Source organism: Carassius auratus, unplaced genomic scaffold (assembly GCF_003368295.1).
Source record: "Carassius auratus strain Wakin unplaced genomic scaffold, ASM336829v1 scaf_tig00014592, whole genome shotgun sequence".
In the NCBI taxonomy this organism is placed as follows: domain Eukaryota; kingdom Metazoa; phylum Chordata; class Actinopteri; order Cypriniformes; family Cyprinidae; genus Carassius; species Carassius auratus.
The window spans coordinates 1,089-73,177 of record NW_020524512.1 but is presented as its reverse complement, the minus strand read 5'-3'; the positions used below and the strand labels follow the sequence as shown (position 1 = coordinate 73,177).

The following is a 72,089-nucleotide window of genomic DNA, read 5'->3' as shown; positions in this document are numbered from 1 at the left end:
TCTAATACCCCACATCTGGTCTAATAAATGAGGTCAGGTGTAGTTGTGATGCATGGTAAGAATGCAGGCTGTTGGTCAACTTAAGCAGGTGCATATACTTAAGATCTCTGGTACTGGCTGACATTTCTAGTAATAAACACATTATTTTGTACAAAATACTTCCCATAATCATTCTTACTTCCCATATACATTCATCTACTTACTTAATCCCACAATATCGCCACTTGCACTAGTCTTTCTTCACATAATGTCTTTTCCAGTGAATTATTCTGTGTGTCCCTCTACCTGGAAAAGTGTCCCCATCCATATATACTTTCATCAACATATCTTTGTAAATGCCTCTCTTCCTACTGCAGCTACTTCACACTTACCCTCTAAAACAAAACATTTATCTAACAGCCCTAAATTTGCATATTCATTAACCAGATTTAAACAAATCATTAAAGAAAACCGCATACACTATAACCAATTCATTTTTTTTTTTTTTTAAACCCTTAAGAAGGATATTTGCCTTATTTGTTTTCTTTTAGCATGTTTTATACAACTATGATGAATTTTAGTTAATTTGGTCATATCTTAAAATAAACTCATTACAATAAACGTATATATATTATTCTCTGGAAGCCGGGCTAAATGAATAACCACTGTTATTGCATTCCTGACATATGTCAGACCCTCAGTCACCTCACAGATACCAAATACAGACATTGCTTATAACCTAAATCCTAGTAAAGATACCCTTATTTTATGAAAATCTATAATTTTCCCCATCAATGGTACAATTATAGAGATTGATTATCTATTTTACCCTTTCATTCCAAACTTGGTGTTAAAAACACAAAAATAAACAAACCAAAAATAAGTAAGATCAATATTGAGCCATCTATAAAAATAAAAATAAAATAATCATAATCATTATTTCCTCGAAAACCTAGAGCAGTTCCTAGTTTATTACTTAATAGCCCTTTTATTAAGTTTTACTTTCGCCACGAATCCAGTTGCAGTCATCATAGTTCACATGCTGTTTACACATACATGAACCATAAACTTGTCATTGTTAACAACATTTGGTTAAAAAATACATTTTAAGTATCGAAGTGTCTAACTTTTAAAATACAACTAACCTATCCACTTATTGTCATGCATGTATTTTTATTTTATACCATGACATTACTGTTAACCATACTCATTGCCTTATTATTACCCTTTTTTTTTTTTTTAAATGTAAGTCTTGTCAATTATCATACCATATTACTGTACTCAGACTATATTAATGACACATTCAGAAGCAAATCCTCAATACCTCGTATTAAGTCAATTTAGTTCTCACTGTTTTGTCAGTTAGAAATGCTTACACATCAGCTACGTGATCAATGTCTTTAAAACCCTTGTTAATGTTTGTCATTTGGCAGTGATATTTATTTACTCAAAATTATTATAAACTGAAAAAGAGCACACAGATTTCCCAATACTATTACTAAATGAACAATACTATTACTTAGTTCTAAACGCCCAAATATTTATTAAAGAGACATCCTCAGTTTCTGTTAAATCTGTATTGAAACAGTATACATTATCAAAAAGCCCTGTCAGTGTTCACAATATTAATTTGATTTGACTTGACCAGGTGTTCATAAGCAGCTCCATAGAGCCTATTACAATTGTTTTGTTCAAACAAAATTTATTTATTTATTTATTTATTTTGCTGTGCTATTTCAATTAATTCAAACCTTTTGTTATGGTATTCCTCCATTAAGGGGCTATCCACACGTTTTTGTTCAACTTATCTCTGTTCTACATAAACCACTACATAAAGCTTTTGCACTATATTACACAAGCAGGATTCACTCCTTTGTTTTCCCACCAGGCTTCTTTATGTGAGGGTGCTCTCTGGATAATTTGGTTAGTGACGTAGCCAATCTGTCACTGTTTTTCTGCCATCAAGTCTAAAATATTTACCTTCACCATTCAAACAACAAAGTGTTAACTTGTTAAAATTTAGACCCTCATTTAAATTTAGGCATGGATTTTAAACCCATTTTGGACGGCAAACTTAAATTTCACAAATCCAATCATATAAACACTCTTTAACATATTAATCCAGAGAGTGATTTAAATCAGTATTATAAAAGACAAAACAAGTCATTATTACCAGTAGCAGACAGAGCTGGATAACCAATCCACTTAAAGCTCGTCCCATGTTTGGCATTGTCTTTTCATTAGTTTCACTCAGAATTATCGACTTCTGTAAAGTAATTTCACGTAACACATCTGTAATGATAAAACACTCATTCCAGAGGTTAGTGACTCAATTGAAACAAAACAGGAACAGAATTGTCCCCCAATAATATATATATAGGCATCCTCATGCATGCACATACTTAACACATTTATATTTTAACAGCTCATATTTAAGGTTTTCCTTTTGGTATTAAATCGGAAGGATTTAAACTCAAACATTGTCTGTGCATTTTACCAAGTTTGTACCTAATCTCTTATCTAATCTCAAAGTTTGCCTGATCATTAATGATTTTTATTTTGAGAAAAATCAGCTGGGTTGTTTTGGTCTTAAAATTATTGCTCTGTTTTGGTTACTCTTTCTTAGCAGGCCAATAATAGAAGAAGAGCACTATCCCTGCCTCCCACTCAAGCACTCTCTCTCTCTCTCTCTTACTGTGCAAAATATTATTTATTTATTTATTTTGACAATTTTTGCCAAACTTTAACTTAGACTATAATATAAAATTCATTACAACATATAACCCTAAATTATTCAAATAAGTTAAAAATGTCAAAGTTTCTAGATCTAAAATCTCAGTTTAAACTGTTTAAAATACATAATGCTAGGAACATTTCTTTAAAATTATTTTTACCTTACATGCTTAATTCCCTTAACCTTTGTTATCTAAACCATCTCTTGATTAAGCAGAAGCAGTCTTCATTTTTAGCCACCACCATATCTTGTAATCAACTTATGCCATGCCTAATGACCTGCACGAGTAAAGACTATGATATAGACATATTAGTTCAATATCATTTTAGCCTCATAAGAAATTTTGTCTCAAAATAATGTCTGTCATCACATGGTCTCAGATGGTTCTTGAAAGCCCATTGCCATTAACTCTTTATAAATAAGCCTCTTTTCCTCAGGGTGTGATCCCCTGGCATAGTTGCATCAAGTTGTGGACGCTTGTCACAACAATCAGTCAAGGAATGCGGTTGCTGGTGATCAGGTCTGGAGGAGCTCACATTTTGAGGCAGATTGCTGTACTTCATACAGTTCCCCTCTTAATGATGCTCTAGGCCTATCAAGCATCCGCTCAACTCCACTACCATCTCACATATAACACCTCCCTTCAGGGCAGGTGCCCAGTGGCGGTGACCCCCTGCCTTAGGTTGTCCCCTATTGGCCAGAAGAGGATCTTACCCGTCATTGAGAAATCACCTCATGCACACTGGTAACCACTCTTTCCCGTTGCAACATCCTCGACAGTCTTCTTCCAGAATCCAGTATTTCCTGCAGCTTAGGAAAGGTGCACTCAAGAACCATGAGAGCCATTGACAGCACCTACTAGTGTTAAAACATTGAAAAAGGTTAATCAAACTAATATTTAATCGCTAAACTCAATTGGATACCTCCAAACTATCATGCTGAGATTACTCAGTGAATTTATTTTTCACACCCGTCCATTCATTGTAATTTTCTGTTGCTTCTGTAGCTGCAGCCATCAGGCCCTGTATGATGGTGGAGACTAAAAATAAGACAGATAAGTTACTGGTCATAGAACAAATAGCAATACAACTGTTTAACTATTCAAAATTATTACATCTATAGCTCAGGGTCTGTATTATGATTTTAAAGACCTCATGTCTCTTCAACAATTGCTTCTAAATTGTTATTCATTATTTTTATAATCTCTTATTTCTTACATGCATTGGGCAGTTGAACATTTAACTACCAATTGCCCTCTTAATGCATTAAATCTGAACTCTTTTTAGCATGTCCTTTAGCATCTCTGCCTATGATTTGACTGAAACACTGTGCTGTACTATAAATAGCTTATCACTTAAACACAGGCTCAGATAACGGCATTTTAGCTTACTTTGAATGAGAGAGAGAGAACTCTGAGGGATTCAGGACTCGTAAAAATGCATTTTCATTCATTTTTAACATAATTTCATCGTACTATCATTTTACTCTAGCCCAGTTTAAAACTTGTCAGAAATTATATGCATTTTAAAAATAAACATCTTTATATTTGTATTTTTACTTTATTTTCGCAACTCAAATGTTTCTCAAAGTTCTTTGCAGTCATTGTCATTACTTTTACATCAACTTGTATTTATCCATTCACTTAATTCTGGCCATGGCTTCTGAATTTCAACATTGGTTTTAAATCTGTCAGAGGTTATCTGACCCAGGTATATTACTTTGGGTCTTGCTAGCATGCTGTCTTCAAAGTTACTTTGAAACCCCCGTTTATGTTACTTGTTTACAACTTTATCATCTCATAAACAAAAAATAATTTTCTTTTCTCTTCTTTTTTCTTTTTTTATGATGCTGCGTGACTACAATTTTGCAATCCAACAATAAAATTACTCTTTTGGCCAAACATTAGTAAATATAGGAATTAATTTTTTTTTTTTTTTTTACTCAGAACATGTCTCTGGTACTTTCAAAGCTTAAGCCAGAGTCATGTGGCCAGCATGAGATAAAACAACGGCTTCATTGTAGTCAAAGTAATTTTATCTTTTTTAACAAAACATAAGCTTATAAGTTTTTCCAAAATGCCACTGCCAATTTGTGTGCCTACAGTTTTTTTTTTTTCACTAACCCAGAATTCTGTTCAGTATTCCTTGTCAGGACTTTCAACAATTATATAGGAACTGGAACAGGTCTTATGATATCATTCTTTGTCATTTAAACCTTCTATGCACAGAGAATCAGATTAAATCATCACTTCAGATTATTTTTAATAAATCGGCACATACATTTATAAATGTTTATTTCTCAGGTTCTTTCTAAGTTTAAAGCCAATCAAGTTTTTGTTTTAACATTACAATCAGAATTAAAGCTCAGACTGATCATTCTTTAAATGAATTCAGAGAATATATATATTTTTTTAAAGTCAGAGCTTCAGAGCCAAACTGTTTACAGCATTTGCTCTCTTGTTTCATTATTTCTATCAGGGCTGACCAGGTTACCTAATTTGTCAGTCATATTTCTATCATAAACCAAAAACATATTGAGGCGGCGATCTTACCAACAGCACTTGACTTCTGCTGGATGAAGTTGCAAAGTATATTCCAGAATTTCCATATACTGGTCCAATCCAATCAGGGTCATGAAAACTACATTTTAGCTCTTTTGGGGTTGTTCCTGAGGCATCCCAGATCAATCAATACTTTCCCTTTGCATATATCCCTATATTTTTATAGGTGCACATATGAATTATCACTATTTATTTTTAAACACTAATTTTGGATACTCTTTTCCCTAACCACTGACCTGGCCTATTTCTAAGCTCGGGGCGCCCCTGTCTGTAATGGTGGGTGATCGAGAGTTGGAAGAGCGAGATACGACTAGAACCCCCGTCTAGCGTCTTACATTCTTCTCGGGATTTCCCATACCCCTACTTTGGCTTACCCGGCCGTAAATGCACTGCCCTTTATGGCCTCTCGTGCTTTTTGGCTCTCTGTGCTTGACCCAGCACTGCCTATTTACGGCCCTATGTGTCCCTTGTCCCTCGGTGCTTGACCCAGCACTGCCCTTTACGGGTTCACATGCCTGTTAAGAATGCGTTTTTGTCCCCCCCTGGACTGTGCACACCTAGAAACAAATTTTTACGTCTCTCTCTAAGACCTATAGGTGTGCACCTGTTCCCTCTGTAACTGTACACATGTCTAAATATCTTATATCAAGACCTACCGATGTGTACTTGTACCCCTTATACTCACAAGGTTACTTATTTACAGGTATATTGTGACACCAATTTACCTACTCCACCCTGGAGCTGGTGTCTACCCCCTCACTTCTGAGTGAGTCTATCGTTCCTCCTTCTCTCGACCCCCTCCACTTACAGACAGTTCCTAACCAATAATATTAAATCTAAAATCTTTCCTACCTTGGTTTGATGATTGATCAGGGATGTCAACAAAGAACTATTGCCCGCCGATCCTCCACCATTAACTGTAGGGGAATTTACAGTTAAAACCCAAGGACCAGATATGTCGCAATGAAGACCAGGACTCAGAGATGAGTTCAATTAATAATAATAATTTTACTTGAAGAAAATAGTTTGCAATTTCATCAGCAGAAGTCAGCTTCAACACTCTCGAAGGAGTTCGCAGGCCGCCCCCAGTACAATACAAAATCAACCACAGTTATACCCTGACAGAGGATACTAATTGCGTCAATACATGAGTCAACAAAATTCTGATTGGTTCCAAAACCTAGATAAAACTCTCCAAAGACGTATATCTGATATGCTGGACACTGGCAGTTGATTGTTTGTCCTGGAACTGTCTGAGCTTCTCCCTGTACAGACAGATACTAACACACGTACACAGAGAACTTATCTAAAATTCAAGGCTTTCTAGCACTGGCGAGTGTCTTATCATTACGGTTGGATACACACACATAATATGTGGACATTAATCTTGAGGAAAAGAAATACAGCACACATAAGGTTACACATTTCACTCTTGCTATAACTTGATTAATAGTCAAACAAGAAATCATGTAATAAAATAATTAATATCAGTATGAAGGATATGGCAAATCGGCATCCACTCCTTCAGAGGAAATATGTCAGTCTTAAAGATTGATAATAAGCCACTGATCAATGTTTGGGCTTTTGCAAATGTTTAAATTGTATGGTTATTTTTTTTCCAAAGCTAAAGAAAAAGGTTTCAAGGGGATATAGGTGTTTAATATGGAGCAGGTAAAAGATAAGATTAGATTTGATTATTTAACACACACGCAAGAGTAAGAATTTTACTTTAGAACTTTTAGACACCAAATTAAATAATCCACTATCAGCCTCACTGCTCCAGAGAAGTTTAGAGCTGATTCTGCAAAATCCATGGCTTCAGTGCTGCGGTTGATTTGCTCAACCACAAGGTCCTGTTAATCAGTGAGATATCAGTGGGCTATGGTGGCTGAGAGAGCTCAATGCGCTGCAACTTTAGAAAACACATGCAAATAGAAAAAGCACCAGCAAATCAGGTATACATCTTCATCAATTTGACAACACACATGCTGCAAATATGCAGCACGTTGAGCTCTCGCGGCCACCTTAGTGGGCCTTTTTTGGCACAATTACTAAACCTATTTTAATTGCTATGCACTGGCTTCTTGTTAAGTACAGAATTTAAAAATGGTATGTGTAGGAGCCATTTATATATTCACCTTCTCTGGATAGGTTAATATTGCTACTATTATTATAGCCACTGGGTGGGAGTGTTGCACTATGTGTGACACGTCACTGGGAGGTAAATATATTTACAGGTGTTGCAATTAGTTAGGAAAGGGTGTGGATGCCGAGAAACAAACGGTTCTTACTGTAGCCATGAGCACTCAGGTTACCAACAGCACTTTAATATTCAGCACTGGGTGAAGTATCATTTTATAATAAACGGGAACACCACCCAAAGAGAGCTAATGTTTGGACTCAGAATTTTCTGCTACGTGTTGAGAACACCATGCCATCTATGCCGAGGCTTATAGGATAGCCTCAACAGTATGTTTACAAAGCCAACAATAAATCCCTCAATATCTGACTGATTTGCTCCATCCATATACTCTCTCCTACAGTAGAACCTAAAAATGTTGCGATCTTGATTTACTCTCTACAGTATGTGCACCTTTGCAATCACCAGTCTAAAGCTTTGGAACAGTCTCTCTATCAAAGATTAGCCCCTTCTATTTCAGCCTTCAATTCAGCTCTAAAGACACTTATTTTTAGGCTGAAATAGTCCTGTAACTGTTATGCACACTTTGTGTTTCTTAGGGACTTGTTCTTTAAACTTGCATAGATATAGGAGTAAATTCAGGGTAATTTGCACATAAAAACAGACCTTCCCGAAAAACCTTCTCTTGATTCACATTAGATTTGAGTACCTGCTAGGGATCACTCAATAAGGGATATCTCCCTTATTGATGATTACAATCAGCAGGTAGGTCCGTCTGGGAACTCCAGGAGGCGTTCCTAGAGGGGAGGGTACTGTCACGGTTGGTAAACCGTGATCTCAGGTTTTGCACTATGTGGGTGGAGTATGTGTGTTTTGCATCAGCACTGATTGTTTCATGTGGGTGTCTCTGCTAATTGTTCATCAGCACCAGCTGCCACTCATTACCTTTCCATATATATTGCCCTGTCTAGCGTCTTGTGTTTGTCAGAGCGTTGTTAGTCATTCCGTGTCTCATGTTCTGCCTTCCTTGTGTTTGTTTCTTGTCGTTGGATTGTCCTGTCTTCCTGGAACCCCGTCCACTCCACCTCATCACTGGATTACACCACTTACCTTCACGGCTCTTCCCCCACAGTTCCTGTGTAACACTCTCCTGCTGCCAACTCACCATCGCACCCCGGATCATCTGTGAGCTCTGCCTCTTCCTGGACTTTGCATTTCCCGTCAAGACTACCAGTATCACCTGTCTTTGTGTTCATTGTTTATTTTCTATTATTAAAAATTCATTAATTCGCACTTGCTTCCTCCCACGCATTTGACGAATCGTTACAGAATGCTCTGACTAACATGGAAGCAGTAAGGACCACTTCTCCCACTGACTTCATCCACCACAGCATCACCCGTATGGATCAGCAGCAGGAGAGTATTGTCAACACTGGACGTGCTGTCTAAGCACTGGTGACACAGGTGTCTGAGCTTACCCAGCAAATCCACCAGCTGACCTCTCCCGCTGAGCCACCTGCACTGCCCGCCCCCTGGGACCTCTCCGATGACCACTTCCGGCCCAAACCTCGTCTTCCGGTGCCGGAGTGTTATTCTTCAATCAATCAATCACCTTTATTTATATAGTGCTTTAAACAAAATACATTGCGCCAAAGCACTGAACAACATTCATTTGGAAAACAGTGTCTCAATAATGCAAAATGATAGTTAAAGGCAGTTCATCATTGAATTCATTGATGTCATCTCTGTTCAGTTGAAATAGTGTCTGTTTTAATTTGCAATCAAGTCAACGATATCGCTGTAGATGAAGTGACCCCAACTAAGCAAGCCAGAGGCGACAGCGGCAAGGAACCGAAACTCCATCGGTGACAGAATGGAGAAAAAAACCTTGGGAGAAACCAGGCTCAGTTGGGGGGCCAGTTCTCCTCTGACCAGACGAAACCAGTAGTTCAATTCCAGGCTGCAGCAAAGTCAGATTGTGCAGAAGAATCATCTGTTTCCTGTGGTCTTGTCCTGGTGCTCCTCTGAGACAAGGTCTTTACAGGGGATCTGTATCTGGGGCTCTAGTTGTCCTGGTCTCCGCTGTCTTTCAGGTCAGTAGAGGTCCTTTCTAGGTGCTGATCCACCATCTGGTCTGGATACGTACTGGATCCGGGTGACTGCAGTGACCCTCTGATCTGGACACAGACTGGATCTGGTGGCCACGGTGACCTCGGAACAAGAGAGAAACAGACAAATATTAGCGTAGATGCCATTCTTCTAATGATGTAGAAAGTACGGTGTTATGTGAAGTGTTCCGGTTCCAGTTTACCTAATTAATGCAGCCTAAAAATCCTTTAACGGATTTGGATATTTAAAAGCATATTAGTATGTTATGTGTATGCCAGGTTAAAGAGATGGGTCTTTAATCTAGATTTAAACTGCAAGAGTGTGTCTGCCTCCCGAACAATGTTAGGTAGGTTATTCCAGAGTTTAGGCGCCAAATAGGAAAAGGATCTGCCGCCCGCAGTTGATTTTGATATTCTAGGTATTATCAAATTGCCTGAGTTTTGAGAACGTAGCGGACGTAGAGGAGTATAATGTAAAAGGAGCTCATTCAAATACTGAGGTGCTAAACCATTCAGGGCTTTATAAGTAATAAGCAATATTTTAAAATCTATACGATGTTTGATAGGGAGCCAGTGCAGTGTGGACAGGACCGGGCTAATATGGTCATACTTCCTGGTTCTAGTAAGAACTCTTGCTGCTGCATTTTGGACTAGCTGTAGTTTGTTTACCAAGCGTGCAGAACAACCACCCAATAAAGCATTACAGTAGTCTAACCTTGAAGTCATAAATGCATGGATTAACATTTCTGCATTTGACATTGAGAGCATAGGCCGTAATTTAGATATATTTTTGAGATGGAAAAATGCAGTTTTACAAATGCTAGAAACGTGGCTTTCTAAGGAAAGATTGCGATCAAGTAGCACACCTAGGTTCCTAACTGATGACGAAGAATTGACAGAGCAACCATCAAGTCTTAGACAGTGTTCTAGGTTATTACAAGTAGAGTTTTTAGGCCCTATGATTAACACCTCTGTTTTTTCTGAATTTAGCAGTAAGAAATTACTCGTCATCCAATTTTTTATATCGACTATGCATTCCATTAGTTTTTCAAATTGGTGTGTTTCACCGGGCTGCGAGGAAATATAGAGCTGCGTATCATCAGCATAACAGTGAAAGCTAACACCATGTTTCCTGATGATATCTCCCAAGGGTAACATATAAAGCGTGAAGAGTAGCGGCCCTAGAACTGAGCCTTGAGGTACTCCATACTGCACTTGTGATCGATATGATACATCTTCATTCACTGCTACGAACTGATGGCGGTCATATAAGTACGATTTAAACCATGCTAATGCACTTCCACTGATGCCAACAAAGTGTTCAAGTCTATGCAAAAGAATGTTGTGGTCAATTGTGTCAAACGCAGCACTAAGATCCAATAAAACTAATAGAGAGATACACCCACGATCAGATGATAAGAGCAGATCATTTGTAACTCTAAGGAGAGCAGTTTCAGTACTATGATACGGTCTAAATCCTGACTGGAAATCCTCACATATACCATTTTTCTCTAAGAAGGAATATAATTGTGAGGATACCACCTTTTCTAGTATCTTGGACAGAAAAGGGAGATTCGAGATTGGTCTATAATTAACTAGTTCTCTGGGGTCAAGTTGTGGCTTTTTTATGAGAGGCTTAATAACAGCCAGTTTGAAGGTTTTGGGGACATGTCCTAATAACAATGAGGAATTAGTAAAAAGTCAGAAGAGGACCTATGACTTCTGGAAGCACCTCTTTTAAGAGCTTAGATGGTATAGGGTCTAACATACATGTTGTAAGTTTAGATGATTTAACAAGTTTATACAATTCTTCCTCTCCTATAGTAGAGAATGAGTGGAACTGTTCCTCAGGGGGTCTATAGTGCACTGTCTGATGCGAAACTGTAGCTGACGGCTGAATGGTTGCAATTTTATCTCTAATAGTATCGATTTTAGAAGTAAAGTAGTTCATAAAGTCATTACTGCTGTGGTGTTGGGAAATGTCAACACTTGTTGAGGCTTTATTTTTCGTTAATTTAGCCACTGTATTGAATAAATACCTGGGGTTATGTTTGTTTTCTTCTAAAAGAGAAGAAAAGTAATCAGATCTAGCAGTTTTTAATGCTTTTCGGTAGGATATGCTACTTTCCCGCCAAGCAATACGAAATACCTCTAGTTTTGTTTTCCTCCAGCTGCGCTCCATTTTTCGGGCTGCTCTCTTTAGGGTGCGAGTATGCTCATTATACCATGGTGTCAAACTGTTTTCCTTAACCTTTCTTAAGCGTAAAGGAGCAACTGTATTTAAAGTGCTAGAAAAGAGAGAGTCCATAGTTTCTGTTACATCATCAAGTTGTTCTGAGGTTTTGGATATGCTAAGGAATTCGGATACATCAGGAAGATAACTTAAAAAGCTGTCTTTTGTGGTAGAAGTGATGGTTCTTCGATACTTGTAACAAGAAGAAGAATTTACAATTTTGGCTATATGAAGTTTACACAGAACTAAATAATGATCTGAGATATCATCACTTGGCTGAATAATTTCAACACTATCAACATCAATTCCATGTGACAGTATTAAATCTAGAGTATGATTTCGACAATGAGTAGGTCCTGAAACGTGTTGTCTAACACCAATAGAGTTCAGAATGTCTATAAATGCTGATCCCAATACATCTTTTTCATTATCGACATGGATATTAAAATCACCAACTATTAAGACTTTATCTGCAGCCAGAACTAACTCGGATGTAAAATCACCAAACTCTTTAATAAAGTCTGTATGGTGCCCTGGTGGCCTGTATACAGTAGCCAGTACAAACATAACAGGGGATTTATCATTAACATTGGTTTCTCTGGATAATGTTATATGAAGCACCATTACTTCAAACGAGTTATACTTGAAGCCTGCCCTCTGAGAAATCCTGAAAACGTTATTATAAATTGAAGCAACACCTCCCCCTTTGCCTTTTAGACGCGGCTCGTGTTTATAACAATAATCTTGGGGGGTGGACTCATTTAAAATAATGTAATCATCAGGTTTTAGCCAGGTTTCTGTCAAGCAGAGCACATCTATATTATGATCAGTTATCATATTATTTACAAAAAGTGTTTTCGTAGAAATGGATCTGATATTCAATAAGCCAATCTTTATCATTTGTTTATCCATATTGCATTTGTTTTTTATTTGTTGAACCTCAATTAAATTGTTAACCTTAACTTGGTTTGGACGTTTTTTGTATTTTCTAGTTCGTGGAACAGACACAGTCTCTATAGTGTGATATCTAGGTGAAAGAGTCTCTATGTGCTGAGAATTAACTGACCTCTGTGACGGGAGGCAGCTAGCAGACGGTCGGTTTAGCCAGTCTGTCTGCTTCCTGACCTGGGCCCCAGTTAGTCAAGTATAAACACTAAGACTATTTGCCATATTTATAGACAGAAGAGTGGCGCCACCCCAGGAGGGATGAAGACCATCTCTTTTAAACAGGTCAGGTCTGCCCCAAAAGCTCGTCCAATTGTCTATATAACCTATGTTATTCTGTGGGCACCACTTAGACATCCAGCCATTGAGTGATGACAATCTGCTATGCATCTCATCACCACGGTAAGCAGGGAGGGGACCAGAGCATATTACAGTGTCTGACATCGTGCTTGCAAGTTCACACACCTCTTTAAAGTTATTTTTAGTGATCTCCGACTGGCGAAGTCGAACATCATTAGCGCCGGCATGAATAACAATCTTACTGTATTTACGTTTAGCATTAGCCAGCACTTTTAAATTTGCCAAGATGTCAGGCGCTCTGGCTCCCGGTAAACATTTGACTATGGTGGCTGGTGTCTCTATATTCACGTTCCGTACAATAGAATCGCCAATAACTAGAGCACTTTCATCAGGTTTCTCAGTGGGTGCATCACTGAGTGGGGAGAACCTGTTTAATGTTTTGATCGGAACAGAAGAGCGGTGTTTTGACCCACGACTACGCTGCCTCACCGTCACCCAGTTGCCCTGCTGCAGGGGCTCTGCTGGAACCGGACAATGTACAGGAATCCCTGAGCTAGACGCATCCAAAGCCATATCTAGAGCCCTAACATTCTTACTGTCCTCAATTAAAGTTTGGATGCGTGTCTCTAATTCTGAAATCTTCTCTGTCAGCCTAACTGTTTCCCTGCATTTATCACATCTGAATCCCTCATCAGCGACAGAGATAGATAAACTGTACATGTGGCAAGAGGTGCAAATAACAATTGTAGGAGAAGCCATTACTCACCGTGCTTGATGAAATATTCTTACTGCGGTTGTTTGATGAACTTGTGGAAAACTGCAGCGTGAGAGAGGAGAGGAGAGGAGAAAAGAAAACGCTAATGACAAGCTAACGAGTGCTAACGCTTTGCAGGTGTGCTGCAGTCACGGAAGAGTGAACGATCAAAGTTAATCTGATAAGATTGATCGGTAATATCAGAAATATGGTGTGAATTAAGTTATATTTTACAATTAAAAAAAAAACAAACAAACAGACAGTGATAGTAAGAAAGATTATAGAGAAAAAATATAAAATAAAAACAGCTACATGGAGCTATGATTAGCTACAGAAGGCCAACAGGAAGTAGAGAAAACACTGTCCAACAGCGACACCAACAGGCACCAGGTTCTTGTGAGCCAGATTTCTGCAGAACATTCCTAACCAAGTGTTCCATGCACTTTTACCTACAGTCTCGCACCTTTGTGATGGAGGAGTCCAAGGTAGCATTTGCGCTCATGTTACTCTCCGGCAGGGCTGCTTTATGGGGGACAGCGGTGAGAGAACCACCATCTATGCTGCTCCTTGTTCCACGCTCTCTCTGTGGAGATGAGGAGAGTTTTCGACTGGGCCGCGGCCGGCAAGGAAGCCGCTCGACAGCTCGCAGATCTCAGACAAGAGGATCTTTCCGTAGTGGATTACTTCATCAAGTTCCACACCTTGGCGACCGTGTGCAAGTGGAAGGAGGCGGCGCAGTGGGATCGATTCCTGTATGGGTTGGCTGAGCGTGTTCATAAGGAGATCTACCTCCTCGAGTTACCAACCAGCCTCAACGGCCTAATCGACTTGGCGCTCCGTGTGGATGCTCGGATTAACAGTCTGGGAGCGCAGGCCAGTCACACACTCCTTCTCAACTCTACGGAGAGTGGTCACTCGAGTCGAGAGAACATGGTCGGTCTCGTCATCGATCACAAACCCATGCAGGTGGGTAGAGCATTACTATCCCGGGAGGAGTGAGAGAGGCGGAGGTCCCAAGGACTTTGTTTATACTGCGGTGGCTCTGGACATCTCCTACGCACATGTCCGGTAAAAGAGCCAGCCCGGTAGTAAGTTTGAGGCTACTATCGGGTGGGATCTCAGCCGGGAAGTCCTCAACGACATCATCGACTCTCCTTCCGGTGAAACTGCAGTGGGGCAACAACACTCACACCTTTCACAACCTTCTGGACTCTGGAGCGGAAGGTAATTTCATTGACACTGTCCTTGCACGTCACCTGAACCTTCCTGTCCTTCCCTTGTCTCATCAGATCCACGTCAGAGCACTCAATGGCCAGGAACTGCCACACGTCACCCACACAACTGAACCCATAACTCTGCTCACCTAAGGCAACCACACTGAAACCATAGCTTTACTCCTTATGGACTCCCCTGTAGCACCCATCGTTTTGGGTCATCCTTGGTTGGTCAAACACAATCCACGAGTGGAGTGAAAATTGTCATGAGTCTTGTCTGGTTTCTGCTTGTCCTGCTGTGTCTGTTTCTGTCTTTCAGGAGACCATAGTTTTGTCAAACGTGCCTGCGGAGTACCTGGACCTGAAGGAAGTGTTCAGTAAGTCCCGTGCTGCTTCTCTCCCTCCGCATTGTCCCTATGACTGTGCCATATACTTAGTTCCAGGTAAGTCTCCGCCTAAAGGCGAGCTTTACTCTCTTTCTATTCCGGAGAGGGAGGTCATGGAGAAATACATTTCTAATTCCTTGGCATCGGGGTTCATCCGCCCTTCCTCTTCTCCAGTGGGGGCGGGATTCTTTTTTGTTGGTAAGAAGGATGGTTCTATGCGACCTTGTATTGATTACCGAGAGCTGAACAACATCACGGTAAAGAATACCTATCCTTTGCCATTGATGTCTTCGGCGTTCGAGAGGTTGCAGGGAGCATCCATCTTCACAAAACTGGATTTACGTAATGCTTATCATATGGTCCGCATCAGGAAGGGGGATGAGTGGAAAACCGCCTTTAACACCCCTAGAGGGCACTTTGAATATTTGGTGATGCTGTTCGGGCTCTCCAACTCTCCAGGGGTTTCCCAAGCACTCCTGAATTACCTGTTGAGAGACATGGTAGATCAGTTTATATATGTTTACCTGGATGACATACTGATTTTTTCATCTCTCCAGGAACATGTGCAACATGTCAGACGAGTGCTCCAACGATTACTTGAGAATGGTCTTTTTGTCAAGGCAGAGAAATGCATATTCCATTCACAGTCAGTTCCCTTCCTAGGATATATCGTCTCGTCCGAGGGAATACGTATGGATCCTGACAAGGTTAAAGCTGTGATAGATTGGCCAAGTCCAGATTCCCGTAAGGCCCTACAGCGGTTTCTGGGGTTTGCCAATTTTTATCTATGTTTCGTTCGTAATTTCAGCCAACTAGTCTCACCTCTGATCGCCTTGACCTCCACCAGTACTCCGTTCAGGTGGTCTAATACAGCCGAAACTGTATTTTCCAACCTCATGAGCCGCTTCGTTTCTGATCCCATCTTAATAGCCCCTGATCCCACATGTCAATTCGTTGTGGAGGTCGACGCATCGGAGGTGGGAGTAGGTGTACTTTCCCAACGTGCTGCATCAGACAACAAGATGCATCCATGCGCATTTTTCTCACATCGTTTATATCCTGCTGAACGTAATTATGACATTGGTAACGGAGAACTGTTGGCCGTCAAATTAGCATTAGAGGAGTGGCGTCACTGGTTCGAGGGTTCAGGGGTACCTTTCATAATTTGGACGGTTATAAAAACTTAGAATACATTAGAACTGCTAAAAGACTCAACTCCAGGCTGGCTCGGTGGGCACTTTTTTTGGTCGTTTTGATTTTTCTCTGTCGTACCGCCCGGGTTCCAAAAACATCAAACCCGATTCTTCGTCACGTCTTTTTGATCCTTCCGAAGCCCGGTGACTCCCGAGTGTATTTTACCTGAGAATATAGTCGTCTCAGCACTCGTATGGGAGGTCAAATCGAAGGGCAAGACGGCCTTAGAAGGGGTAACGCCTCCGCCCGGGTGACCCCGGTGGGGTCACTGCTCTAATGTAGCTTGTCATCCAGGGATAAGCAACACCAAGGGTTTAGTAAAGCAACAATTCTGGTGGCCACTACGATTTTGTTTTGGCTTGCCCAGTTTGTGTCAGTGGTAAGTCGTCTAAGCAACCTCTGGATGGGCTTCTTCAACCGATGTCTGTCCCTTCGAGACCTGGTCCCATATCGCTCTAGATTTTGTTACCACCCTCTAATGGCATGATGGTCATTTTGACCATAGTGGACAGATTCTCGAAGTTGGCACATTTCATCCCCTTGCCCAAATTAACTACAGCCAAGGAGACAGCACTCACTGTTATTGATCACGTCTTTCGGTTACATGGCCTCCCGGTAGACATGGTTTCTGACAGGGTATCCCAATTTATATCCAAATTTAGAATAGAATTTTGTAAATTGTTAGGAGCGACGGTTAGTCTGTCTTCGGGTTATCACCCTCAGAGCAATGGTCAGTCTGAGCGAGCCAACCAAGATTTTGAGAGAACGTTGCAATATTTAGTCTCCAAGAATCCTTCTTCTTGGAGCCAACAACTCTCTATGGTTGAGTATGCTCATAACTCATTACCAGCGTCAGCCACGGGCCTTTCTCCTTTCCAGTGTAGGATAGGTTACCAGCCACCTGTTTTTCCTAGTCTGGAATCCGAAGTCACCGTCCCCTCCGCTCAGTGAGGGAGCTTACGGAGACCAATGCCGATCGCCACCGGTCGAAGCCTCCCGTATACGTCATGGGTCAAAATGTCTGGTTTTCTACTAACAACATTCCGCTCCGTTCCATTTCTAATAAATTAGCTCTCAAATTTATTGGCCAGTTTCCTTTCACCAAAATCATTAGTCCGGTGACAGTCCGCCTCAAACGACTTATTCGGTTAATCGGATTCTGGACTCGAGACGGAGGGGACGAGGATTCCAGTACTTGGTGGACTGTGAAGGTTACGGTCCAGAGGAGAGGAGTTGGGTCCCTGCTAGGGATCACTCAATAAGGGATATCTCCCTTATTGATGATTACAATCAGCAGGTAGGTCCGTCTGGGAACTCCAGGAGGCGTTCCTAGAGGGGAGGGTACTGTCACGGTTGGTAAACCGTGATCTCGGGTTTTGCACTATGTGGGTAGAGTATGTGTGTTTTGCGTCAGCACTGATTGTTTCATGTGGGCATCTCTGCTAATTGTTCATCAGCACCAGCTGCCACTCATTACCTTTCCATATATATTGCCCTGTCTAGCGTATTGTCTTTGCCAGAGCATTGATACTCATTCCGTGTCTCATGTTCTGCCTTCCTTGTGTTTGTTTCTCATCGTTGGATTGTCCTGTCTTCCCGGAGCCCTGTCCACTCCACCTCATCACTGGATTACACCACTTACCTTCACGGCTCTTCCCCCACAGTTCCTGTGTAACACTCTCCTGCTGCCAACTCACCATCGCACCCCAGATCATCTGTGAGCTCTGCCTCTTCCTGGACTTTGCATTTTCCGTCAAGACTACCAGTATCACCTGTCTTCGTGTTCATTGTTTATTTTCTATTATAAAAAATGCATTAATTCACACTTGCTTCCTCCCACTCATTTGACGAATTTTTACAATTTGATAGTCAGACATGTATGTTAATGAATTCCAAGAGAACACTTTGTTGGCACAGCACTTTTCCAGCTGAGATGCTGTTGCTACGATTTTGAATATTTACGGCAATAACATATTACTATTATCTCATTTTGAAGAATGTTACTGAACATAAAAACATTTTTTTTAAGAAGTACTTTTGTTTTTTAAGTTTCTGCATCTTCCTTCATCTTCATTGGATATCAAATGTGACAATTTCTTGATGACTGCTATCTGTTTTATTTCGTCATAGTGTTAATTTATGTTGTATGTTTGGTGTCTTCTGTAATTATTTTTTCTTGTACAACACCTTGGTCAACTTTGGTTGTTGGAAAAAAAAATTGTGTATTGTATTGTTTTAAAATTATTGTTTTGAATATATAATAACTAATAATCTACTTTTTCGTAAAATGTAGGACTTTTGATTTTCACATCTGATGTTTTTAACAATTAGAATTAAGCTGTAAAACTCAAATCTCAGTTCTCAATTCTCAATCTCAATTCTCCCTTTTCCAGCTCTTAAGTTTAAATACCAAACTTTGTATTGTTGTCGTGTTTTGCCTCCATAGGTGAACCTCTTTGTTGTATTCCTCACTTTGGATGTCTTCCAAATTAATAAATGTCTTAATGTAAAATATAAATAGATTTTCTGGTCATTACCTTTTGACAGTAAACGTGTCTCTAGTGAATGCATTTTCTTTTCCATCTCTTCAAACCGCAGTAGTTTTTTCATCTGTGCCTCCAAAAATGTCTCGGTGGAAAAAACCTTGCCTCTATTTTTTTCCAGCATCTGCTTTATGTTCTCCATCAATGTAGACACTTGTGTTTTGGGACCAAAGAAATAATGTCGTCCTCCAAAACTCTCAATAACAGACCGTGTTTCTTCATTGAGTTCTGCAGTCTGATGCTCTGAATTCTGCATTATGAGGACCATGATGTGTTTGTTGATTCTTGAGCTGAAGATCCTCTGGAGCTCCTCCATTTCTGCTTTGTCTTCATTATTGATTGGAGCATCAGGAATAATGAGGAGGAAAACATGAACTCCAGGATGACAGAGAGACACACAGCGAAGAATCTGACGCATCACTTCCTCCTCTGAGAGCTGAATCAGAGCTGGAAGCTGCAGCAGACTGATCTTATGTCCATGAAGCTTCACATCTGTCTGCTGCTGGATCAGCTCTGATATGGAGGACTTTAATGTCACGTCACTCCCACACACAACCAGATTCAGCTTTATACTCTCTGAAACTGATAGAAGAAAAATAAATTTACAGAGCATTCATTTATCACTAGAAGCATCAGATATTGTCACACTTACTTTTTTCTGTGGCCTGTTGCTCTATATTAAAATACTGTGAAGCTTCAGCACAATCCAGGTGCTGTCCGTCATTCACTTTCACAATTTCCTCAAACATCTGCAGAAGATCACAAGGAGAACTGCTTCTATGAAGACTGAAGTGTCTGTTTGCACATTTCTGAATGATTTTCTGTAGGATGTCATTGGTTTCAGTGGGCTCTTGTGTTGTGAGCACCATGGTGTGTTGATAAATGCGCTCGGAGAAAGAGTCCAGCACCTTCTCCACACACTCTTGATCTTCTGTTGAACACTGCTCATGACTGAGGAGCAGAACGATTACATGGGATCCTGGATCAGACAGATTCACACACTCTCTCACTGTCTGTGTCATCTGATACCATAAGATGTTTGTCTGGAGCAGCCGAGGACTGTTGATGATGATCACATGTCTGTCCTTCAATCTTCCTCCGACTCTCTCCACAACATCTGGAGGAGCTTCACTGTCAAATGCTGCTCGTCCTAAAATGAAGTTTCCCACTCCACTGTTTTCTGACACACTCTTCCCAAGAAGAACAATCCTCAGATCACTCACTGAAACACAAACACACATGCAGTATGTTCTCTGTAATGACATTTGAACATTCTTCACAAAAGAACCTCATGCTAGTTGCAGAAATATTTTAACTTCTATGAGTTCCAAAATAAAGTCAGTTTCTTTACAAACATAATTTGAGTTGTCATGTTTAGCATTTAAAACATATTAAGAATATTAAGAACTGATTATAGAATTTTGTTTTTATATTTAATAGTTACACAGATCCATCAATTTTGTGTTTATTTGCTTTGTCTGTTTTGTCTATATTAACACTGGAGAAAATGTTATGGGCCTCAGCACGAATAAAAATGGATGAAAGGAACATTCTTGACACCAAAGTGAGCAGAGCAGAATTGGGAACAAAGCGCTGTCATTTTGAATAGAGGGAGAAGCGGATTTTTTAAAAAGTGGGAGCGTAATGTTTTTCACTTGCTCCAAGAACCCTCCAGCAGCGCTCCATCACAAGTACAATTCATGCCAACGGCCTGTAATATAACTGCATATTTAGCAAAAATTCACATGTTAAACATATTAAGCTAGCTTGATACAGATGGATCACTCAAATCAGAAAGAATGTGAAGGCTATTATGACAGCAATGCATGAGTTGGAGGTTATAGTTGTCAAGGAATTTGTTTGTTCCTTCTAGATACTGAATGTTTTGATATTAAACAAGTACTACAACACTTATTCACAGGCAATCACTCTCTCAATAATGCATTCAAACAAATGTTTTACAGTGCTACTTCATCTGTATCTGATTTTAAATGAGCAGAAATATGTAAGAAATTCAACGATCTGTAGGTAAAATAATGGATGAAAATTTAGGCCAACTGTTATTTTCAGCAGTGTGTCTGGGAACCGGAACTGTTTTTGAAATAACATTGGATTTAAAGTGTCTAGATGTCTTCCACATCTTAAAATGTGTCCAAAGGCAGCATTTTCCATTTCAGATGCAACAGTCAGGTCAGCTTTGATTCTGCTCTAGTATCAGACATGCTTTTTCTGTCTAGTCATATTAGGAACATGCTTGTTCTTAAGTTATAGTTGTATTGTCGGGAACATGCTTGTCCCAAACCTATCTGAATGTTATTGGAACATGCTTGTTCTAAAAGCTGTAGTTGAATTGGAAACATGCTTGTTATTAAGCTATCTAGTCGTATTGGGAACACGATTGTTCTTAAGTTATAGTTGTATTGTTGGGAACATGCTTGTTCCAGAGCAATCAGGTCATTATTCAAAACATGTTTGTACTTAAAGCTGTAGTTGAATCGGGAACATATTTTTCTTAAGACTGTCTCGTTGTTATTGAGAACGTATTGCTTAAGTTTTTAAGGTATTGGCAACATGGCGAGTGTGATTTCACCAAGTACATGTTCCTGGATCAACATCCTTGTTAATCATGGAACAACATTCCAATCAACCAATCAGAACTGAGATATAACTTTTCAGAAAATATCTGTTTTAGGCTTACAATCAGGGTTAGGTGCTTCTACACCTTTATTTATCAGCTATCATTTCCCACTGATTTTAGGAATAAATTATGGGTAGGGTTAGGTTTAGGGATAGGGATTGAGTTAAGTTTTGATTTTTGGACAATAATGTTGTTAAGATGTGGATCCAGGAACATGTCTTCCTTGGCAAAATCACGGCGAACTTGGCAACATACTTATTAGGTAATCTGTAAAAGGCTAAATGCTTTTTGCTACAGGTTATGTGGGTTTTGACAACATATTTTTTTGGTCATTGGATAAGGGCAACATGCTTGTTGCTTAAGGCTTTAAGATTTTGATATCAGTTTGTGTTGGGGGATATCAGCATATTAATTTGTTTTGGGGGGTTATTGCTGCTCCCCTTGCTCTTCTCCATGCTAGGCTGCATGGATGTGCATAGAGTTCTTGCTCATAATGGAACCATGCCACCAATCCAAACTGTATGCTATTTGTCAGTCATCTTTGATGATAGTGCTCCTGACAGAAATCAAGCGTAGTGTTAGTTCTGGTAGGTCATATTAGTCAACATTACATCAGCTGACTCTCAGCTGATCCCCATCTACCTATAGAAATAAGACACCTATCTAAGCATTCATATATAAGGTCCCCCAGTATCATCATCAGCTAATTACCTTACTCCATCCCCAGCTCCTCCTCTTGTCAGTCAGGAGTCAGACTTCTGATTCTCCTTTGAATCAGACTAATTCTAAAATGCGTACAACTTGTTACATTTTGGACTCATTAAACCAACTTAATCATTGTAACCTGAAGGGGAGTTTAACGGGCTGTTGTTATGTGGTTCTCCTTTTACTGTTGGAGAAACAGAGTCTCTGCCCAGATTGGCTGCCAATCCAGAGACTTTTTGCAAGATGGCCGCCATTCCTGAGTCTCATCCCATATTGGCCGCCATTCCAGAGCCTGCCCATGTCAAGCCTGATCATGTCTCAGCAGAACTTCCAGAGTCTCGTCACTTTCCGTTTGGACTCAGATCTTCGAGGTCACTTCTTCAATTCCTCCAGCTGGCATCCAGGGTAAAGGATCCCACGCTTCTGTCAGTAAGATCAGCTGGTATTCCTAAACCAGCACCTATCTCTTTGAGTCCAGCTGATCCTGAACTAGTTCCCCATTCTGAAGTGCTTTCTATTAAGCAAGCATTTTAATAGAAGCTGAGTGGACCAAAGTGTGGAAGAAAAAGATCCACAACCAACCGAGAGAACTACAGCCTTATGAAGAATATCAAGAAAACTGGATTCAAGAATTTTAGAGAATTCACAAGGAATGCACTGAGGCTGGGGTCAAGGCATCAAAAGCCACCACAAGCAGAAGTCTCAAAGAATTTGGCTACAGTTGTTGTATTCCTCTTGTTAAGCCACACCTGTACCACAGACAACATCAGAAAGTGTGAAAGTTATGCCATTTGCCAAGTACATGTGCTGGACATATAATTAGAATATCATCGAAAAGTTGATTTCACTAATTCCATTAAAAAGTGAAACTTGTATCTTATATTCATTCATTACACACAAACTGGTATAATTCAAATGTTTATTTATTTTAATTTGGATGATTATAACTGACAACTAAGGAATCTCATGATCTTCATTATTCTTAAAATTAGAATATAACTTAAGACTAGGCCTGTCACAATAACAAATTTTGCTGGACAATAAATTGTGCAAGAAATTATCGCAATAAATGATAATATTGTCGCTCTAAGACCAGTTTCAACTAATATAATGATAATGGCATAATAACGCAGGTACACCTTTTCAAAAATCAATAAACTTTTATTTTATTTTATGGCAGATATAGAGCAAGAAATACCAACATGTTAACTTTGGGTGGCTAAATTTAAAATTTTGTATGTTATATTATGTTTATATGCCAGTTAGGTATGCTCATATTGACCATTTAACCGTTAACCGAAAGGAAACATTTTGACCCATGAAGGGGCCATTCACATATCATGTATTTTTTTGTGCTCAAGTTCATTAATTCAAATGAGGTATGTGCGCTCATAATGGAAGTGACGCGCTCGCAACATGCTCGTTTTTTCCAGGTGCGTCTGCAATGAATTGAGTTAAAAACAATAGCTTTTCATAATGATGCAAGCGTCTGTCAAGACAGCAGTCTTCCCCATGAATGTGTAGCCTATAAAACTAGACTGAGAGACCATTTAAAGGCTTTGCAGGTGTTTTGAGTTAATTAGCTGATTAGAGTGTGGAAACAGGCAGGGGCGGACTGGCCATCTGTGTGATCAGGAGAATCACAGAACGGCCGGTATTCCAGGACGGCCATCGGGCTGGCCCACCACCCGCCACACGTGCAGTCATCACCTGTTTTTTTTCACCCCGCTAATCTGTTTTACACTCCAGTACTGTAGGTGGCAGCAATACACCTTTAATCCGGAGCAGAGGGTGGCGGTAATGCACCAAAAGCTGGTTGCCAACCGCCGTTAAAAACAAAAAAGAAGAAGAAGAATACACGTTGGATGCATGGACAGTAAAAGAAATGGACACAGCAACCCCATTGGAACTCAATTGAGACAAGTGAAGCCCATTTTTAGCATTTTTTAGCATTTCCGTTTCTGACGCGCAGACTCAAACGAAGCTTGACGACATCAGCAACCTGTCTGACAGATGTAAATCTTCTAAGTGGCTGTGCGTGCAAACTGCCATCGTTAATCTTGCAGAGACGGCGAGCTTGAGCGGGGAGTTCTTTGGCGTGAGTGAGCAGGAGTAAGTATTCTGATTAATTATTTTGTATAGTATTTTAAAATGTAACGCCACTACGCCATATTAAGTTAATTGCCTGCGAGCTTCTCCTCTTGTCTGTACGGTAATGCGACAGAGAGACGAGTGGTTATGACGCAATCGTTAGCCTATTTTTTACAAAAACTGTTTACACGGGGCAATAATGTAACATAGAAGGTAATGGAGCCCTTTATACATTGCCGTGTATCTTTAGAAATAAATAATGGACAAACGGAGTCTTTAAACGCCTCAGATGTAAAGTTATTCGCTGTCAAAGTGACGCCAAAATGAATGGGAGTCAATGGGAATGCTAACGCAAGTGAAGTTCTGCTAAAAGATGGCAGCCCCCACCCGACTTCAACTTCCAGTCGAGTTCCTTGCCCCCTGGTTGGATGCCAGTTGCACTGTCCGTGGCCACCAAGAAGAATAAGAAGTGGAAGAGTAGGAAGAAATGAACAGCAAAGACGTTAACGTTAGATAGAAGAAGCATAGAAACAAACAAACAATATGCATAATGCGGCCGCGGGTAAAAAAGCGAAAGAAAAGGGTGGGACTGAGAAGGTGAGAGAGAGGAAAAAAAAGCGGAATTTAGATACCGAAGCCGCTAAATTTCCCAAACTAACTGAAATATATAGCAATATTTTCCAGCTGCAGCACCTCGCAGTTAAATATTAGCAGCAGTGAAGTGAGCCAGATAGCTATGAAGCAACATGCCACCTGTGATGATGATGAGGGACAGAAAGATGAGCTGGTTCCACAGGCAGATCCAGATCCAAGTAAGGAACATGAGAGGAGAAAGAGAGTTACTTGCTAGGGATGATGTTAGGAACTGATATTCAAGTTGCTACATTTTTAATGATTACAATAGTTAAAACAGCTAAACTTCAACATTTTAGCTGTAAAATGTCACATGCAGTAGCTAATATTAAGAAATATGTTGTGCTTTTATTTTTAAAAATATTGGTAACATTACAGTTAATGCTTACAAACTTTGAAGATTTTGAATACAGAAGTTACATTTGTAATGGTGTATTTTCATTTAGATAATAGTATTTTTATGTGCAGTAAGATTAATTACTACATAAATTAAAATTATTAAGAAATAAATTCATTTTAAGACAGAATGGAATAGATTGTATAATATGCTGATTCAATCAGGGTATCTTCCGTCCATTCCAAATCCGTTTTCAACTAAAAAACAGAAAACGAAAGACTCAAGATTCAAGTGAGAGAACATGAATTCAATAATGAGAAATGGAAAAATGGCTTGTTTATTCGTTATTCCATCTAAGGTTAAAGGGACACTAAGTAGGAATTACTCCCATCTAGTGGTGAAATTGTATTTTGCATTCAAACTAATTTTGCTCTCCAGCGTCTCGCTTTTTCAAATGCGCGTTGCATCTAGGGTAGGCGATATGTACCAAAAAGCTTTGACAGGATGTCTTCTAATAGCACTTCGTCGAGTTTTCCTTCAGGTGAAGTGCAACATGACAACTAACAAACGAATGTTACAGTATGAATTACTGACTGTGGAAAACATTAAATATTGTAATTAGTAGTTATGTCTAATTTATTTGTTATATTTTCTGAATTATATGCATTGTTAGATATAAAAAAAATATTATAATATAGACTGTAACACTGACTTACCTGTCGAGAAGAAAACTGGCCACTTCAGCGTCTCTTTTGAAATCTTTATCAAGCATTAGCTCTTTCCACCTAGAAAAAGCTTCCCCGACATTAACTCTTGTTTTCTGTAATCTACGGTCACGTTTCCTTTTACGTTCTATTTTTACTGTTTTGGCGACTATGTTTTCTTCTCCTGTGGCGCGGCATATGAATGGTCCATAATAAGAATGCAATCCAGACTTGCCGGTGCAGTTTCAAGCGCCTCTCACTGCTCTGCACCTGCGTTTCTGGCTCTGACCGAAAACGCGTTGTGGAAACGCGTTGGCTTAGTACTTTTTGTCCCTCTCTGCTATTATAGTTTTGCAAGATGGCGGAACTACATGGAAGCCTCCGTCGACCTACCCGTCCCATGTATATAAAGATAATAAATTCTTCATTTACAAGGATTAGTTTAAACATTGGCATAGGTATTTGTACACCATTGAGGGCATATTTATGAATAAAAATATTGATTTTAGATAATAAAATACCTAAAAAGTTACTTATTGTCCCTTTAACAAACTGAAAATTAGTTTTTGACTTGATTTCTCATTTTGTCGTTTGGGGTTTAAAAAACGGTTTATGGCTTCAATATTTCATTCGCACTTGTGGGCGGAGCTGAAACGCTACTTTCATCTGATTGGTCGACTCGCTCCGCCTTCAATTCGATCTTAAGACAGGAGACAGGATTTCTGTTTACGTAAATTTAAATGACAGATAAATACATTAATTTCATGTGTACCACCATGAATATGCCATATCTGTGTAACAAAGGTTCTTCAATGATAGATGGGGTGGAAGGGGGTATACCTTAGCTACATGATAGCTGTGGCAATATAAAACAACATTAACTACTGCAGCTGGTGCCAAATAAAAATGATTAAGTTTTGGAAAACTGCAAGTCAAATGTACTTGCACAAATGACTTGCTGTTACACAATACCCCCTATGCGTTGTTGGGGACGTTTTCGTCCACTAGGGGGTAAATTTGAGTCTTATTTTGGCCACAACTTTCTCTGTGTTTCAGCTAATGGAATGATTTTTGGTGACAAATCTTATTTTGACACTTATTTTGGGAAAATGCTTGAAATTTTTCCAAAACTCAACAGTATACTGTGGGTAAATTCACTACCCTTTTGTTATGTTTGGGATGAAAACACCCACTAAATTAAAATGCTGTAAAAATGTCTCCGATAAAGTTTTTTTTTTTTTTTGGCATAAATCTATTAATCACCCTCAGTCCTGATCAAAACTACCAAATGTTAAAAAAAAATCCAAGATTTTAACTCTTTAATTACTCACAGATTTGGGAAGAAAAAACACACACACATTTTTATATTTTCAATATAAAAAGTAATTGTGGACTGGATATTTTTTTACTTTTTATGACAGTCTTGGACAGGTCAAAGATTAGTAACAAGATTGGCTTTGATGTATTGTTAGTTTTTGTGCAGCATTAAATTTTATTTTTTTCTCCCTCATTTATTGTTGGTGGCTGTTTTTGCCCCATTGACTTCCATTATAACGACATTTTTTGATTGGAAAGCCATGACACCATAAAATCATGCACTCTTGATTGTTGGTGGTTTTCGCTGTTGGGAAGAGGTAACATTTGTTATTTTTACAGTTGATCACTAGGTGGGACCATTAACCCTTTAGATAGGCCTGTGCAAAAAAAGGCTTAGTTTCTGGCCTGTATATAGAGTTATATGGAGTTTAAAAGCAAATTATAGTGTGTGTGTGTTTGTGTTGGAGAGAGAGAGAGAGAGAGAGTGAGAGAGAGAGAGAGAGAGAGAGTGAGAGAGACCTTTGTGCACTTAACTTGATGTATCTGAAAAAATCTAAATATGCACCTCATGCTCTCAGAACTACATGGACTAAACAATAAAAAAAAGAAGTGTGTTTATGCACCTGCTGCCTTTTGATGGTGAAAAGTACGGATGGCCTATGTGTGAAATGCTTGTCTTTTCTTGATGGTGAAGCCAGTTTAAAACCTTTAAATCTTATTTAAAAAAACTACTTTGAACATAATTGATTATGGACCAAAATGCAATACCAACTTCAAATAATCAGCAACTCGCTGGAGGGGTCAAGCTGCATAATCATTTCTAAAACTTTGGTTCAAGTCAAGCCCTTTCCCGTATTGCTTGCTGCTCTTCTCACCATCAAATGACCAGCAGGATGGCATGCACGTGTTTAAATCCATGTACTTTGTTTTTTTTAGTCTATACTTATCACCACCATTAAAAGGCAGCAGGTGCATAAATACTCCATGTAGTTCTGAGAGCTGAGGTGTACATTTAGATTTTCTCAAATACATCAAGGTAAGTGCGCAAAAGTCTATCTCTCTCTCTCTCTCTCTCTCTCTCTCTCTCTCTATCTCTTAAACACATACACACAATATAATTTGATGTTATACTCCATATAACTCCATATACAAGTCAGAAACTAAGTTTTTTTTGCACAGGCCTATCTAAAGGGTTGATGGTCCCCACCTAGTGATCAACTGTAAAAAAATAACAAATGTTACCTCTTCCCAACAGGGAAAACCACAAACAATCAAGAATGCATGATTATGTATCATGGCTTTGCAATCAAAACATGTCATTATAATGGAAGTCGGTGAAAAAAAACAGCCACCAACAATAAATTAGGGAGAAAAAAAATTATCTAATGCTTATAGCAGTTTAATTGAGTGGATGTTTTCATCCCGAACATAACGAAAGGGTAGTGAATTTGAACAATAAACAAGGGATACATAAAATTTTTTATTTGGCACCAGCCGCAATTTATGTTGACAGCTAGCAGGAGTGTGGTGGGGTGCGAGGTCTGTTTTGACCAATGGATGGAGACCTCAAGGCAATGGCCTAAATGCTGATCTGAAGATTTTGTCTTTATAGATTACAGTTTACATTGTACTTACTGAAGTACACCTCTGCATGCAGACACCCAACTGTACAAATTAATTTACAGATTTAAAACCCAGTCCTGAACCGGGAGAACCATGTTCTGCAGAGTTCAGTTCCAACACACTTGCTTGGACATTGCTACTGATCCTGAAGACCTTGTTTAGCTTAGGTGTGTTTATTTGGGGTATCTAAACTTTGCAGGACACTGGCCATCCAGGAGGAGGAGTGAGAGTCCTGACATTAGCACTTTACATTCAGTGCATGTGATTTATCAACACCGAGTACATCTTAAAATGTACAGCTCATGAAAAATAAAAGTTCCAGATGGACAAACATTAAATGCATAAACCAGTGTGAATAAAAAATAAATCTTAAAATAAATTTGGAGGTACGTTGAAAAAGCCAGAATGGGAAGTTTTAAGTACAGCTTGAAGTGTGAAGTTTATTCTTGTACACAGATATGGGATATTCATGGTAGTACACATGAAATTCATGTATTTATTTGCCATTTTACGTAAATAGAAATCCTGTCTCCCCCTCTAGTGGACATTAAGTGTAAGACCTTCATTGCTCAGATTATGAAAGTCACTAGGATTTTTTGAGAAGGAAATTTGGTGAAACATTAAAATTTTAGTCATTGTCAATTACTCTCATAATAAATGATAATAATGTTCAAATATATGTTGGCTTTCTCAAGGCCAACAAAGAAGACTAAAAGAAAAACATCATTCAATTTATTATGTAATAAAACAAATATTACTAATTTATTTCATAAATTTAATTATATTAATTTTCCCAATTAATTATTAATGTCACACACACACCTACCTAGTGCCTTTTGACTTAAAATATGAGAGTGGTAAATGTTACAGACATATTATCATGGAACTGTTCAGTCTATTATTGATTTTTATTTCCACTTCACTTTTATCCAAGGAGACAAAACTATTTGTACTGTATTTACAGTGGGACAATATTCATACAATACTATAACCTAGAAATAATTTAAAGGGGTGACTTGCAAGTCACAGCAGCACGAATTATGTGCGCAGTAACATCTGACTCAAATATTATGTTAATTAACAGTGAGCGGTGGTTTCAGACACTACTCTTATAAGACTCTTATTTTGAAAGAATGTAAGACCGAGTTAAAGGCGGAGCGATTCGACCAATCAGATGAAAGGAGCGTTTCAGCTCCGCCCACAAGTGCGAATGAAATATTGAAGCTATAAACTGTTTTTTAAACCCCAAACGACAAAATGAGAAATCAAGTCAAAAACTAATTTTCTGTTTGTTAACCTAGATGGAATAACGAATAAACAAGCCATTTTTCCATTTCTCCTTATTGAATTCATGTTCTCTCACTTGAATCCTCTTGAGTCTTTTGTTTTCTGTTTTTTTAAATGAAAACGGATTTGGAATGGACGGAAGATACCCTGATTCTGTTATAACAGCATATTATATAAACTATTCCATGCCATCTTGGAATAAAACCTGTTTAAAAAAATAAATCCATTCCATCTTTGTTTATTCAGGTTGAGCTTAAACCAGAGAAAGACACTCACTACAGCTGAACATCTAGTCAACATCTGTGCTATTGCTATAATTTGGATGGTATGGTATCATGAGCCACAATTAAAGTCTTGTGACACTCATGCCAGGCGTTATTGTTGTAGTTTACGGGCGCCCGATTGCTTTGGGCCTTGCCTAGTCAAAGTCCAGGGCCGTTTTTTAGTCCCAGTCCGTCCCTGAATGCAACCCACATAAAACCGTGCCCACCACAGAGCGCCATTCACATAGTTTTCCATTAAATTACATGATAGTTCTCCCAGATTATTGTAAATGTACATAATGACTTTACCCTAGGCTATAATATGTATTGTGCATTTTCAGCAAAATATTTGTCTTTCTGTGGCTCTAATAAAGTATGATTTGTTTATCGAGCTATAATACCCTATATATTGTGATTTCTCTTTCCATTTGCTCTGTTTTTTTAAACAGCGAACTGCAAACAAAAGCAATTGTTCATTCTTGAAGTGAACTTTTGCCCATTTGGTGATCCAATAAACTGTTTTAGACTGCCACTTAAAGTCAATGCGATGCGTCAGGTGTGAGTAGTACCTTAGATAATCATCAAGTGTTCTAAAATAGAAGCAAATAAAATGTGAGAGTATACATACAATATCCACATGTATGTCATTTCAGTTCTATGGTCTTTTCGTAGATAATTAAAGATTAAGCTGTCTTTAAGTATGAATGTTGATATAAAATGGAAACACTTTACAATAAAGAGTCCATTTGTAACATCAAGATTAATGAAAGCTGTATAAGTATTGTTCCTTGTTAGAGTGTTAATTTCAATTTAAAATTTCAACATTTACTATTATTAGCCTAACACATTTTTCATATTTTTTCTACACTTCTTCTGTAAACATTAGGTAATAATCTATGAACTAATGTTAATGATCAATTTAATAATTACTAATAATAACATTGCTATTCATTTACAAATTATGCTTAGGTAGGTTTATATATGTTGATATATAAACTATTTATATATAATTATTTTAAGATAACTATTTATGTTTTCGTTCAGGATCCATTTAAAAAAACTATTGTTTGATGAATTGGTATCGGCCAGTGTAGAGCAACTTAGCTATCCGTATCAGTAAAATCCAATATCTGTCGACCTCTAGCCAACAACACTTCACCCCTATTTTGGTACACAACCATGAAAATGACACACAATCATATTCCAACAAAACCCAAAAGAAAATATGCAAAATCAATGTTACTCACGCAACAACAAGAAACAACACAACCCTGGCTTCTGATTCAAGCCTTTCCTGCTCCTGCTCCTCCTGCTGCCTTTGGATTTTAGATACTGTACTACATGTTATGCTTTTATTTATTATGTATGCAGATGGAATACTGTTTTAATGGAAAACTTTCATCAAAACATGAAATTGCTGTTGCCGTGTCATTTAATTCACTTACTGTTGGGGCGATCATAATTTGGACTTCTTCTGCCTGCTGTAAAACAGAAGACATAATGTTATAGTGCTGATGAAAATAATTATGCACTACATGAATTGAAATATTAAGATTAAAGATTAGCAAATATTTTCAACAACCTCTTCCCTAAAAATATGGAAGAAAAAATGATTGCAATTTCGCTTTATGCCAACTAAAAAATACATTTACTTTATAAATATACTTCACTGCACTACTCTCACACTAACATTTAATAAATTGTGTGATCACAATACTAATTTACATCTACATGTTTATATATTTACACAACCTTTAATAAAAAACAAAAACAAAAAAAAAATATTTGATTTTTTACATGTAGTGATTCAGTGTTTGGCTCAAGTATCAAATACATTTTAGGCTACTATGTTGAAGGTAAACACGATTATTAAGACTTACACAGGCAAGGGGTCTGTGAGAAACTGGTAACATCACATTTTTGTTTGTTTTTCTCTTTGAAACCAGGATCCATGGTTCTGAAGTCTTCTCTGTCCCCAAATGAGTCAGTCTCATGTCTTTGTTTATTTATTATTTAAATTTCCATTCGGCATCTTCTGTTATTTTTCACTAAATCTGAAAACAATAAATCATTATGCAGTAAGCATCATCCGCATTATTTTTTTAATATATATATATATATATATATATATATATATATATATACACACTGGTGTATGTATATATATATATATATATATACCGGTCTATGTATGTGTGTGTGTGTGTATATATATATATATATATATATATATATATATATATATATATATATATATATATATATATATATATATATATATATATATATATATAGCATTTTATTTACAGTTGAGAGTTGTATGTTGCCTTGTGTTACAAAAATATGCTTTGAACGTTTATGGCTTAAGCATGTAAATGGAATTCTTCAAAAGTCTTCCTAGAAATAGCTTATTTGTTTCTCATCAGCACACACTGATCAAACATTCAGCTTGTTTTCACTGTAAGTCACTTTGGATAAAAGCATCTGCTGAATTCATATGATAGTATATGTATACGGCTGAACTTTAATCTCTATGCTTACAACATTTTGTTGTACATGTTAAAGTTGTACTAAGAAAATTAGCCAAACTAAAAAACAGTTCACATCAGCAAAGATAACCCCGTGTCAACAGTGAGTAGTTTCGGTTCAGCGACAAGATGAAACTGAAACCCGTTGATGTTACGGTTGTACTGATGTTACTCATGTTAATTATTACATTCTTAAAATCGTTATTTAATGTTCTCATTTATATTTCATATATACAGACTACTGTTATAAGGAAATGTGATACCTGTACGTGGAAGTTTCGTCGTGCTTAAATGTTTATTTCCTTATTACAACAAAAAAGCAGGAAGACATATGTGGGTGGAGTCAATGGCATAACTTTGGGTCTATGGGGGTTAAACTCACGGCATATATATATATATATATATATATATATATATATATATATATATATATATATATTTATTTATTTAATTATTTATTTATTTATTGAATCATTTTCTTGATAGAAATAGAGAAAATGAAAGTGCAATAACATTATCACTTTGCATGAAATAAGACTCTAATAAGAAAATACAAGTGTGGACTAACGTTAACGTTAGTTGTGCTTTTTGATTCATTTTGTGATTTTGCAAACTCCATGCAAAAAAACAAAAACAATAATAATAATAATAATAATAATAATAATAATAATCTCAAATTGAGCCGGAGGTGGTAAATTCCTAATAATGTACGTTTTAGGTATTTTAATGAGATAGATAACTTTAACTTACCAAAAATACTTTGCGCAGACAGCTCAACTAACGCGACCGTTATTTAATTAATTAATTAAGTGAAGTGACATTCAGCCAAGTATGGTGACCCATACTCAGAATTTGTGCTCTGCATTTAACCCATCCGAAATGCACACACACAGAGCAGTGAACACACACACACTGTGAACACACACCCGGAGCAGTGGGCAGCCATTTATGCTGCGGCGCCCGGGGAGCAGTTGGGGGTTCAGTGCCTTGCCCAAGGACACCTAAGTCGTGGTATTCATGCACTACCCCCCACCTACAATTCCTGCCGGCCCGAGACTAGAACCTACAACCCTTCGATTGGGAGTCCAACCCTCTAACCATTAGGCCACGACTTCCCGGTGTGGCCTAATGGCCTAAGGTGTTTGAAAAACAAAACACACCCTCTTGCACATATTTGACAATCGGACTATCAGATATATCCTGCTAAAGCTAACGAATTTGTGTGAAATTTTGAATGAAAAGGGAAATAAAAGCAGATCATCAGTCATTCAGTGCCATTGTGGCTTGCGTTGTGACAAGCAATGAATGACGGGGAGGGCGACAAGATGGCGCCGACGACGCACGCATAATCATTTTCTCTGTAAAGGCTTTGGCCATTACTCCTTCAAAATGCGTAAATAGACGGATTATCTAGTTTGTTTAAGTGCTTATCAGTAGTAATGCTTAAATTCTTTAAGTGAAATACAACTTAAAAACTTTAAAAGAAAAAACACATTTGAATCAGTAGAACCGACATTGCTAACGATAAAAAGCTTAAAATGAGTGGCGTAAATACAAAGCAAAAAAGAGATCCTCAGAAACTTTTGGACCACTCATAACCTGCGGTATCTAACAAGATGAGAGGTTCTTCAAAAGAACTTGACTTTGGTGGATCCTGTAAACCTCTCCCCGAAACGCCGTCAAATAGCCCAGCTTCAAAGAAATCTAAAGGTTATCTCTCGTTACTTGAGCTACAAGAGAACATCATCACTGTCCTCAACAAGAGAGCTGACTCCCTTGAAGAAATGATTAAAACTAATTCTAACACCATTGAAGAGTTGAAATCATCCCTCCTTTTTGTCAACGCTGAAATTGTGGATTTGCAGAAATCTAAAATCGAACTAACAGCCAAAATTACTGAGCAAGCAAGAGCTGTATCTCAGTTGGAAAACAGAATAATTGATGCAGAGCGCTACAAACGGAGGTGGTGTTTACGATTATACGGAGTTCCAGAGGCAGAAAATGAAAACGTAAAGGTCAAGGTGACGGAGATATGCAAGGGAGTGGCACCTGAACTCAAGACAAAGATGAGTGAAGCGGTGGATGTAGCTCATAGATTGGGCAGGCCGGTGTCGGGTCGAGCGAGGGCTGTTATCATCCTTTTTGCGCTGCGCTGGGTGAGAGACTCCATCTGGAAGAGTGCAAAAAACAGCGACTATCTTAAAGAACGCAAACTACGTTTAGGAGAAGACCTGACAAAGGAAGAAAAAGCGTCCCGTGCATTGCTTTGGCCTTACATACAAAAAGCACGCAACGAGGGAAAAAAGGCTTATTTCGTCGGAGCCAAAGCATACGTTGACGGCAGAGAAGTCGTTCCAGAAAAAACGGATACTGAGTCCTGTTCACTTAAAGCAAACTTAAGGATGACTGTTGTGAAGATAAGCACTTTTATTTGCGATTTAGTTTACAATTGCTATATGGCTGTTTGCCTCTACTTTCGGATTTAGAGGGAGAAAAGCAGAGCTTTTTTTTTTCTAAAAGTACTTTTTTATTATTATTTGATTGAATTCGCCTTTTTTATGGTGTTCAAGTTAGGTTCTATTAATGCCAGAGGTCTGAGGAACTTGGTTAAAAGAAAAGCTTTTTTTCTTTTTTGCAAAGAACTCAAAAGTGATTTAATTTTCATTCAAGAAACTCATTCGTGCCCTGAGGATTTTAATTTTTGGAAAAACCAATGGGGAGGTGAGATGTGGTTGGCTCACGGTTCCAGTCACTCGGGTGGAGTGGCAATTTTGGCACATACTTTCCATGGAAAATGTGTGTGGAGTAAAGCAGACTCTAAAGGTCATTGGTTAATATTACTGATTGATATGAATGACTGTAAATTCATTATTGTTAATGTTTATGGGTATTGTTCAAAAGATGCAAACACTTTGTTATTAGGTGAAATTGAAAACTATGTAAATTCTACCATGAGAAGCAACCCTAATGCAAAATTAATTATAGGTGGTGACTTTAATTTGGTCATGAATGGTTCCATAGATAGATTTCCCCCTAGAGCGAACAGTGAGTCTAGTGACCTCTTACGTTTAAGTTATAGTCTTGATTTAATTGATATTTGGAGGGTAAAAAACCCTTTAACTAAGCAATTTACTTGGAGCAACAAAAATTTCTCACTACAATCCCGCATTGACCTTTGGTTGGTTTCTTCAGACTTAGAGCAGTTTATATTGGATTCATCTATATTGCCTGCTGCTCTGACAGACCATAAAGTTATTACACTTAAAATTTCATTATCGGGACGTAAGGACAATAGAATTAGTGGAGGATACTGGAAACTCAATAGCTCGTTACTAAATTATGATGACTTGAAATCCATCATAGAAAGACTTATTCATAAACATTGGAACTCTGCAATTAATAGTGGTATGTTTGGTAAACAATGGGAACTTTTAAAATTTGAAATAGGATGTGCTGTTAGGTCTTATGGTAAAAGATTAGCTATCAAAAGGAAGGCAGATTTACTTGAAATTTCAGCTGCAATTAATAATTTAATAGAGAAAGGCACTTTCACTTTAGAAGATCAGGTCTCTTTAAATAAACTCCAAAATAAACTTGACAAAATATATGAAGAAAAAGCCAAGGGAGCTTTTATTAGGTCAAGAAAACAGTGGTTAGAAATGGGAGAAAAAAATAGTAAATACTTCTTTAATCTTGAAAAAAGAAGAGTGGAGGTCAATACGATTAGGAAAATGAAAATTGATGGTGTTGTTTGTGAGGATAAAAATATAATTTCATCGCATATTACAGATTTTTTTAGTAATTTATACAAAAGTGACTCGAGTGTCGTTGACCCTTTTTCTATTTTAAATTCTGTTACTTTAGAGAGATCTGTTAGTAATGACTTTAATTCCATATGTTCTAAAAAAAATATCATTGGAAGAAGTTAAAGAAGCCATTAATAACTTAAAAAACAATAAATCACCGGGGAGTGATGGGTTGACTTCAGAATTATATAAAACTTTTTGTGACCATTTATCTAAATTTTTACTCGCTGTTTATGAAGAATCATTTGTCAATATATGCCTTCCACCGTCAATGAGAGAGGGTGTTATTAGTTTAATACCAAAATCTCATAAAGATACTCTTTTGATTAATAATTGGCGACCAATCACATTATTAAATAATGACTATAAAATTTTAGCTTCTATTTTGACAAAACGTCTTAAATATGGCCTGGATGACTTAATTGATGAGTGCCAATCTGGATTTATAAAGGGCCGTCACATATCAAATAATATAAGGTTAGTTCTTGATTTGATTGATTATCGTGACTTAGTTTCAGATCCATCTCTAATTATGTTTTTAGATTTCCAAAAAGCCTTCGATACTGTTAGCCACAACTTCATTTTTAGTGTGTTACATTACTTTGATTTTAATAATTATTTTATTAATGCAGTAAAAACTTTATATGTAAGAGGAAATAGTTGTGTTAAACTTATATCTGGAACAACACCAAAATTTTCGATCTACAGAGGAATAGGACAGGGTTGCCCCATCTCCCCCTTTCTCTTTCTGTTAGTTACTCAAATTTTATATTTAATGGTAAACCAAAACAATGTGTTTAAAGGTATTAGAATCAATGATAAAGAAATAAAAATCTCCCAATATGCAGACGATACCACGCTTTTCTTAAAAGATCAGTCAGAGGTTCCTAAAGCAATGGAGATCATTAAAGATTTTTCTCAAGTGTCTGGCCTATTTCTTAATATTTCAAAATGTGAGATATTGTCATTACAAAATATAGATAAAACAGCAATTTGTGGAATTCAGCTTAAAGATGTAATTAATTATTTGGGTGTAAAAATATATTTAAATTCAGACATAGTCCTATCAGAACTTAATGTCAATCCTATTAAAGACATGATTAGAAAGAAGTTTAATTCTTGGTTAGCAAGAGATTTGTCTCTCACTGGTCGAGTCTTATTGTCAAAAGCTGAGGGTCTATCAAGAGTTTCCTATCTCTTCTCTGTAATGGATTGACCTAAGTCATCATGTGTCTTTTTGGATAAATTATTAATAATTCATATAATTCATATTAATAAAGATAATTCATTAAAAGAATATAACACTGTATTTAATACCATTCCTAGTGGTATAAAAACTCTATTGAAAGGAGAGCAGAGCTTTAATCCTGTTTCTATTTATACCCCTAACAATTCTATCTCAGTAGAAGGGATTTTGATTGTTGAGGACAAATTCAATAACCGCTTTGTTCGAAATCATATCAACAGAAAATCTATTCCAGCATCTTCTTTTAAAAGGATAGCATTGTACAATGTTAACTGGAGTGCCGCTTGGTCTCTTCCACACAAATATTTATTAACAAACAAAATAAAAGAAGTCACATTTAAAATATTACATAGATGCTACCCTTGTAATAGTGTACTTAATAAGTATATGCAAAATATTGAAAAAAATTGTACTTTCTGTAATTTAGAAGAGACCATTGTACATCTTTTTTGTGAATGTGTTTGTGTTAAATCATTTTGGAATGAGTTATGTACCTATCTCTCAGATAAAACAAATGCTAGAATTTCTATCAATACTTTTGATATTATTTTCTTTTATTACAATTCTAATTTTTGTATTCAATATATTGTTAATCTTTTTATTGTACTTGGAAAAATTTTTATTCATAAGTGTAAATTTTTGGGTAAGAACCCAGTACTGTAAATTTTTCTGGTTGACTATAATTCTTACGTTTTATCTTTGATGGGCATAAAAAACAAAAAGTCATTCAAAAGTCAAAAAATGCTTTCGATGTTTAACCTTGTATAATTTTCCCCCTCTGGTTTATGTTATTTATATGTTCTTTGAATTATTTATTCTTTTTTTCTCGTATTTGTCATCTATTGTTTTGAGGTTGTTGTGTTTGAAGGCATGTTATTAAGTGTTTTGGCATTAATAAAAAAAAAAAAGAGAAAAAAAAAGCAATGAATGACGCGTCTCCATGGGAACCATAAACTGATACAACCATAGACATCTATCAATAACGGTCGTCTTGAAAAACTTTTAAACTTACGTGTGAAAAGGTTAAGTAAGGCGTACATTTAAATGCGTCTTTGTTTTGTTTTGAGTGTATGGTCAATGAATAAAGGAATAAAAAAGACGGGCAAAAAAACCTGTTTGTCGAGCCCCACTTGTCATGTCTGTATCCCCACCAGTTTGAGAAACGCTGAGCTAACTTAACAGCTAACTTAGCAACAGTGGACCTCCGTTTGGTCAGGAATTTTTTTTTTTCGTCTGGTGTCGACCAACAATGAAACATAGTCATCTGGCTGCCTTTTAGCGTCCTTTTCATCTTTCCGTCAGCTTTCTCCAACCATTCATCTCAGCGACTGCGAAAAATAGTGAAAACTTGGTAACGTTAGAGAAAGCGGGTTGGGTAATACCAAGTAGTCGGTGCGGGGGGTACATTACAGATTATTTAAAATATGATACTATTTTTCTTGCTGGCAAATAAAATTAATAAAGAAAACGAACAAAAGTATGCATTCAGAATATTTCATATTTAATCTGAATGATGATATTGGTGGGGAGGGGGGTTATATTAGATGGGTCTGATTTTTAAGGGGGTCATGACCCCCGTAACCCCCGTGCAAATGCAAAAACGCGCATGGTTCAGTGCATTAACTAATATAAAAAGATTTTAATAAAATATTATTAAATGTGGAAATTAACATCAACAAAGATGAACAATTGCTGTATACACTCACCTTAAGGATTAGGAACACCACTAATTCTGTGTTTGGCCCCACTTATGCCTTCAGAACTGCCTTAATTCTACGAGGCATTGATTCAACAAAGTGCTGAAGAAATTCTTTAGAAATGTTGGCCCATATTGATAGGATAGCATCTTGCAGTTGATGGAGATTTGTGGGATGCACATCCAGGACACGAAGCTCCCGTTCCACCACATCCCAAATATGCTCTATTGGGTTGAGATCTGGTGACTGTGGGGGGCATTATAGTACAGTGAACTCATTGTCATGCTCAAGAAACCAATTTGAAATGATTCAAGCTTTGTGAAATGATGCATTATCCTGCTGGAAGTAGCCATCGGAGGATGGGTACATGGTGGGCATAAAGGGATGGACATGGTCAGAAGCAATACTCAGGTAGGCCGTGGCATTTAAACGATGCCCAATTGGCACTAAGGGGCCTAAAGTGTGCCATGAAAACATCCCCCACAACATTACACCACCAGCACCACCCTGCACAGTGGTAACAAGGCAAGATGGATCCATGTTCTCATTCTGTCTATGCCAAATTCTGACTCTACAATCTGAATGTCTCAACAGAAATCAAGACTCATCAGACCAGGCAACATTTTTCCAGTCTTCAACTGTCCAATTTTGGTGAGCTTGTGCAAATTGTAGCCTCTTTTTCCTATTTGTAGTGGAGATGAGTGGTACCCGGTGGGGTCTTCTGCTGTTGTAGCCCATCCGCCTCAAGGTTGTGTGTGTCGTGGCTTCACAAATGCTTTGCTGCATACCTCGGTTGTAACGAGTGGTTATTTCAGTCAAAGTTGCTCTTCTATCAGCTTGAATCAGTCGGCCCATTCTCCTCTGACCTCTAGCATCAACAAGGCATTTTCACCCACAGGACTGCCACATACTGGATGTTTTTCCCTTTTCCAAATCTAAGTAACTGAGCAGACTGTGAAATACTCAGACCGGCCCGTCTGGCACCAACAACCATGCCATGCTCAAAATTGCTTAAATCATCTTTCTTTCCCATTCTGACATTCAGTTTGGAGTTCAGGAGATTGTATTGACCAGGACCACACTCCTAAATGCATTGAAGCAACTGCCATGTGATTGGTTGATTAGATAATTGCATTAATGAGAAATTGAACAGGTGTTCCTAATGATCCTTTAGGTGAGTGTAAGTCTAGTTCATTATTAGTTAATCTTAATTAATGTAGTTAAGTAATAAACCTTATTTTAAAGTGTTAGCATTTTGTTTATTACGGTTAAGGTGTACAGTCAGACACATAAGCATTATTTTAATAAGAGATAAGAGATATATATTTAATAAGAAAAATATAGTGTCTATGTGAAGCAAATAAACGACATAACTAATTTAAATGATTGCATTATTCAATAGGCTACTGTAGAATTAACAAAATACTATATAAAATAGATTAACTTAATCTTAAAATGTGTGTTTTACATGAATTTAGAAATGTTTGAAGATCGGTTATGTGGTTTCACTGTTTGGATGGTGTTACTGTCTGCAAACAATGACAAATATTTTATCCAAAATCTGTGATCACGCCACCTTATACAATTACTAAAGTTCATTAGCAATTAATATTTTTATGAAAACATGTTTTAAGTTGTGATTTACCACCACTGGCACGTCATCGGACCTGTGGTCATCATGGCCCTGAGGGGTGTCCCCCCAGGCGTCCCTTATTTTTCTGTATTGAAGGTGGCAACCCTAGATCGTGGAGACATTTTTATCGTCCATGATCAAAAATCTTCATATCGCACACCCCTAGTTTGTAGTTTATTTATATAAAAGGTAGGCTATATTTGTGTATAAAGTTAGGGATCAAAGTGTATTCCCGGTCCCGCCCACTCCCGCTGACATTTTTTTCCAGTCCGGTCCCATTCCTGTGATTAATAGTGATTTTATTATATGTACATATAATATAGGAAAACGGCCAATTTTATATGTCACATATATTAAAAACCTATATCAAAACCTATATTGAAACACATTTGTTTATATACGTTTTTTCCATGTGGGTACAGTTATATGAAATATAAAAATAAAACCCTTATGTCTGAATAAGTTGAAAAAAAAGAGGTTAAACATAAGAGGTTAAAAATTTTTGTTTAGGCATTATATCAAAAAAGCCCAAACGCTTTTGAATCTTATTTGTTTGTTTGTTGTTGTTGTTGATGATGCATTTTTCTGTCACAAATGTATACATTTCTCTCTCAATAGTGAGACTTAGACATATCCAACAATAATGTATTTTGTCAAGATTATAAAACATTTAAATGTAAAATACTGTAATACAAAAAGGTTTTCACAGGATTAATTTTGAGATTTTAAAAGTAAATAGACATTGTTCTTAAGGGGAATTTCCTAATGACTACAGACAGTTTGTAAAATAAAGAAATAAAAAATAAAATGTCTCTAGAAAATTAGATTTATCAGCATATAAGGCCTGTTGAGGCATATGTGCCTTTTGTTAGAATGGACATGAAATGCTTTTAAAATACTGTATATCATTTATCCTAATTGTTTCTGTGACAATATATCTCCCAACAAAAAGTTATAATTGTGACAGGCATATGTGTAGCATTGTTTGGACTGTTAAATACTGTGATATTGTTTAAAAGTACCCAATGTTAGTCTTTTCATAGAAACACTTCATTGAACTCCTACACAAACATATTAATTTTTAAAGCTTAATTGAACTGAAAATAAACAGTCTTGTAATGTTTTTGCATGACTTTAATTAGCATGAATCTGATTGGCTTTGCCATTGTTCCACGTAATCCCAAGTAAAATACCGTAAGATTAATATAGTAGTATGCATATTTAATAAAACTGATTAAAACAACAATTTGCTTATTATGCCACAGTTATAACTGCCATGAAGTAAAGAAACCTTTAGAAACCCACAACCAGCGTGACATCAGTGCAACCTTAATTATAATGACATTAGATTATATGTATGTTAAATGCTTCCAATTTTCTCGCAGAAATATTTTAAAAGAGGATCAAGACACTCATCATAAAGACAAACAACACCATCAGAGAAGCACACAGAGAAGAAGCCTTGGATACCTTCACTGGGTCTTTGACCCACTTATCTGTGAATAGGGAAAATAATGAAATGTAATATATTAATGATAGAAATAATAACTTACTAATTAAAACAGTTGAATGAAATGTTCACCTGTGTTTCCTTCTGACAACATTAGAGGACCCATGGATATTGAAGAACTGTCGTGGAAGTCCAGAGACCTGCGCTTTCTCCAGTGCTGCCCAGAGTTACAGTTCTACAGAAGAAAAAGACAAAATCCAGCTTCGTAAGCCCTGTTCAATATAACTTATAATAAGTAAAAGTCTCCAAAAACAAGTATTATAGCATCCCTGACATTAAAGGCTCTGATATACTTCTTGGTGTGAGACGTGTATCAATTGTCAGAATATTATAGACAAAAGAATAATGATTAGCAGCAGTTCAGAGTCCAGTGTCATGTTTGCAATGCAAAAGAACCATTCCATTTCCATAAAAAATATTGGAGCGATAGTACAGGTGCATATACATTTTTGGCAGCTCAGCTATTCAACACAGTGTATTTATGTTGCTAGGAACTTGGAGATGTTGTTTTCCTGCCATGAAAAAAAAAGCACGTCAAAGAAGATGGAGTTCTTAAACACACCAAGCAAATGCATAAAAGCCCAGGGGTTAAAGTGGAAAAAAAATCCTGAGCCTGAACTTTTTTTTATTGGTGGGGGGTGGGGGGGGGGTGATTATGTTTGGCACCATTTATTTAAAAGTACCATGTCAAATAAAGTGTTTTCTTATAAACAATAACAAATGCTTAAAGTGCTTAAATAATTAAGTGCTCAAAGTGCTAAAGAACTGAACTAATAAACTGAAGATTAAAAGTGAAATCAAGGCTATTATCACTTTTTTTCTGGGATGTAACTCGCATGTTGATTTGAAACCAACAGGCTAGTTAACGCTTTTTTTTTTTTTTTTTTTGTCTTCTGTCAGTTTTCTACACAGGGTGACCAGTGGCTGCGAAATTCTAAATGACAAATCATGTTCTGCTATAAATGTGCACAAGCGAATTTTTAATCGCAGACATGGTCAGTCATAGACAACGGTGTGTCAGCTAATAGTTGCTCCCGGCTAGAGACCTGCACTCTCGCGGGAGTACCGCGGTACCCAGCGCAACCGAGAGCGGCGCGGGACAATATTTGATGGGTGAATGCGGACGCGGCAAACACGCCATGTAGGCTACTTTGTATTCCAGCTAGCATAGGGTAGAGCTGAAGATCTTTGCCCGAACCCGATGGGACCCGTCGGGACCCGACGGGTTCGGTCGGGTTCGGGCTTAGTTTCTATCATCTTACGCGGGCTCGGGCCGGGCTCGGGCTTCGGTTTGCGAGGTAAACGAGCGGCCATGTGATGCGTTTCGATTAGCGCGAGAAAGATGCGAAAATGAATGCTGAGCAGGTGTAATGGAGTGATTACGTTTTGGTTGCACCAGCAACTAAAGCAAACTCTGAGGCCGGGTTCACACCGCAAGCTGCAGCAGAGCAGAAGCAGCGCGTATTTTTTTCGGTGCCCATGTTAACAGATGAGAGCGTTCACACCGCACGCAGAAGCTGCGCGGCAGAGCGTTGCAGAAGCAGAGCAGAAGCAGCAGTGCCGCGATCGTTTCGGCGCTGGGTCTATTTTTGCAGCGCTGCTGACGCTCAGTTAAAGTGAAAGTACACCTTTGATGGACAAAATAAATATGATTTCACACAAAAAGTGCTCTAACTGCACAAAAAAAGCACATCTAGGGTGTTTTAACAAGAACTAGAGTATGTTACGAAAAGGAAATTAATATAAAAAAATATGTATAGAAGATAAAGTGACCATGGCCAAAATGATCATGATCATGGCCAAAATATGTAGCCTACTTAAACGAAAATTTGCCCCAAATTTGCATTAATGATATCTACTGTGTTCTTAGCAAATTACATAAAAAATGTATGATATTTAAAACCACAAATTTTTCTATTTTTTATTATAATTTTATTTTATATATATATATATATATATTTTTTTTACAAAATCTGTTAAAGTACTTACAGTTCTATCCAAAAATAGACTTTTTTTTTGCCGAAATACAAAAACAACTTTAAATAATTTATATTGCCAGTGACAAGATGGTAATATGCACCATGTTCTCTCCTACGTCGGTTAATGGGATGAACCCAAAGTCTGGGTCTTTTTAGTCTCCTTAATAACAAATATAGCGCGATGGCCTTTCTTCTATCAACAACACGTACTGCACGGTAAACAAAGACAGCAAAAGAGGTGTGGAAAAGTTTTGACCATGCTTAGCCTATAATGAGAATAATGAGTGAATAATGACGCACCATTAGTGAGCGCAGGAGCGCGCTGAAGACATCTACAGTGGATTCAATCATTTTCCTCCACAAAAACATGTAGACCGAGCCTAATCTCTGTGAGTAAAGGTTTTTCAAATAACTAAATATTCATTGAGTCTTAAATGCATAATGTTGACAGAGTATTTACGGTAATGTTGGCATAATTTTATTTAATAAAGCAAATCTGGCGGAGCCTTTATCTTAATTTCGTTATTGCCAAATACCCATCTTAATCTAAAATTTATCTTAATTTTTTTTTTTTAAATGACTCGATTTATTGGTGCGTTGGTCTATTTATAGGTTAAATGAGTCTATGTCTAGAATGCTGAGATGTTACAATGTCACAGAGGACTTATTTTATTTCTTTATTCCAACTTCCAAGTGGTCTAGTCTACGTTAGTTATGAGTAAATTATGTTAAAACATGAATAAAATTACTCATTGTTGACAAAAGGCAAAAGAGCTGTGTGCGTGCGCACATTTGAATAATGTCGGGCTGTAAACGGGTTCGGGCTTTAAAAAAGCTGTCAATCAAAATGTACTTGTCGGGCTCGGGCCGAAACCTGTCGGGCTCGGGTCCTGTCGGGCCTAACTTTTAAAGCCCGATTACAGCTCTAGCATAGGGTTTTCAGTATTTGCGGTCACATACTGGAGCAGAGACGGATTAAACTGAAGCTCTCAACAGTGAACGACATTATATCCCTGCATGGGCAAAAGTAGTCGTACAGTTTTTTTTTTTTTTTTTTTTTTTTTTTTGTAAATTCAGTTTATTTTTATTTATTTATTTAGCTAAATATTTAAAATTGGTCTATTTTGTTATTGAGGAATTAGGATTTTTTTTTAATGTTTGAAGGAATTGCGCAGGCCCCATAAGCTACTTTTCCTTTGAACATGAAAAAAATCCAGGTTTATTATTATTAAATAATTTATTAGGCTATATAGCCTAATTATTATAGGTATATATTTTTTATTTACATTTCTTTTTTTTAACTGTATTTCTATGTTCTAAAGTTCCTTGTTCATGTTCATACTTTTAATTAAACGCAAATAAAACGAAACATTTGTTTATTTTCCGTTTCTTTTTTAAATTTATATTCAACAGGGGAGCAAGTGAAAAAAATAAAAGAGTAGCAGGTAGAATATGCAATGTATTAAAAAAAAAGAAAAACTGCTATACGTTTACCCGCGGGATTTTGCTGGCGGGAGCCGGAGAAAATAATATTTTTTTGCGGGAGCAGGACGGAAAAATCCCTCCCGCGCAGGTGTCTACTCCCGGCAACGTCGTGGTAAGTTTGAGTGCACGGGCAGCGGCTCTATGACCGGAGTCTGGTGCTGCGTTCCAGGTTTTTGAGCTGGTGAGCCACTATTTCAAACCACGACTAACGACTTTGTACCGTTCCAGGCAAGTCAAAAGCGCAAGGAAATTTAGCTAGATTATTAATTTTATTGCAATATTACATTGTCCTAAAGTCTATTTTTCAAAATTTACCACTTGCATAAACACTGCATCCATAGGCAGTATTATCCGTAGGGGCTGTCATCGTTGTTTTGCGTGCTGTGTGACCTCGGAACTCGGAGTACATTGATCTCGGAAGTCACGGATTTGACTGTCGTTCCAGTGCACTTTCACGGGTTTAAGGTTGGAAAAAACACGGGTTAAGGGTTGCCTGGAACGCGACATAAATCATAGCGAGCAAGCACTTTCTTACAGCTGCTGGCATACAGTAGCTTCCTCGAGCAAATCATGCAGAAACAAGCTCAGGGCTCTCTGTTTCTTGCACCAACTGCCAAAAAGTGCCATTTATTTTTGAGTCCTTTATCTATTGCTAGGAATCTAGGACATCAGCCCCAGGGCTTCATAAACTTGCGCTCCTTTTTTTTTCCTCCGACAACGCTAACGTTACATTGACGTATAGCATAGACAGTAAAAGAAATGGACACCGTGACCCCATTGAAACTCAATTGAGACAAGTGAAGCCCATTTTTAGTGTTTTTTAGCACTTCCGTTTCTGACGCGCAGACTCAAACTAAGCTTGACGACGTCAGCAACCTGTCTGACAGATGTAAATCTTCTAGTAGCTGTGCGTGCAAACTGCCATCGTTAATCTTGCAGAGACGGCGGGCTTGAGCGGGGAGTTCTTTGGCGTGAGTGAGCAGGAGTAAGTATTCTGATTAATTATTTTGTATAGTATTTTAAAATGTAACGCCAGTACGCCATATTAAGTTAATTGCCTGCGAGCTTCGCCTCCTGTCTGTACGGTAATGCAACAGAGAGTCGCGTGGTTATGACGCAATCGTTAGCCTATTTTTACAAAAAATGGAAGCTTTAGCCTAAGTTCAGCCAGGAAGACTCAATCACTTCGTCACTAATTACCTTCATCATTATCCAATCATGTATTTTTATACTCTTGTATAAAAGATCGTACTTACACATGTTTGAGTTCGCAGATGCCGACGCGACAACAACCGCAGATTCCGACGCGACAACAACCGCAGATCCCAACGCGACAACAACCGCAGATTCCGACGCGATTGTCCTTGCTCAAGCTGTTGTGTTTATTCATCTACTTGCTGTAATTAAGTTCATGCCCCGCAAACTATCTATAGTTTTACGTTCCTCTAAGATGCACACGGGATGGTTGGCTTAGCTCCGTGTCGCGGTGATTATCTGCAGTCGTTTGTATTGGATGATTTACAAGCTTTTCTCGGCAGAGGATGTGAACATTGGCGGAGTTCCGTGTGCTTCCAGGCCAGGGTTGCCAGGTTCTCAAAACCGCCAGTATTACTATTTAAAAAAAAAAAAAGAAAAAAATAGCCCAATCGCATTCAAAAGGGATTTATCGGTAGAATTCACATTATAGGGGCTATATATGACACTATTGGGGTCACCTCAAACCCAGAACAGAAATAGCAACCCACAAAAAAAAAAAAAAAAAAAAAAAAAAAAAACGGTCTTGGCAACGCTGGTGCTTTCCGAGATATCGCGTCAGTGCTGCTTGGGTCTCAACACCTGAAAAGACTTTGGTCTCAATCAACAAATATTCATCTGTACGCTCACGTGAACCTGCACGAATGAAGTCTCTCCGGACCAGCAGACAGAATTAAGGCTACCGGTCTCTTCGGCATCTCGCCTCCATCGCTTCACCAGTCTACAGCATTATAAGTATCATTTTGTTCTATGCACTTGCGGCGCCTGGGCATTAATTTATTCTCTGCAAGGATTTATACTCACACGTTCAAATAAAGCACTGGGCGTTTCGTGCTTGTTTATCTAGCAGACTTGCACAGCATAATTAAGATGTTGATCATAGTGCATGCAATTTTCTGAATAACTTCTTCGTAATGAGGCACTTTAAGGCTCATCATAAACGCTACAATCTTTTATACTGATAAAGATTTTTCGCATTTCTGAAAAAAAAAGGCTCTGTCTAGCACACTTGAGATTCGCTGTTTTAATCCTATGCTTTAATCTTTGTTTATTCAGTCTTTTTCATTTGCGTTATTCCTGAAAAGTTCATACTCTAATGGGATTCTATGGTTGCAGATGCAGGGAACCGCTGCTCTCACCTCATCTTTACATGGCTTACTCTTGGGCTAGCGCATTATGAACACTGGATCTACCAAGCTGATGCGTATATGGACCCTTTCTTTTGAGTCGTAGGTAAGATACTGCTCAATGCTCAGTCAGCAGGCATATAACTCCACGTGACACGAGTTGCTGCTGACCTTATTTCAGAGTAGTGACATATCTCCAGTTTAAACCGAATATTAATTAGCAGGCATGGTTTGTTTGCGCTCCTGGTCTCCGTCTTAAGGCGCGGTCACACTAGACTTTAAACATTTATTTCAAATTTTCGGACGCCACTGCGAATATGGGCGGGAGCAAGATAAAACGGTCTCCCCTCAATTATCACAAGATGGATTAATATGTGCTTGCTTGCACTGTGTCTTTTGCGACGGCGTCGAAAGCGTTTTATTATATTGTAACGTTACTCTGTATCTCTCTCTATAAATATATACACCCTAAGGGGAGGAGGGAAAAAAATAAAAAATTTAATAAATAAATATATATAAAACGTCGTCATTCCAATGTATCATCTGTTCCCGTCGACACTACAAACCATGCAGCTTCTTTTCTTTTATTTTATAAATCTTTTAATGTATTATAAAATAGGACGCTGCGCAACAGCTAAAGTTATAGCGCTTCCTTCCTTTTTGAATTTTTTACAGAGAGGTCATGCAGCAATGTATCGCTCTTCTACTGGTCCACATCCTCACGTTATGCAAATTCCCAGGTCAGAGTTCACCAAACATGAACTTGGAACGCAGCGAAATTTTCGCATAAGCTTGCGTTTCCGGTCCGATGCATTCGTATGCGTATGAATGGAAGTCGATGGAGAGAAAGTGCAGTGTGACCGCCCATCACTCATAGCTAACTAACGGCTGGAGGGGCGCGTTAAGGAGGTTATGCTCATGCTGTCAAACTGACGTCATCAGAAAAATGATTCGTTACAGAGTGGAAATGTTCAGAATTTGATAAGATTACTAAGACAAACAATGTTTAATTGTTTACATCAAGATTAGCAATGTGTGCTAGTAAGCTTAAGTCAATTCGATTTATGCGTATTTTAAACTTAACTTTTGATACGTCAACTTATTAAAAAAAAAAAATAAAAAAAAATTGGGGAGTGACAGTTAAAGGGTTAAGCTACAATCAAGGCTTGTTTATTTCGCGCATCTACTGGTGTTGGTTCATTCACTCTTACTCGGCTGTTGCGGCCTTCACTTTACACTTTTAGACTTTCAGACAGCTGTGCCCTCAGCCAACCCGGATTCTTCAGTCTGCCCTCCGTTAGCAGACATTATACTAAACGAAGTGCTTACGTCAGCTGGAAATCACATTTCTAAGGCGTCGCTCCCTCTACAATCAAGCCTACACGTTTGCATGGTCCGCTTTCTAATGTTTTTCCTTCCAATTTTTGCGTTCCTATTCTAATTTCGACCGTTGCTCCTTTCTCGTATTATATAAAAAAAATCGCAATCTCAAAATTTCTCTATTCGCAGACTCCTTGCCAGCATCTAATCTACGCTAAAATTTTATAATCCTAATTTTCAAGCCTTTTGGTTATTCAGTTCTATTACTACTTAAGGGGTTAGCTAAATCTTCCAACAAATTAAAGACAAATGTCTGCCTATTACCCTGCCCATATTGCAAAATTAATTACTTCATCTGCTACGGCCTTCTTTCTAAGTACCTCCAATATTCTTCTCGAGGCAGTGTTTATCTGCCCTCTACGGGTTATGCTTCCAGGGGAATTCACTTCAAACTAATCAATTTGATCCTGCTCGCGGCATTTCCTTCAGATCTATGATTCGGACCAAAATTCTTCACACCCCCCTCAAGCACTCAAAACCGATGTGCAAGGGTCTGGTGTCACCTTAACAATTCTAAAATCAATAATAAATTCTGTCCCTTCTCTGCATGGTGAATTTCTTAAAATCCGACCTAGAACTTCTAAAAACGCACTAGCTCTATTTTACCTAACGGAGCACCCCTTTCCAAAGCCTGTTTTAGAACTCACTTAACCACTGTTCTCAAAGCTGCAGTCTATCCCCCTCTCTCTACTGGCCATTCATTCAGAATTGGGGCAGCTACTTCAGCAGCTGAACGAGGGATCTCTACATCAGCTGTTAAGATCATGGGCAGATGGTCTTCCTTAGCATTTGAATCATACATCAGACCTGATTCTAAACCATTATTGAAGCTCAGCAAGCTCTCCTGTAACTAATCAGGTAAATTCATGCAATTACTGGTGGTGGTGTTACTATATCTGTATGGTCTATCAAGGCCTGTACATGTCTGGCCTTTGTGGCTATTTCTGTACGGTCTTTCGAGGCCTGTCTGTGTCTGCCTATCATGGCTATTTCTGTACGGTCTTTCGAGGCCTGTCTGTGTCTGCCTATCGTGGCTATTTCTGTACGGTCTATCGAGGCCTATCAGTGTCCGGCTATCATGCCTATTTCTGTACGGTCTTTTGAGGCCTTTCCGTGTCTGCCTATTGTGGCTGTCTGTGTCTGGCCTATCGTGGCTATTTCTGTACGGTCTATCGAGGCCTGTCCATGTCCGGCTATTATGGCTATTTTTCTGTACGGTCTATCGAGGCCTGTCCCGTGTCTGCCTATCGTGGCTATTTCTGTATGGTCTATCGAGGCCTATTTGTGTCTGGCTATAATGGCTATTTCTGTATGGCCTATCGAGGCCTGTCCGTGTCTGCCTATCGTGGCTGTCCGTGTCTGCCTATCGTGGCTGTCTGTGTCTGGCCTATCGTGGCTATTTCTGTACGGTCTATCGAGGCCTGTCCGTGTCCGGCCATCATGGCTATTTTTCTGTACGGTCTATCGAGGCCTGTCCGGTGTCTGCCTATTGTGGCTATTTCTGTACGGCCTATTGAGGCCTGTCTGCGTCTGCCATTGTGGCTGTCTGCGTCTGGCCTATTGTGGCTATTTATGTACGGTCTATCGAGGCCTGTCTGCGTCTGCCTATCGTGGCTAATCATGGTCTATCGAGGCCTGTCTTGCGTCTGCCTATCGTGGCTGTCTGCGTCTGGCCTATCGTGGCTATTTCTGTACGGTCTATCGAGGCCTGTCCGTGTCTGCCTATCGTGGCTGTCTGCGTCTGGCCTATTGTGGCTAATTCCATTGGTCTATCGAGGCCTGTCCGTGTCTGGCTATCATGGCTATTTTTCTGTATGGTCTATCGAGGCCTATCTGTGTCTGGCCATCATGGCTATTCTGTATGGTCTATCGAGGCCTGTCTGTATCTGGCCATCATGGCTATTCTGTATGGTCTATCGTGGCTGTCTGCGTCTGGCCTATCGTGGCTATTTCTGTTGGTCTATTGAGGCCTGTCTGTGTCTGCCTATCGTGGCTGTCTGCGTGTGGCCTATCGAGGCTATTTATGTTTGGTCTATCGGGGCCTGTCTGCGTCTGCCATTGTGGCTAATCATGGTCTATCGAGGCCTGTCTTGCGTCTGCCTATCGTGGCTGTCTGCGTCTGGCCTATCGTGGCTATTTCTGTATGGTCTATCGAGGCCTATCCGTGTCTGGCTATCATGGCTATTTCTGTACGGTCTATCGAGGCCTGTCCGTGTCTGCCTATCGTGGCTGTCTGCATCTGGCCTATTGTGGCTATTTCCGTTGGTCTATCGAGGCCTGTCCGTGTCTGGCTATCATGGCTATTTTTCTGTATGGTCTATCGAGGCCTGTCTGCGTCTAACCATTGTGGCTGTCTGCGTCTGGCCTATCGTGGCTTTTTATGTATGGTCTATCGAGGCCTGTCTGTGTCTGGCTATCATGGCTATTTTTCTGTACGGTCTATCGAGGCTCTCTGTGTCTGCCTATCATGGCTATTCTGTATGGTCTATCGAGGCTTGTCTGCGTCTGTCTATCGTGGCTGTCTGCGTCTGGCCTATCGTGGCTATTTCTGTTGGTCTATTGAGGCCTGGTTGGTCTGCCTATCTTGGCTGTCTGCGTGTGGCCTATCGTGGCTATTTATGTTTGGTCTATCGGGGCCTGTCCGTGTCTGCCTATCGTGGCTGTCTGCGTCTGGCCTATAGTGGCTATTTATGTACGGTGTATTGGGGCCTGTCTGTGTCTGCCTATCGTGGCTGTCTGCGTCTGGCCTATCGTGGCTATTTATGTTCGGCCAATTGGGGCCTGTCCGCGTTTGCCTATCGTGGCTGTCTGCATCTGGCCTATCGTGGCTTTTCTGTTGGTCTATCGAGGCCTGTCTGTGTCTGCCTATCGTGGCTATTTCTGTTGGTCTATCGAGGCCTGCCTGTGCCTGCCTATCGTGGCTGTCTGTGTCTGCCTATCGTGGCTGTCTGTGTCTGGCCTATTGCGTCTATTTCTGTAAAAACTTATGAGAAGTTTAATCTAACGTCATTATACTGATCATGCTAACTCTCTTTCTATATCTTCCAGGAACCTTAGAATTCACAACTGGTGGGTATACTTCATCTACTTTTTGGGGGGGAAGGCTGGCCCCGTCTGGAAGTCTCATAATCCACCTAATTTTGGGGGTCGGCTGTGCCCCTGCCTTCGTCTTCAGGCAGGAAATGCAGATTCGCTACCCTCGGATTACGAACCATGGACGGGGCCTTCCGCCAAAGAAATTTATAATTGTGCTGAGCTGTCAATAAATGTATGCTTCGTAAATCCTTCTATCTCCCGAGTCTTTCTGGTAGAAATGGAAGCTTTAGCCTAAGTTCTGCCAGGAAGACTCAATCACTTCGTCACTAATTACCTCCATCATTATCCAATCACGTCTTTATACTCCTGTATAAAAGATCGTACTTACACATGTTTGAGTTAGCAGATGCCGACGTGACAACAGGCAGATGCCGATGCAACAACAACCGCAGATTCTGACGCGACAACAACCGCAGATCACGACGCGACAACAACCGCAGATTCCGACGCGATTGTCCTTGCTCAAGCTGTTGCATTTATTCATCTACTTGCTGTAATTAAGTTCGTGCCCCGCAAACTATGTAGAGTTTGACGTTCCTCTATGATGCACACGGGATCGTTGGCTTAGCTCTGTGTCGCGGTGATTATCTGCAGTCGTTTGTATTGGATGATTTACAAGCTTTTCTCGGCAGAGGATGTGAACATTGGCGGAGTTCCGTGTGCTTCCAGGCCAGGGTTGCCAGGTTCTCAAAACCGCCAGTATTACTATTTAAAAAATAAATAAATAGCCCAATCGCATTCAAAAGGGATTTATCGGTAGAATTCACATTCTAGGGGCTATATATGACACTATTGGGGTCACCTCAAACCCAGGACAGAAATAGCAACCCACAAAAAAAAAAAACGGTCTTGGCAACGCTGGTGCTTCCGAAATGTTGCGTCAGTGCTGCTTGGGTCTCAACACCTGAAAAGACTTTGGTCTCAATCAACAAATATTCATCTGTAAGCTTACGTGAACCTGCACGAATGAAGTCTCTCCGGACCAGCAGACAGAATTAAGGCTGCCGGTCTCTTCGGCATCTCGCCTCCATCGCTTCACCAGTCTACAGCATTATAAGTATCATTGTTCTATGCACTTGCGGTGCCTGGGCATTAATTTATTCTCTGCAAGGATTTATACTCACACGTTCAAATAAAGCACTGGGCGTTTCGTGCTTGTTTATCTAGCAGACTTGCATAGCATAATTAAGATGTTGATCATAGTGCATGCAATTTTCTGAATAACTTCTTCGTAATGAGGCACTTTAAGGCTCATCATAAACGCTACAATCTTTTATACTGATAAAGATTTTTCGCATTCTGAAAAAAAAAAAAAAAAGGCTCTGTCTAGCACACTTGAGATTCGCTGTTTTAATCCTATGCTTTAATCTTTGTTTATTCAGTCTTTTTCATTTGCGTTATTCCTGAAAAGTTCATACTCTAATGGGATTCTATGGTTGCAGATGCAGGGAACCGCTGCTCTCACCTCATCTTTACATGGCTTACTCTTGGGCTAGCGCATTATGAACACTGGATCTACAAAGCTGATGCGTATATGGACCCTTTCTTTTGAGTCGTAGGTAAGATTCGGCTCAATTCTCAGTCAGCAGGCATATAATTCCACGTGACACGAGTTGCTGCTGACCTTATTTCAGAGTAGTGACATATCTCCAGTTTAAACGAAATATTAATTAGCAGGCATGGTTTGTTTGCGCTCCTGGTCTCCGTCTCAAGGCGCGGTCACACTAGACTTTAAACATGCGAAATTATTTCGGACGCCACTGCGAATATGGGTGGGAGCAAGATAAAACGGTCTCCCCTCAATTATCACAAGATGGATTAATATGTGCTTGCTTGCACTGTGTCTTTTGCGACGGCGTCGAAAGCGTTTTATTATATTGTAACGTTACTCTGTATCTCTCTCTATAAATATATACACCCTAAGGGGAGGAGGAAAAAAAATAAAAAAAAATAAATATATAAAACATTGTCATTCCAATGTATCATCTGTTCCCGTCGACACTACAAACCATGCAGCTTCTTTTATTTTATTTTATAAATCTTTTAATGTATTATAAAATAGGACGCTGCGCAACAGCTAAAGTTATAGTGCTTCGTTCCTTTTTGAATTTTGTACAGAGAGGTCATGCAGCAATGTATCGCTCTTCTACTGGTCCACATCCTCACGTTATGCAAATTCCCAGGTCAGAGTTCACCAAACTTGAACTTGGAACGCAGCGAAATTTTTCACATAAGCTTGTGTTTCCGGTCCGACGCATTCGCATGCGTATGAATGGAAGTCAATGGAGAGAAAAGTGCAGTGTGACCGCCCATCACTCATAGCTAACTAACGGCTGGAGGGGCGCGTTAAGGAGGTTCTGCTCATGCTGTCAAACTGACGTCATCAGAAAAATTATTCGTTACAGAGTGGAAATGTTCAGAATTTGATAAGATTACTAAGACAAACAATGTTTAATTGTTTACATCAAGATTAGCAATGTAAGCTTAAGTCAATTCAATTTATGCGTATTTTAAACTTAACTTTTGATACGTCAACTTATTAAAAATAAATAAATAAAAAAAATTGGGGAGTGACAGTAAAAGGGTTAAGCTACAATCAAGGCTTGTTTATTTCGCGCATCTACTGGTGTTGGTTCATTCACTTTTTACTCGGCTGTTGCGGCCTTCACTTTACACTTTTAGACTTTCATACAGCTGTGCTCTCAGCCAACCCGGATTCTTCAGTCTGCCCTCCGTTAGCAGACATTATACTAAACGAAGTGCTTACGTCAGCTGGAAATCACATTTCTAAGGCGTCGCTCCCTCTACAATCAAGCCTACACGTTTGCATGGTCTGCTTTCTAATGTTTTTCCTTCCAATTTTTGCATTCCTATTCTAATTTCGACCGTTGCTCCTTTCTCGTATTATAACAAAAAAAAAAAAAAAAAAATCGCAATCTCAAAATTTATCTATTCGCAGACTCCTTGCCAGCATCTAATCTACGCTAAAACTTTATAATCCTAATTTTCAAGCCTTTTGGTTATTCAGTTCTATTACTACTTAAGGGGTTAGCTAAATCTTCCAACAAATTAAAGACAAATGTCTGCCTATTACCCTGCCCATATTGCAAAATTAATTACTTCATCTGCTACGGCCTTCTTTCTAAGTACCTCCAATATTCTTCTCGAGGCAGTGTTTATCTGCCTTCTACGGGTTATGCTTCCAGGGGAATTCACTTCAAACTAATCAATCTGATCCTGCTCGCGGCATTTCCTTCAGATCTATGATTCGGACCAAAATTCTTCACACTCTCCTCAAGCACTCAAAACCGATGTGCAAGGTTCTGGTGTCACCTTAACAATTCTAAAATCAATAATAAATTCTGTCCCTTCTCTGCATGGTGAATTTCTTAAAATCCGACCTAGAACTTCTAAAAACGCACTAGCTCTATTTTACCTAATGGAGCACCCCTTTCCAAGGCCTGTTTTAGAACTCACTTAACCACTGTTCTCAAAGCTGCAGTCTATCCCCCTCTCTCTACTGGCCATTCATTCAGAATTGGGGCAGCTACTTCAGCAGCTGAACGAGGGATCTCTACATCAGCTGTTAAGATCATGGGCAGATGGTCTTCCTTAGCATTTGAATCATACATCAGACCTGATTCTAAACCATTATTGAAGCTCAGCAAGCTCTCCTGTAACTAATCAGGTAAATTCATGCAATTACTGGTGGTGGTGTTACTATATCTGTATGGTCTATCAAGGCCTGTACATGTCTGGCCTTTGTGGCTATTTCTGTACGGTCTTTCGAGGCCTGTCTGTGTCTGCCTATCGTGGCTATTTCTGTACGGTCTTTCGAGGCCTGTCTGTGTCTGCCTATCGTGGCTATTTCTGTACGGTCTTTTGAGGCCTGTCCGTGTCCGGCTATTATGGCAATTTTTCTGTACGGTCTATCGAGGCCTGTCCTGTGTCTGCCTATCGTGGCTATTTCTGTACGGTCTATCGAGGCCTATCTGTGTCTGGCTATAATGGCTATTTCTGTACGGCCTATCGAGGCCTGTCCGTGTCTGCGTATCGTGGCTGTCTGTGTCTGGCCTATCGTGGCTATTTCTGTACGGTCTATCGAGGCCTGTCCGTGTCCGGCCATCATGCCTATTTTTCTGTAAGGTCTATCGAGGCCTGTCCGTGTCCGGCCATCATGCCTATTTTTCTGTACGGTCTATCGAGGCTCTCTGTGTCTGCCTATCATGGCTATTCTGTATGGTCTATCGAGGCTTGTCTGCGTCTGCCTATCGTGGCTGTCTGCGTCTGGCCTATCGTGGCTATTTCTGTTGGTCTATTGAGGCCTGTCTGTGTCTGCCTATCGTGGCTGTCTGCGTCTGGCCTATCGTGGCTATTTATGTTCGGCCTATCGGGGCCTGTCCGTGTCTGCCTATCGTGGCTGTCTGTGTCTGGCCTATCGTGGCTATTTATGTTGGTCTATCGAGGCCTGTCTGTGTCGGCCATTGTGGCTGAGCTGTCAATATATGTATGCTTCGTACATCCTTCTATCTCCCGAGTCTTTCTGGTAGAACTGTTTCTACATGGCCATAATGTAACATAGAAGGTAATGGAGCCCTTTATACATTGTTGTGTATCTTTAGAAATAAATACTGGACAAATTGAGTCTTTAAACACCTCAGATGTAAAGTTATTCGCTGTCAAAGTGACGCCGAAATGAATGGGAGTCAATGGGAATGCTAACGCAAGTGAAGTTCTGCTACAAGATGGCGGCACCCGGCCGACTTCAACTTCCGGTCGACTTCCTTGCCGCCTGACGTATGGGCGTCAATCATAATGTGTTGCAAGGACACGCCCTTCTCTACTTCTGATAGGCTTGTAACGTTAGTTAAAGGTGCGTTCCTCTCATATGATCGGTAGAAGAAATAAATTGGCTCGAAAATATTAAACTATGTCATATAAGTTTGTTCTTTGATTTTGTTTGAAGTATATCGGGGCCTTAAACCTTATCACTATGGGCAGTGGAGATGATGATATTTCCAGACCAGTTTTTAGATTATTGTTTGATCAACAGGAGGTTGTCAGTGGTAGAATCTAAAACCTTGACATTTACAACCATATTGTAATCGTCACATCTCACCACTGAACAGTGATTGCTTGACAGAAGGCAAAGGTGAACAGCACAGTGCAGGTAAAGTTTAGTGGAGTTTGCAGTGAAGATATACATCCTGAAGGAGAAACGGCTGGATGTCGAGACGCCGTTCTGCAGCAGCTCCACTGTGTCATCATTTGGATTGGGACACCTGAGAATATCAATGATAAACAATTAATATATATATTTTTTCAAGCAAGACATTCTATATGTATGTCTTGTGCTTTAGCACTGAAATACTGGAAAGTAAAGCATTCCACAGGGATATGTTTCATTTTTTATTCTATGTATGTGCAGATCAAGGGGTATTTTTTTATTTTATTTATTTACAGTGACATGAGACTGATCTTTTTGGAATAGAAAAGAAGCATTTTTTTTTTTTTACTCTTGAACGATGAGATCCCAGCGGAGAGTGTAATCGGGGTCATTCACAGGTGTAGCCCAACATGTGTCTATCACCAGGGCAAATTGTCGACTGTCAACCCCCTCAACGCGAACTTCCACATGCATCTCCTGGTTGAGCTCTGCATCCACACTACCAGTGAAGGGCTGGGTAAACTCATCGTCCTGATATGGAATCATCCGAACACGATATCTGCCTTCACCCGCTGGAAGGCTCTTGTGCACAATGCTATTAAAATGAAGGTTAGATCTGTGTTAAGAGTTACCCCGTTTTGTTATTTATGTTTCTGCTTAGAGAATTAGCTCACACACATACACAAAATCTTAATTTAGTGAAAATGTTGACATTTGCACTAGCTCTATGTTGTTACATCTTCAATGTGTATTGATTATCACCTCTCCAGTGGGTTGATTTCCATATTCATGGAAAGAGTTTCTGTTTGGGGGTAAGCACAGCTGAAAGAAAGCTTCAGAACCTTCTCTCTGCTGATGAGGCCTTCTGTCCTCGGTGTTCCCAGAATGAAGTTATCATAGATGAAGTGGGTGCCATTGGCCTGTAAAAAAAAAAAAAAAAGGTACATTTTGTAATTCAGCCTAATTGAATTCTAGATATGACAGTAATAGTAACTACATAGGTAACACTTTATTTTGATGGTCCATTTAGAACATTTTGTCAACTACAAGTAATACTGCACATGTCTTATTCTAACCCTACTGGTCTTCTAACACTCTAGTGGAGTAAGTAGACATGTCAGTGCAACATTACTTATAGTCAACAGAATGGGTTAAAGGAACCATCAAAGTAAGGTGGAGCCACTACATAACCCAAACAGTTGCATAAGTCACATACAGTGTTGTTCAAAATAATAGCAGTACAATGTGACTAACCAGAATAATCAAGGTTTTTAGTATATTTTTTATTGCTACGTGGCAAACAAGTTACCAGTAGGTTCAGTAGATTGTCAGAAAACAAACAAGACCCAGCATTCATGATATGCACGCTCTTAAGGCTGTGCAATTGGGCAATTAGTTGAAAGGGGTGTGTTCAAAAAAATAGCAGTGTCTACCTTTGACTGTACAAACTCATAACTATTTTGTACAAACATTTTTTTTTCTGGGATTTTGCAATCTTGTGAATCACTAAACTAATATTTAGTTGTATGACCACAGTTTTTTAAAACTGCTTGACATCTGTGTGCCATGGAGTCAACCAACTTGTGGCACCTCTCAGCTGTTATTCCACTCCATGATTCTTTAACAACATTCCACAATTCATTCACATTTCTTGGTTTTGCTTCAGAAACAGCATTTTTGATATCACCCCACAAGTTCTCAATTGGATTAAGGTCTGGAGATTGGGCTGGCCACTCCATAACATTAATTTTGTTGGTTTGGAACCAAGACTTTGCCCGTTTACTAGTGTGTTTTGGGTCATTGTCTTGTTGAAACAACCATTTCAAGGGCATGTCCTCTTCAGCATAGGGCAACATGACCTCTTCAAGTATTTTAACATATGCAAACTGATCCATGATCCCTGGTATGCGATAAATAGGCCCAACACCATAGTAGGAGAAACATGCCCATATCATGATGCTTGCACCTCCATGCTTCACTGTCTTCACTGTGTACTGTGGCTTGAATTCAGAGTTTGGGGGTCGTCTCACAAACTGCCTGTGGCCCTTGGACCCAAAAAGAACAATTTTACTCTCATCAGTCCACAAAATGTTCCTCCATTTCTCTTTAGGCCAGTTGATGTGTTCTTTGGCAAATTGTAACCTCTTCTGCATATGCCTTTTTTTTAACAGAGGGACTTTGCGGGGGATTCTTGAAAATAGATTAGCTTCACACAGACGTCTTCTAACTGTCACAGTATTTACAGGTAACTCCAGACTGTCTTTGATCATCCTGGAGGTGATCATTGGCTGAGCCTTTGCCATTCTGGTTATTCTTCTATCCATTTTGATGGTTGTCTTCCGTTTTCTTCCACGTCTCTCTGGTTTTGCTCTCCATTTTAAGGCATTGGAGATCATTTTAGCTGAACAGCCTATCATTTTTTGCACCTCTATATAGGTTTTCCCCTCTCTAATCAACTTTTTAATCAAAGTACGCTGTTCTTCTGAACAATCTCTTGAACGACCCATTTTCCTCAGCTTTCAAATGCATGTTCAACAAGTGTTGGCTTCATCCTTAAATAGAGGCCACCTGATTCACACCTGTTTCTTCACAAAATTGATGACCTCAGTGATTGAATGCCACACTGCTATTTTTTTGAACACATCCCTTTCAACTAATTCCACTAATTGCCCAATTGCACAGCCTTAAGAGCGTGCATATCATGAATGCTGGGTCTCATTTGTTTTCTGAGAATCTACTGAACCTACTGGTAACTTGTTTGCCACGTAGCAATAAAAAAATATACGAAAAACCTTGATTATTCTGGTTAGTCACATTGTACTGCTATTATTTTGAACAATACTGTATTAATGGTGGAGAATGCGGGCAACAGTTTTTCTTTTCTTTTTTTTGTGTGTGTCATGAGCGACAGGTTACTTACATATACAGTGTGGGCTAGTAGGTTTGTACAAGTGGTGCTCACAACAGAGCCAAATAAGTCAAATGGATATAGCATAACCTATAGGGCAGGGGTCTCCAAATCACAACTCAAACAGGTGGTGCAGTCAAGTGAGTCAAGGTCTTGGTGACTTTTTTAGCATTATGTTATAAAGGGAATGTGTTGTCACTCTCCTGGCTAACATCAGCAGAAGAATAAAACACTTACTGTATATTCCCGAACCCTTCTCAGATGGTCTAGTGAGGTTTTTTAGTCCTTTTTTTTGATGTCACAGATTGATTCATCAGTGAGAGTTTGACCCCCAGTTTGGATGGTTTACTTGAATAGATTATACATAAATGAATCTCACCACAAGGTTAGTACCACAGATGTGTTCATTGTTGTCAAAATTAAATTCCACTCTGCCATTGCGCACTGTTCCTTTACAGCTTGGATCATTGAGATGTAAGATATCAGCTGAAAAACCAGCCTCAAAGAGCTGACAGCGAGACACAGACATGGAGCCAGAGCTGCTTTCACAGGTTTCTGAGAAATCTGAGAAAAAGAAAAAAAATCAGTAAAAAATTACAAACGTTTTGGCTTTTTAATGGCATTAAAAAAAATCAATTAAAGATTACCAACCGAAAGATTCAGAATTCCACCTGGAATGGTTTGCGTTACATAAACAGCCATAAACACCATTTTTTTCCCCACAGTGTTCATCCTCAGAGCAACTGAGTTCAGTACAGTGATCCCTCACACCTGAGAGGAGAAGCACAGATAAAAAAGAAATTGAGTCATTTGAACAGAGGCATAGGTAAACATTCTGTTGGCAAGAACAGAACCATTGCCAATCCACACTGTTACTACTTGTCATGCATCTTTTATGTTAGTGGTTTACAAAAATGACTTTTGCTATTAACTGACAGCTCACATGTGTGATAGTGGAATGAGTTCATGTAATAAAAATGCATGTCCAAAAAGATGCTCATGAGAGTTCATGAAAGAATTAATACTTTACCAGTGGTTGTGACTGTTGGAGTAATGGATGCTGTTGGTGTTCTTGGTGTTGCTGCTGTTGTCGAAGAGGCTGCACTAAGCCTTGTGATATCTGATAGCAGGAACAATTGTTTTTTTTTTATCAATATAATTTTAAATAACACAGAAAGGTAAATGACTGAAATACACATTAATAAATTATCACCTGCACAGTAAGCTCCACAGAATATTGGGCTGACAAACTCATAAACATAATAATTTCCTGGACATGCTTTGACTTGTATAGGGATAGATCTGTAATAACAGCAGTCACTCCACCCGGAGCCACAGACCTGACGGGTGACCACCCCATCTTCCAGCCGCGGATGGGAGCCGTTGAGCCACATTGGGATGTAAGTGCCACACATGTATTGATTTACACATGATTCTGGCATCTGGGCACTCTGACCGTTGTAGAACAGCCTGTACCAGCCCTGGAAGTTATCACACCTTCTATAGTTACTATCATAGGGATTGTCTGTTGCTCTCCAAGTCTCATTCAGACTGTTATAGTTGTAGCAAGGGTCAACTCTTGGGGTGGTGAAACGTACTATTATGAAAAAAAATATATATAGAGAACATAGAGAATATTATATAGAGCAGATGAATTTATTCAGGATAATAATGTGAAAATCGCAATAATTCACAATAAAACCCTGTTCACACCAATAATCCCATCAAAGCTGTGGTGTGGACTCCGTTTTTCTTTAATACTGAGAACGTTTTTAAAACTATATTTTCAGCATTATCTTCCTTGGTGGGAAAGTACCTTAAGCATACAAATAAAAGTAACAGGGTATATCAAAAAAATAATATACCTGAACAATATGTAGGAGATGGGATTGAAAGAGCTGGCCTGGTAAATTTGTAGACATAATAGTTTCCCGGACAAGCTTTGACTTGTATTGGGTCGGATCGGTAGTAACTGCAATCCTCATAATGAGAGCCGTAAATGTCACGAGTAACAGCTCCATCTTCCAGCCGAGGATGAGAGCCACCAAGCCACAGAGAACTAAAACCTCCACATGCCAAGTAAGACACACACCATTCAGGCATCTGAGCACTCAATCCATTAAGAAAGAGTCGATACCAGCCATCCCAGTTAACACCTGTGTCATCATAATCAGCATTGAGTCCATTCATATGCCCGTAATCAAGTATGTTTCTCCAGTTGTCATTGAGTGTGTTGTAGTTAATGCATGGGTCATAATCTAAAATTGAGAGATGAAAAGATCTAAACAAACAAGGCATTTTTTATGAAGTTCATGAGTGCAAATCTGAACAGGTCAAGCATAAAGATCACGAGATTCCTAGACCATTCATCCTTAACAGATCTGTGTAATAGGGATGATACATGTGAAGAAACAAAAGGTGTGATTTTCAATTTCAATGCAAAAATTAAATTGGAATTTTACTTGTAAGTTTTTATTATTTGTAATAACACACATTTATTCATTTATAAAGACTGATTAACAACTTACTCAAAGGGTTGTTGGTTCTACTGGTTATAGATGGACTAACAGTGGAAATCGGCTGTGAAATGGTGCTAATATCTGAAAAAAGATAATTCATCATATGACTAAAATCAGTACTAGTTTAAAAGACTTCAAAAGTGGTAAAAAAAAAAAAAAAGAGGAAAAAGCACAGTACTTGTACAATATCCTGCACACCACACGTCTGGCTTCACAAGTTCATAGACATAGTAATTTCCTGGACATGCTTTAACTCTGATTGGTCTTGTTTTGTAACTACAGCATTGAGTCCCGTAGGTCCCTCCACAGACCTCTCTGATCACCACTCCATCCTCAATCCGAGGGTGAGGACCGTTCAGCCACAGGGTTATCTGTGTGTTACATCTGTATGAACTAACACAGGTCTCTGGCAACTGGATGTTCATTCCACGGTAGAAAAGCCGGTACCAGCCGTTCCAAGAGAAAGAATAATCACAAATGCGATCTTCACTTTCATTGTTGGCTCTCCAGGGACGATCCAGAGACTTATAGTTGTAGCAGGGATCACTGCTGATGTTTTGGAAAGCAACTGTTATGGAGTTTGCAAAAGTAATGTTAAAACACTGTAATTAAATTGAAAACAATTTAGAGTGTTCTAAAACATATAAGAATGGTTCATTTCGTGATTTTGAGCAATTATATTGTAGCCAGTAGTGTGCAGTCTGACCAAAATGAGGTATATCTGGCCAACAGAATGGGCAAAACACCTTGGTTGGGATTACTCTGATTGGTTTGGTTGATTTAGCTATGGTATGGACTTTAAATAGGCCCAAGAGGACTTTGTGGTATTACCACATGGTCACATACTGTTATGCGTCATCTGTTTGTCATCTGACATCCTGCGCATGTGTATTACATATTCAGTGTTCGTAGACTCATTTTGTTTCTTTACAAATTCACATCATTACAAAGACAGACTTTTAAAAACATTGTCGTCTGTATGCCTGTCTATATATATATTGTCCTTGACTGAATGTGTTTCTTGTCAGTTCAGTGTGGGTGCTTAATGTTATCTGCTTCACACATGGTGGTTTAGCTGTTACAGTTTGCTAAAGCTTTATTTCTTCCAGGGTTCTGGATTTACTTAATTTTTTAAAAAATATAAAAAATATATTTATTATTGTAAGTAAGCCTGCAATTAGATCCACACCTCCACTACTTTCTTTGCTGGCAAACACATACAGTAAGTAGGCTATGCATTTGTGATACTGAATGTTTGGTTTAAATTTGTGAGATTTCAGGGATTAAGGGAATGCTACAATAATAATGGGTTATAAATGGCCTGCACAAAACTATACTTTTTCATTCAGACCGTTTGAAGATGTTAAATTACCTAAATTAATTGTGTACAGATCTTTGGGAAATAAATGATGTATTCTAGAAGGAACAAAGTATGGCATGGAAAGGTTAAGGAATTACAGCTCTTTTATATTACCTCCCCCTTTTTTTTCAAGGGACCATAAGTAATTGGACAATTGACAGCTATTTCATGGATGGGTGTGGGTTATTCTTCCATTATTTCTTCATCAATTGAGCAGGAAAAAGGTATGTGGTTGATTCTAACGCCCGTTTCACACATACTCCGTCTGCAGTGCTTATGCGTTGCATATTTTTTTACGCACACGTGTTAATGGATTACAACATTCACACTGCACGCGGTTGTGGTCCGTCAGTGCGTTCCAGGAGCAGTGTGTCTGCAGCAGTGCAGCGATCGTTTACGTACCGAGTCTATTTTTGCTGTGCTGCATGCGCCGAATTAAAGTGACAGAGCATTGTTCGCGGTAAAAATGAACATGGATTGACACAGAAATGCAGTCATTTCACAATAAATATATACTAATTAAAGCCTACCATGTTTCACACACAACACATGGGTTTTGGCTAGATTTAAAACAAGAAAAAGAGCAACTTTAGAGAATCAAGGCAACATTATATATGCACTTTTATAGAGGCAGAAAAACAAAGTTATTTAAGACCCATTGGATTGCGTTTAATAAAGATTTAAATGCAAAAGGCACGAGAGTCGACTGTTTCTGTCAGTGGTGAGTTTTAATTTTTAAATGTTTGTGATATCCTGACAAGAAATGTAGGCTAATGTTGTGTTTAAATGTGTTGCAGCTTGTTTCAGCAACTTATTAAAAAAAGCCTAGCAGTCAAATGCAATGCGTTGTTTATATTTGAATTTAAATATGTCTATGAAAGATTGTTACTGTACTGTGATGAAAGAGTATCACAATGCTGAAAAAGCTTTTTTATTTTTATTTTTATTTTTTTACATGATTTGATATCAAAATAATGGACAAATGTTGTGTTTTGTGGCTTAAACAGCCGCGGATCAGTATCGGACTGCAAGCGCGTCCTGTGTGAAAGCACAATGAGTCCGTGCTGCTTCAGCCCCACATATGTAACACACACGGACTGCATACGCACTGCAGACGGATTATATGTGAAACAGGCGTAAGTGTGCCATTTGCATTTTGGATGCAGTTGCTGTGAACACACATCATGCAGTCAAATGTTCTCTCCATACAAGTGAAACAGAAAATTTAAAGACTTAAAAAGCAAAACAAATCCATCAGAGAGATAGCAGGAACATTAGGAGCGGCCAAATCAACAGTTTGGTACATTCTGAGAAAAAAGACCACATTGGTGAGCTCATCAACATAAAAAGTGATGGATGATCAGAGAATCCTCTGGTAAAGAAAAACTCTTTCACAACATCCAGCCAAGAGAAAAAACACTCCAGGAGGTAAGCATGTCTCTGTCAAAGTCTAAGTGATACCTGATTCACTCATCAGGTATCACTTAGGTATTGGAGATTTTTGTGATCTGTAATGACAGTAAATGGGTGGATAGCTACCTCCAGCAAATGTCACCATTCATCCAGAGGAAGCTTGATAGCTAACAACTCCCTGTTCCCGATGTCATAATTTTGTTCTGCTGGGGTCAGTTTCCTGCGCAAGGCTGGAGGTTCACCGAACTGCAGGGACAGCAAGACTCCTACGCCGGTGGTGGAGGCGTCTACTTCAACCACAAATGGAAACTCAGGATTCGGGTGGCGAAGGATGGAAGCCATGCTGAAGGCTTCTTTGAGTGCTTGGAAGTCCCCGGTGAGCCTGTTGGTCGAATGAATTCCTGCTTGAGAGCCTCCTGGATGTATTCCTCCATAGCCTTGTACTCCAGGATGGACAATGGATATATTCGACCCTTGGGGAGTTTTGCTTCAGGCAGCAGGTCGATGGCACAGTCCCATGGTGGGTGGCTGCCTGGTTGCTGAACACATCCTGGAATGCCATATAATAAGATATAATCATTGGAGCGACATTAGGCTCAGGGCAGAGAGCTGCACGGGTCCGATTTTGTAAATCCGCACCCGCCCGTACCTGCAGTGCTTAAAACCGCATCCGACCCGTTTTCCGACAGCAGCACTAATTAAAATCCGCACCCGACCCGACCCGCTTAAAATAGAACCGACACCGGACCCGCACCCAAAATCAAATCAGTTAAGCCAATCAGCCAAATTTGCGGGTCACCCGTTGGGTACCCGCGGGTAACCGAACCCGTGCAGGACTCTAGCTCAGGGCTCTCGATGAGGGTGGATGTCACTTGACACCCTGGGCAATGGATTACTGGATGTGGAAGAGCACAGAGACAATGTTGATGGCAGAACTGGCTGCAACGAACTACCTCACTTGAGTCCCATTTGAATTCAGGAGAGTGTAATGCGAGCCAGGGGCATCCCTGTACCAGGATGTGAATTTCCTCTTCATGGAAGAGCCCAACCTTGATGGTTAACAGAGGTGCTTGAAACTTTACCTGCCCATATCCTAATGGTTTTCCTTGAATTTTTTTCCACTCTAAGCTCCTGGGCATGCTGACAACGAGGAAGCTGGAGAATGTTTAGGAGGTCAACCAGGGCTTAAACAGTGCAATCTGGAGTGAGTAGTTGGACTGACATGGTGGTAATGGTGGTTGGAAATTACATGGTCCTGTTGAATTGTACTCACTGAAGGACTTGGGGGCTTGACGGGGCAGGCACGGATGACATGATCAGGTGTGGTGTTTCTCCCTGACACAACCGCATTTAGTTGATTGGTAACAGAAATTTAATCTTCAGAGGAGCCGAATACTTCCTTGAAGTGAGTGGTGAAAGCTTCATAAGAGTTATTCATGACACTACTAGCATCCCATATGGCCTTTGCCCACTGCAGACCTTCTTTCCACTGCAGAATGTCTGCAAGAGTGGGTGACAGGGGATCCATATAGTTGTTTTGTAAGGTCCGGTCTTCTGTCACTAACCAGGAAACCAGCAGGGGGTTTAGTAAAAGCAGATAGTTTATTTACAAGATGCAGTATGACAATGAAATGATAAGTATCTGAATGAATAAATCCCAGAGCTCTGGAGAGTTAGACAGAGGGAGACATCAATGGAGAATCATAAGAGATTGTCCATGGGGATCTGAGGGCAAATAAAGAACAATGTTGTGAACGGTAGACCGGACACCGGAGTACTGGCATGATGATAGCTTTATCCAGGTGAGTGATTGCTGGGTGCAGGTGCAGGTGATTAGTACTCCTGCGATTGGGATCGGGAGTGATTAGAATCAGATGCTGGTGATGTTTGGGGTGATTAGGAATACTGCTACAGGAGAAGATCAACTGAGTTATGTTATGTTCCAGAAACTACCTGAAAAAGTATTACAGATAATATTACAATTATTTAACAAGATATGGGAAGAAGGTAAAATACCCAAAAGCTGGAAGAGTGCGTTAATATTGCCATTTAATAAACCTGGGAAAAATTCTAATAATGCTGGTAACTATAGACCTATCGCCCTAACATCACATCTATGCAAGTGGATGGAGAAGATACTAGTTAGAAGACTTAACTACACCCTTGAACACAGAGGATTATTTGCACCATATCAAAGTGGGTTCAGAAAAGGGCGTTCCACAATGGATGCGGTTGTGAAAGTAAGCAACGAGATAGAGAAAACATTTAAAATGAAAGAAATAATGAGTATTGTATTCTTTGATATTGAAAAAGCTTATGATTCCATGTGGAGGGAGGGGTTACTAATTAAAATGAATAAAATGGGAATTAGAGGTAAGTTATATAACTGGGTATTAGAATTTCTGTCAGAAAGAAGATTTAGAGTCAAAGTGGGAGCAGACGTATCTGAGGAATTTGAAATTGTTAATGGAATTCCACAAGGCAGTGTTATTAGTCCAGTTTTATTTAATGTTATGATCAATGATATTTTTATGAATCTAGATAGAAGGATTGGGTCAGCTCTGTATGCAGATGATGGGGCCATATGGGTAAGAGGACGAGATGCCATAAGGGTGAGAAGTAAAATCAAGGAAGCAATAGGAGAGGTAGAACAATGGTCGTATAATTGGGGATTTAAGCTTTCTACAAGTAAGTCTTGTCATATGATATTTACCAGGAAGAAAGGGATAGATAAACAGAAGCTACAGTTATATGGCCACAATATGGAAACAGTAGATCATTTTAAATATCTTGGTATTTGGTTAGATCAAAAGGGAACATGGAAAACACACATTGAAAAGGTGGAATCAAAATGCAAGAAAGTCATAAATTTAATGAGAGCGGTAGTGGGGAAAGATTGGGGAGCAAATAAACAATCATTAATGTATATTTATAGGGCTCTAATGAGGGCAACAATTGATTATGGATGTTATGTTTATGGAGCAACAGCTAAAACCCATTTATTGAAGTTAGATAGAGTTAGTAATAAAGCATTGAGGATCTGTGCAGGTGTAATGAGATCAACACCAATTAAAGCAATACAGGTTGAGTTAGGAGAAGTGCCCTCAGACCTGAGAAAGAATAAAATCATGCTTACATACTGGAGTCGCTTAAGTGGATGTGGGTTTGAGAACCATGCTAAGAGCATTATTCAGGAAATGTTGGGAGTATAGTTCTTTTAAAGGTAATGGTTTTGGATGGGTAATAAAGACTAAGTCAGAGGAATATAGAGTAAATAATATATGGTTTAACTCCCCTACACCTATCAGTAATATACCTATTTGGTTATTTCCAAGAACTGAGATAGACTTAAATATATTGGAATTAAAAAATGAATGGGAAGAGAGTAGGAAAGGACATATGGCAAGTCAGTACATAAGGAACAAATATTACAGTTATTTAGATATGTATACAGACGGATTCTAAAGATGAAGAGGACAAGGTAGGAATAGGAATATATATACCAACAATGAATATAAGCATTGGGAAAAGATTACCCGAATCAGGCATCAGTGTACACGGCAGAGATGATGGCGATTATTGTAGGACTGCAGTGGGTTGAGGAAGTAAAACCAGACAGAGTGGTGTGTTTGTGTTGACTCTGTAGCAGCTCTTTTATAGTATTCAAAATATGAAATCTAATAGAGAAGATCTAATGCTAGAAATTCAACAAAGTTTATTTAGATTACAGAGACTACGGATAGATGTGAGATTCTGCTGGGTAACCTGCCCACACAGGTGTACAAGGAATGAGGGAGCAGACAATATAGCCAAAAAATCAACTAAGATGAATAATGTCATAAAATATACCTCTTGAAAAGGAGAAGCTAAGGCGATAATTAAAAAAGAAATGTTAAAGAAATGGCAGGATAGGTGGGATGTGGATAAAAGTGGAAGGAAATATTACAGCTTGCAAAAAATCTATAATGCTCAGGGTGTGAATAGAAGTAACAGAAGAGAGGAGAGTGTTTTAACCAGGGCTAAGGTTGATCACACAGGCGTTAAATAAAACACTGTTTTTAATGGGCAAAAGTCCATCAGATGAATGTTTGGAATGATAGGTCCAAGGAAGATGTAGAACATGTATTGCTATATGTAATAAATATAGAGATGAGAGGATGAGGCTAAACAAAGATAAGTCAGACAGGAAGGAAGTGGACCTGAAGGTTTATTAGGCACAACAGGAGATGGGGTAAAGGATACACAGAAGCAGTTATACAATATCTTAAAAAATATAGGGATATACAATAGGATATAGAATTTTTATTTAGTGTTTGTTTTTTTTTTTTTTGTTTTTTTTTTTGATATAAAGTAGTCCAATGGATATAGCTCATGTTACATACTCTGATACAGTAGGTGGCGGTATGCACCTTTAAAGTCATGGTTCATCTGCCAAAAAATGAAAAGAAGAAGAAGAAGAAGAAGATGTTTGGGGTGGCTGTGACTGTGAATTCCTGACACTATGCAGATACATTTTCACGCCTTCTTTGATCATATTTACTAGGGGTGACCCCCAATAGTCTGCGATTTGATGCTTCGATTCGAGGAGCCTGATTCGACTACCAATCTCACAGTTGAATATTCGTGGGCTGTTATGATTATTAAGACCGACAGAGGAGCCATCTTGGTGGCAGGGATTTCAAACTTTACCAAGACTCAAACTGACAGGTAGGGTAATTGATTTCAAAACATTTCAGCCGCATATATATATCATGGATATATTATTTACCTGACATAAGATGCATTTGGTTTTGAGTCAAGCACGTCATTGTAGTCTACGGTGATATCTCTTCAGCGCACAGCGCAAGCAGGTCCAAAATACAATGCAGAATATTAATAAGTATGACTGGACTGTCACACCCATAACATTATAATGAGAAGACCATTATCATAAAACGCTGTGAATTTTTTAGAGTTTAGCATTGTTTCTACCAACATTGTTTCATGAAGAACCCATCCACAAAAGAGTTGCATTCAGAGGCCGCGCAGATATGTTCATTTGCATTCAGGCTCTTTTTGCAAATAGTCCTAATATTAACATTATCTTGTATAAATAATGAAACGTATTCTACATGAAATTATGAGTTTAATCCCATTGATTAAAAACTTGCTATCAAATGAGTCACTCTATTGGTCATCTTCAGCGCGCGCAGCTCAAAACATAAATGCAGAACTTTAAGAACTACTGTGATATAGGATACATTTATAATGAGAGCACTATTGTAAAAATTGTGAATTGTTAGGGTTTTCGCTG

The 72,089-nt window shown here is 38.9% G+C and overlaps 2 protein-coding genes across 3 annotated transcripts; both read right to left on the bottom strand.

Moving 5' to 3' along the window:
- Positions 1 to 18,794: 18,794 nt before the first annotated feature.
- LOC113074430 (GTPase IMAP family member 4-like) lies at positions 18,795 to 33,559 on the bottom strand. Of its 2 annotated transcripts, none has more exons than XM_026247278.1 (5): positions 33,480 to 33,559; positions 32,569 to 32,742; positions 32,134 to 32,169; positions 19,737 to 20,312; positions 18,795 to 19,672 (listed from the first exon to the last, which is right to left on the bottom strand). In XM_026247278.1, the coding sequence occupies exons 2-5, from the start codon at positions 32,639 to 32,641 to the stop codon at positions 18,909 to 18,911; spliced, it is 1,449 nt and encodes a 482-aa protein (XP_026103063.1). In that variant the 5' UTR covers positions 32,642 to 32,742; positions 33,480 to 33,559; the 3' UTR covers positions 18,795 to 18,908. The 2 variants fall into 2 exon arrangements, with proteins under 2 accessions (XP_026103063.1, XP_026103064.1); XM_026247279.1 differs by having other exon boundaries at positions 18,799 to 19,672; positions 19,743 to 20,312.
- Positions 33,560 to 42,761: 9,202 nt separating this feature from the next.
- On the bottom strand, positions 42,762 to 68,324 carry LOC113074431 (uromodulin-like). The gene is made up of 15 exons (XM_026247280.1): positions 68,193 to 68,324; positions 67,755 to 67,845; positions 67,107 to 67,346; positions 64,202 to 64,591; positions 64,033 to 64,104; positions 63,370 to 63,762; positions 62,718 to 63,101; positions 62,535 to 62,624; positions 62,156 to 62,275; positions 61,884 to 62,068; positions 59,359 to 59,516; positions 58,946 to 59,191; positions 58,549 to 58,711; positions 43,181 to 43,283; positions 42,762 to 43,094 (listed from the first exon to the last, which is right to left on the bottom strand). The coding sequence occupies exons 1-15, from the start codon at positions 68,322 to 68,324 to the stop codon at positions 42,991 to 42,993; spliced, it is 2,871 nt and encodes a 956-aa protein (XP_026103065.1). The 3' UTR covers positions 42,762 to 42,990.
- Positions 68,325 to 72,089: the final 3,765 nt, after the last annotated feature.

Coding starts and splice junctions, on each gene's coding strand:
- LOC113074430 (XM_026247278.1), bottom strand. CDS start 32,641: ATGGATCCTGGTTTCAAAGAGAAAAACAAACAAAAATGTGATGTTACC. Junction 20,313..32,133: donor AAATTATGATCGCCCCAACA/GTAAGTGAATTA, acceptor TTTGTGTTTCAG/TGAGTGATCTGAGGATTGTT. Junction 19,673..19,736: donor GGCCACAGAAAAAAGTAAGT/GTGACAATATCT, acceptor TTCTTCTATCAG/TTTCAGAGAGTATAAAGCTG.
- LOC113074431 (XM_026247280.1), bottom strand. CDS start 68,324: ATGGATCCCCTGTCACCCACTCTTGCAGACATTCTGCAGTGGAAAGAA. Junction 59,192..59,358: donor GAAATCAACCCACTGGAGAG/GTGATAATCAAT, acceptor TCATTTTAATAG/CATTGTGCACAAGAGCCTTC. Junction 43,095..43,180: donor GTTGTCAGAAGGAAACACAG/GTGAACATTTCA, acceptor CCCTATTCACAG/ATAAGTGGGTCAAAGACCCA.